This window comes from Cololabis saira, chromosome 7, assembly GCF_033807715.1.
Source record: "Cololabis saira isolate AMF1-May2022 chromosome 7, fColSai1.1, whole genome shotgun sequence".
NCBI classification, from domain to species: domain Eukaryota; kingdom Metazoa; phylum Chordata; class Actinopteri; order Beloniformes; family Belonidae; genus Cololabis; species Cololabis saira.
In genome coordinates this window covers 377,440-449,528 of record NC_084593.1, presented here as the reverse complement: position 1 = coordinate 449,528, position 72,089 = coordinate 377,440, and the positions used below count along the sequence as shown (strand labels likewise).

At 43.6% G+C, this 72,089-nt stretch overlaps 1 protein-coding gene and 1 long non-coding RNA gene across 2 annotated transcripts; both read right to left on the bottom strand.

The window, feature by feature from the left end:
* Nucleotides 1–1,157: 1,157 nt before the first annotated feature.
* LOC133447423 (uncharacterized) lies at nucleotides 1,158–21,647 on the bottom strand. The gene is made up of 3 exons (XR_009782906.1): nucleotides 21,547–21,647; nucleotides 11,095–11,154; nucleotides 1,158–1,261 (listed from the first exon to the last, which is right to left on the bottom strand). It is a non-coding gene; the product is annotated as an uncharacterized LOC133447423 (long non-coding RNA).
* Nucleotides 21,648–26,280: 4,633 nt separating this feature from the next.
* Nucleotides 26,281–70,924, bottom strand: LOC133446704 (TBC1 domain family member 9B). The gene is made up of 23 exons (XM_061724694.1): nucleotides 70,670–70,924; nucleotides 68,259–68,369; nucleotides 67,580–67,698; nucleotides 66,384–66,615; nucleotides 64,955–65,210; nucleotides 63,378–63,585; nucleotides 62,381–62,575; nucleotides 59,287–59,427; nucleotides 59,034–59,208; nucleotides 58,700–58,914; nucleotides 57,993–58,110; nucleotides 57,466–57,668; nucleotides 57,307–57,389; nucleotides 55,996–56,161; nucleotides 48,328–48,426; nucleotides 48,124–48,192; nucleotides 47,116–47,359; nucleotides 45,391–45,456; nucleotides 40,707–40,775; nucleotides 39,323–39,379; nucleotides 38,747–38,779; nucleotides 33,272–33,363; nucleotides 26,281–26,848 (listed from the first exon to the last, which is right to left on the bottom strand). Exons 1-23 carry the CDS (start codon nucleotides 70,785–70,787, stop codon nucleotides 26,282–26,284), a joined length of 3,636 nt encoding a protein of 1,211 aa, XP_061580678.1. The 5' UTR covers nucleotides 70,788–70,924; the 3' UTR covers nucleotide 26,281.
* Between the last annotated feature and the right edge of the window lie 1,165 nt (nucleotides 70,925–72,089).

The following is a 72,089-nucleotide window of genomic DNA, read 5'->3' as shown; positions in this document are numbered from 1 at the left end:
GCAGTTTTCCAAAACGGAGGAACTGTACCTGATAAGATAGAAGTGTTAAAAATACACGTTGTATAATGTACTATAACTGGATATAAAGTTATCTTTAGCAGGAAACAGCTCACCTGTTGGGGCCGTGGACTTCCTGTCCAGGCTCCTCCCCCTCCTCAGGCTCCTCCTCCTCAGGGGGGTCCAGGTATTTGGTCCAGCGGCTCACCAGAGCCGGTCTCACCTGGAGACCCGGAGGCTCCTCCCCCTCCTCTGGCTCCTCCCCCTCCTCAGGCTCCTCCCCCTCTTCAGGCTCCTCCTCCTTCCTGTCCAGGAAAGAAAAAGAAAGATTCCCTTAGAGTCCCACAATGGGGGAATTCTTTCTCTGCATTGAACCATGTTCTAGTTGAACTAGTAGCAGTGGTCGCCATGCAACGGCACGGCGCCCGGGGAGCAGTAAGGGTTAATGCCTTGCTCAGGGGCCCAAGGTGGTTTGACTTTGGTTACAATCCAGGGGCTTGAACCTGGTCCTCCAGACTCCAGACCTCCTCTGGAACCACTAGGCTGCCACTCCCCCACTTTACATTCCACCAGGGAGATTGTGACCAGAGCTGCTTGGTAGACAAGTAGTTTGGTTTTGACATGGATGTCCCGATTCTCAAGAACCCTCTTCCTCCATCCAGGAGTCGGTGTTGAGGAGAAAGTGCTGTGTCGTTTGACCATAAAGTGACGCTATGAAACGAACTATAGCAGCGGTGGAAAACCCGCGGCTCTCTGCCCGGCGTCAGGCGGGACAACACGACTGACAGGTTATAGCTGTGATTAACAGGTGGTTACCGTGACGACCAGCTGCGTGTAGTGATTGACAGAGTGATTGACAGGTGGTTACCGTGACGATCAGCTGCTAGTAATGATTGACAGGTGGTTACCGTGACGATCAGCTGCTAGTAATGATTGACAGGTGGTTACCGTGACAACCAGCTGCATGTAGTGATTGACAGGTGGTTACCGTGACGATCAGCTGCGTGTAGTGGGTGACAGGCGGTTACCGTGACGACCAGCTGCGTGTAGTGATTGACAGGTGGTAACCGTGACGACCAGCTGCGTGTAGTGAGTGACAGAGTGATGGACAGGTGGTTACCGTGACGACCAGCTGCGTGTAGTGATGAGACAGGTGGTTACCGTGACGACCGTCTCTCCTCCTCCTCCAGCTCTCCTCCTCTTCAATCATGTTCAGTTTCTGGACGTGACGACGGCAGTCGACGCCGGAGCCCCGCCCATATTCCTGGGGAGGGGTCAGAGGTCACACAGGGGTCAGAGGTCACACAGGAAAGTAGAGGTATAGATGAAAGTAGAGGTATAGATGAAAGTAGAGGTATAGATGAAAGTAGAGGTAGATGAAAGTAGAGGTAGATGAAAGTAGAGGTATAGATGAAAGTAGAGGTATAGATGAAAGTAGAAGGTAGATGAAAGTAGAGGTATAGATGAAAGTAGAGGTATAGATGAAGTAGAGGTAGAGGTAGATGAAGAGGTAGAGGTATAGATGAAAGTAGAGGTATAGATGAAAGTAGAGTAGATGAAAGTAGAGGTAGATGAAAGTAGAGGTATAGATGAAAGTAGAGGTATAGATGAAAGTAGAGGTAGATGAAAGTAGAGGTAAGATGAAAGTAGAGGTATAGATGAAAGTAGAGGTATAGATGAAGTAGAGGTAGATGAAAGTAGAGGTATAGATGAAAGTAGAGGTATAGATGAAAGTAGAGGTAAGATGAAAGTAGAGGTATAGATGAAAGTAGAGGTAGATGAAAGTAGAGGTAGATGAAAGTAGAGGTATAGATGAAAGTAGAGGTAGATGAAAGTAGAGGTATAGATGAAAGTAGAGGTAGATGAAAGTAGAGGTATAGATGAAAGTAGAGGTAGATGAAAGTAGAGGTATAGATGAAAGTAGAGGTATAGATGAAAGTAGAGGTATAGATGAAAGTAGAGGTAATGAAAGTAGAGTAGATGAAAGTAGAGGTAGATGAAAGTAGAGGGTATAGATGAAAGTAGAGGTATAGATGAAGTAGAGGTATAGATGAAAGTAGAGGTAGATGAAAGTAGAGGTAGATGAAAGTAGAGGTAGATGAAAGTTAGAGGTATAGATGAAAGTAGAGGTAGATGAAAGTAGAGGTATGATGAAAGTAGAGGGTATAGATGAGGAAGTAGAGAGTATAGATGAAAGTAGAGGTAGATGAAAGTAGAGGTAGGATGAAAGTAGAGGTATAGATGAAAGTTAGAGGTATAGATGAAAGTAGAGGTATAGATGAAAGTAAGAGGTATAGATGAAAGTAGAGGTATAGAGAAAGTAGAGGTATAGATGAAAGTAGAGGTATAGATGAAAGTAGAGGTAGATGAAAGTAGAGGTATGATGAAAGTAGAGGTATAGATGAAAGTAGAGGTATGATGAAAGTTGAGGTATAGATGAAAGTAGAGGTATAGATGAAAGTAGAGGTATAGATGAAAGTAGAGGTATAGATGATAGTAGAGGTAGATGATGTAGAGGTATAGATGATAGTAGAGGTAGAGATGAAAGTATGAGGTAGATGAAAGTAGAGGTATAGATGAAAGTAGAGGTATAGATGAAAGTAGAGGTAGATGAAAAGTAGAGGTATGATGAAAGTAGAGGTTATAGATGAAAGTTAGGAGGTATAGATGAAAGTAGAGGTAGATGAAAGTAGAGGTATAGAGTGAAAGTAGAGGGTATAGATGAAAAGTAGGAGGTATTAGATGAAAGTAGAGGTATAGATGAAAGTAGAGGTATAGATGAAAGTAGAGGTAGATGAAAGTAGAGGTATAGTAGAGGTAGATGAAAGTAGAGGTATAGATGAAAGTAGAGGTATAGATGAAAGTAGAGGTATAGATGAAAGTAGAGGTATAGATGAAAGTAGAGGTATAGATGAAAGTAGAGGTAGATGAAAGTAGAGGTATAGATGAAAGTAGAGGTATAGATGAAAGTAGAGGTAGATGAAAGTAGAGGTAGATGAAAGTAGAGGTATAGATGAAAGTAGAGGTTAGATGAAAGTAGAGGTATAGATGAAAGTAGAGGTAGATGAAAGTAGAGGTAGATGAAAGTAGAGGTATAGATGAAAGTAGAGGTATAGATGAAAGTAGAGGTATAGATGAAAGTAGAGGTAGATGAAAGTAGAGGTATAGATGAAAGTAGAGGTATAGATGAAAGTAGAGGTATAGATGAAAGTAGAGGTAGATGAAAGTAGAGGTATAGATGAAAGTAGAGGTAGATGAAAGTAGAGGTATAGATGAAAGTAGAGGTATAGATGAAAGTAGAGGTAGATGAAAGTAGAGGTATAGATGAAAGTAGAGGTATAGATGAAAGTAGAGGTATAGATGAAAGTAGAGGTAGATGAAAGTAGAGGTAGATGAAAGTAGAGGTAGATGAAAGTAGAGGTATAGATGAAAGTAGAGGTATAGATGAAAGTAGAGGTAGATGAAAGTAGAGGTATAGATGAAAGTAGAGGTATAGATGAAAGTAGAGGTATAGATGAAAGTAGAGGTATAGATGAAAGTAGAGGTATAGATGAAAGTAGAGGTATAGATGAAAGTAGAGGTATAGATGAAAGTAGAGGTAGATGAAAGTAGAGGTATAGATGAAAGTAGAGGTAGATGAAAGTAGAGGTATAGATGAAAGTAGAGGTATAGATGAAAGTAGAGGTATAGATGAAAGTAGAGGTATAGATGAAAGTAGAGGTATAGATGAAAGTAGAGGTATAGATGAAAGTAGAGGTAGATGAAAGTAGAGGTATAGATGAAAGTAGAGGTATAGATGAAAGTAGAGGTATAGATGAAAGTAGAGGTATAGATGAAAGTAGAGGTATAGATGAAAGTAGAGGTAGATGAAAGTAGAGGTATAGATGAAAGTAGAGGTATAGATGAAAGTAGAGGTAGATGAAAGTAGAGGTATAGATGAAAGTAGAGGTATAGATGAAAGTAGAGGTATAGATGAAAGTAGAGGTATAGATGAAAGTAGAGGTATAGATGAAAGTAGAGGTATAGATGAAAGTAGAGGTATAGATGAAAGTAGAGGTAGATGAAAGTAGAGGTATAGATGAAAGTAGAGGTAGATGAAAGTAGAGGTAGATGAAAGTAGAGGTATAGATGAAAGTAGAGGTAAGATGAAAGTAGAGGTATAGATGAAAGTAGAGGTATAGATGAAAGTAGAGGTATAGATGAAAGTAGAGGTAGATGAAAGTAGAGGTATAGATGAAAGTAGAGGTATAGATGAAAGTAGAGGTAGATGAAAGTAGAGGTAGATGAAAGTAGAGGTATAGATGAAAGTAGAGGTAGATGAAAGTAGAGGTATAGATGAAAGTAGAGGTAGATGAAAGTAGAGGTATAGATGAAAGTAGAGGTAGATGAAAGTAGAGGTATAGATGAAAGTAGAGGTATAGATGAAAGTAGAGGTAGATGAAAGTAGAGGTATAGATGAAAGTAGAGGTATAGATGAAAGTAGAGGTATAGATGAAAGTAGAGGTAGATGAAAGTAGAGGTATAGATGAAAGTAGAGGTATAGATGAAAGTAGAGGTAGATGAAAGTAGAGGTATAGATGAAAGTAGAGGTATAGATGAAAGTAGAGGTAGATGAAAGTAGAGGTATAGATGAAAGTAGAGGTAGATGAAAGTAGAGGTATAGATGAAAGTAGAGGTATAGATGAAAGTAGAGGTAGATGAAAGTAGAGGTATAGATGAAAGTAGAGGTATAGATGAAAGTAGAGGTAGATGAAAGTAGAGGTATAGATGAAAGTAGAGGTATAGATGAAAGTAGAGGTATAGATGAAAGTAGAGGTATAGATGAAAGTAGAGGTATAGATGAAAGTAGAGGTATAGATGAAAGTAGAGGTATAGATGACAAGTAGAGGTATAGATGAAAGTAGAGGTATAGATGAAGTAGAGGTATAGATGAAAGTAGAGGTATAGATGAAAGTAGAGGTATAGATGAAAGTAGAGGTATAGATGAAAGTAGAGGTATAGATGAAAGTAGAGGTATAGATGAAAGTAGAGGTAGATGAAAGTAGAGGTATAGATGAAAGTAGAGGTATAGATGAAAGTAGAGGTATAGATGAAAGTAGAGGTATAGATGAAAGTAGAGGTAGATGAAAGTAGAGGTATAGATGAAAGTAGAGGTATAGATGAAAGTAGAGGTATAGATGAAAGTAGAGGTAGATGAAAGTAGAGGTAGATGAAAGTAGAGAGGTAGATGAAAGTAGAGGTATAGATGAAAGTAGAGGTATAGATGAAAGTAGAGGTAGATTGAAAGTAGAGGTATAGATGAAAGTAGAGGTAGATGAAAGTAGAGGTATAGATGAAAGTAGAGGTAGATGAAAGTAGAGGTATAGATGAAAGTAGAGGTATAGATGAAAGTAGAGGTAGATGAAAGTAGAGGTATAGATGAAAGTAGAGGTATAGATGAAAGTAGAGGTATAGATGAAAGTAGAGGTATAGATGAAAGTAGAGGTATAGATGAAAGTAGAGGTATAGATGAAAGTAGAGGTATAGATGAAAGTAGAGGTATAGATGAAAGTAGAGGTATAGATGAAAGTAGAGGTATAGATGAAAGTAGAGGTATAGATGAAAGTAGAGGTATAGATGAAAGTAGAGGTAGATGAAAGTAGAGGTATAGATGAAAGTAGAGGTAGATGAAAGTAGAGGTAGATGAAAGTAGAGGTATAGATGAAAGTAGAGGTATAGATGAAAGTAGAGGTATAGATGAAAGTAGAGGTAGATGAAAGTAGAGGTAGATGAAAGTAGAGGTAGATGAAAGTAGAGGTATAGTAGAGGTAGATGAAAGTAGAGGTAGATGAAAGTAGAGGTATAGATGAAAGTAGAGGTATAGATGAAAGTAGAGGTAGATGAAAGTAGAGGTAGATGAAAGTAGAGGTATAGATGAAAGTAGAGGTATAGATGAAAGTAGAGGTATAGATGAAAGTAGAGGTAGATGAAAGTAGAGGTATAGATGAAAGTAGAGGTATAGATGAAAGTAGAGGTAGATGAAAGTAGAGGTAGATGAAAGTAGAGGTATAGATGAAAGTAGAGGTAGATGAAAGTAGAGGTATAGATGAAAGTAGAGGTATAGATGAAAGTAGAGGTAGATGAAAGTAGAGGTAGATGAAAGTAGAGGTATAGATGAAAGTAGAGGTATAGATGAAAGTAGAGGTATAGATGAAAGTAGAGGTAGATGAAAGTAGAGGTATAGATGAAAGTAGAGGTAGATGAAAGTAGAGGTAGATGAAAGTAGAGGTAGATGAAAGTAGAGGTATAGATGAAAGTAGAGGTATAGATGAAAGTAGAGGTATAGATGAAAGTAGAGGTATAGATGAAAGTAGAGGTAGATGAAAGTAGAGGTAGATGAAAGTAGAGGTATAGATGAAAGTAGAGGTAGATGAAAGTAGAGGTAGATGAAAGTAGAGGTATAGATGAAAGTAGAGGTAGATGAAAGTAGAGGTATAGATGAAAGTAGAGGTAGATGAAAGTAGAGGTATAGATGAAAGTAGAGGTATAGATGAAAGTAGAGGTATAGATGAAAGTAGAGGTAGATGAAAGTAGAGGTAGATGAAAGTAGAGGTAGATGAAAGTAGAGGTATAGATGAAAGTAGAGGTATAGATGAAAGTAGAGGTATAGATGAAAGTAGAGGTAGATGAAAGTAGAGGTAGATGAAAGTAGAGGTAGATGAAAGTAGAGGTATAGATGAAAGTAGAGGTATAGATGAAAGTAGAGGTATAGATGAAAGTAGAGGTATAGATGAAAGTAGAGGTATAGATGAAAGTAGAGGTATAGATGAAAGTAGAGGTAGATGAAAGTAGAGGTATAGATGAAAGTAGAGGTAGATGAAAGTAGAGGTATAGATGAAAGTAGAGGTATAGATGAAAGTAGAGGTATAGATGAAAGTAGAGGTATAGATGAAAGTAGAGGTATAGATGAAAGTAGAGGTATAGATGAAAGTAGAGGTAGATGAAAGTAGAGGTATAGATGAAAGTAGAGGTATAGATGAAAGTAGAGGTATAGATGAAAGTAGAGGTATAGATGAAAGTAGAGGTATAGATGAAAGTAGAGGTAGATGAAAGTAGAGGTATAGATGAAAGTAGAGGTATAGATGAAAGTAGAGGTAGATGAAAGTAGAGGTATAGATGAAAGTAGAGGTATAGATGAAAGTAGAGGTATAGATGAAAGTAGAGGTATAGATGAAAGTAGAGGTATAGATGAAAGTAGAGGTATAGATGAAAGTAGAGGTATAGATGAAAGTAGAGGTAGATGAAAGTAGAGGTAGATGAAAGTAGAGGTAGATGAAAGTAGAGGTATAGATGAAAGTAGAGGTATAGATGAAAGTAGAGGTATAGATGAAAGTAGAGGTATAGATGAAAGTAGAGGTATAGATGAAAGTAGAGGTATAGATGAAAGTAGAGGTAGATGAAAGTAGAGGTAGATGAAAGTAGAGGTAGATGAAAGTAGAGGTATAGATGAAAGTAGAGGTAGATGAAAGTAGAGGTATAGATGAAAGTAGAGGTAGATGAAAGTAGAGGTAGATGAAAGTAGAGGTATAGATGAAAGTAGAGGTAGATGAAAGTAGAGGTATAGATGAAAGTAGAGGTATAGATGAAAGTAGAGGTATAGATGAAAGTAGAGGTAGATGAAAGTAGAGGTAGATGAAAGTAGAGGTATAGATGAAAGTAGAGGTAGATGAAAGTAGAGGTATAGATGAAAGTAGAGGTAGATGAAAGTAGAGGTATAGATGAAAGTAGAGGTAGATGAAAGTAGAGGTATAGATGAAAGTAGAGGTATAGATGAAAGTAGAGGTATAGATGAAAGTAGAGGTAGATGAAAGTAGAGGTATAGATGAAAGTAGAGGTATAGATGAAAGTAGAGGTATAGATGAAAGTAGAGGTAGATGAAAGTAGAGGTATAGATGAAAGTAGAGGTATAGATGAAAGTAGAGGTATAGATGAAAGTAGAGGTAGATGAAAGTAGAGGTAGATGAAAGTAGAGGTATAGATGAAAGTAGAGGTATAGATGAAAGTAGAGGTATAGATGAAAGTAGAGGTAGATGAAAGTAGAGGTATAGATGAAAGTAGAGGTATAGATGAAAGTAGAGGTATAGATGAAAGTAGAGGTATAGATGAAAGTAGAGGTATAGATGAAAGTAGAGGTAGATGAAAGTAGAGGTATAGATGAAAGTAGAGGTATAGATGAAAGTAGAGGTATAGATGAAAGTAGAGGTAGATGAAAGTAGAGGTATAGATGAAAGTAGAGGTAGATGAAAGTAGAGGTATAGATGAAAGTAGAGGTAGATGAAAGTAGAGGTATAGATGAAAGTAGAGGTAGATGAAAGTAGAGGTAGATGAAAGTAGAGGTAGATGAAAGTAGAGGTAGATGAAAGTAGAGGTAGATGAAAGTAGAGGTAGATGAAAGTAGAGGTAGATGAAAGTAGAGGTATAGATGAAAGTAGAGGTAGATGAAAGTAGAGGTATAGATGAAAGTAGAGGTAGATGAAAGTAGAGGTATAGATGAAAGTAGAGGTATAGATGAAAGTAGAGGTATAGATGAAAGTAGAGGTATAGATGAAAGTAGAGGTATAGATGAAAGTAGAGGTATAGATGAAAGTAGAGGTATAGATGAAAGTAGAGGTAGATGAAAGTAGAGGTATAGATGAAAGTAGAGGTATAGATGAAAGTAGAGGTATAGATGAAAGTAGAGGTATAGATGAAAGTAGAGGTATAGATGAAAGTAGAGGTATAGATGAAAGTAGAGGTATAGATGAAAGTAGAGGTATAGATGAAAGTAGAGGTAGATGAAAGTAGAGGTAGATGAAAGTAGAGGTATAGATGAAAGTAGAGGTATAGATGAAAGTAGAGGTATAGATGAAAGTAGAGGTATAGATGAAAGTAGAGGTAGATGAAAGTAGAGGTAGATGAAAGTAGAGGTAGATGAAAGTAGAGGTATAGATGAAAGTAGAGGTATAGATGAAAGTAGAGGTATAGATGAAAGTAGAGGTATAGATGAAAGTAGAGGTAGATGAAAGTAGAGGTATAGATGAAAGTAGAGGTATAGATGAAAGTAGAGGTATAGATGAAAGTAGAGGTAGATGAAAGTAGAGGTATAGATGAAAGTAGAGGTATAGATGAAAGTAGAGGTATAGATGAAAGTAGAGGTATAGATGAAAGTAGAGGTATAGATGAAAGTAGAGGTATAGATGAAAGTAGAGGTATAGATGAAAGTAGAGGTATAGATGAAAGTAGAGGTATAGATGAAAGTAGAGGTATAGATGAAAGTAGAGGTAGATGAAAGTAGAGGTATAGATGAAAGTAGAGGTATAGATGAAAGTAGAGGTATAGATGAAAGTAGAGGTATAGATGAAAGTAGAGGTAGATGAAAGTAGAGGTATAGATGAAAGTAGAGGTATAGATGAAAGTAGAGGTATAGATGAAAGTAGAGGTAGATGAAAGTAGAGGTAGATGAAAGTAGAGGTATAGATGAAAGTAGAGGTATAGATGAAAGTAGAGGTATAGATGAAAGTAGAGGTATAGATGAAAGTAGAGGTAGATGAAAGTAGAGGTAGATGAAAGTAGAGGTAGATGAAAGTAGAGGTATAGATGAAAGTAGAGGTATAGATGAAAGTAGAGGTATAGATGAAAGTAGAGGTAGATGAAAGTAGAGGTATAGATGAAAGTAGAGGTATAGATGAAAGTAGAGGTATAGATGAAAGTAGAGGTAGATGAAAGTAGAGGTAGATGAAAGTAGAGGTAGATGAAAGTAGAGGTATAGATGAAAGTAGAGGTATAGATGAAAGTAGAGGTAGATGAAAGTAGAGGTATAGATGAAAGTAGAGGTATAGATGAAAGTAGAGGTAGATGAAAGTAGAGGTAGATGAAAGTAGAGGTATAGATGAAAGTAGAGGTATAGATGAAAGTAGAGGTATAGATGAAAGTAGAGGTAGATGAAAGTAGAGGTATAGATGAAAGTAGAGGTAGATGAAAGTAGAGGTATAGATGAAAGTAGAGGTATAGATGAAAGTAGAGGTATATGAAAGTAGAGGTATAGATGAAAGTAGAGGTATAGATGAAAGTAGAGGTATATGAAAGTAGAGGTAGATGAAAGTAGAGGTAGATGAAAGTAGAGGTATAGATGAAAGTAGAGGTATAGATGAAAGTAGAGGTAGATGAAAGTAGAGGTAGATGAAAGTAGAGGTATAGATGAAAGTAGAGGTATAGATGAAAGTAGAGGTAGATGAAAGTAGAGGTATAGATGAAAGTAGAGGTAGATGAAAGTAGAGGTATAGATGAAAGTAGAGGTATAGATGAAAGTAGAGGTAGATGAAAGTAGAGGTATAGATGAAAGTAGAGGTATAGATGAAAGTAGAGGTATAGATGAAAGTAGAGGTAGATGAAAGTAGAGGTATAGATGAAAGTAGAGGTAGATGAAAGTAGAGGTAGATGAAAGTAGAGGTATAGATGAAAGTAGAGGTATAGATGAAAGTAGAGGTATAGATGAAAGTAGAGGTAGATGAAAGTAGAGGTAGATGAAAGTAGAGGTATAGATGAAAGTAGAGGTATAGATGAAAGTAGAGGTAGATGAAAGTAGAGGTAGATGAAAGTAGAGGTATAGATGAAAGTAGAGGTATAGATGAAAGTAGAGGTATAGATGAAAGTAGTTAGGGCTGTGCGATTAATCGATTTTAAATCTAAATGGGATTTATTAATCAAGACGATGTTAAAAAAAGGAAAATGGTAAAATGGATGTTCCTTTTCTGCAGCTGCATTACAGACGGACTCGTCTAGTCTTTGTTTGGTCAGAAAACTGTAAATGTTGTCACTTTACTAAACTCAAGGAGGATTTACAGGATCTTTCAATTGCACTTCATTCCCAATAGGGACATTTGTTTGCTATTTTTCTTTAAAAATAAAGATAAAATATTTGAAACAATTGATTCCATTGTCTTTTGTAGTTTTACCAAAAAAATCTAAATCCAAAATCTGGTTTTCAGAGAAAAAAATTGGGATTTTATTTTTGCCCTAGTGTCAGTGTGAACGCAGGGTTAGTGGTAATAATAATAATAATAATAAAACCGTTCTCACCCGCAGCAGCGACTGTTTCTGACCACAAACTTTGCAGATCCACTTCTTCACCTTCTTCACCTGCAAGACAAAACCCAGGAACTTAAGATAAGTCTGAAACCTTCACATCAGCCCCTCTCACCATCACCAAAGGGGTTCCTCAGGGTTCTATTCTAGGCCCAGCACTATTCTCCATCTACATCAGCCCCTCTCACCATCACCAGAGGGGTTCCTCAGGGTTCTATTCTAGGCCCAACACTATTCTCCATCTACATCAACCACATAACCAGGTTTTAATCCATGCATATGCCGATGACACCGTCCTTTACTCTGAGGGCCCGTCCCTCCAGTCCGCTGCAGCCTCACTTCCGTTCAACTTGAAGCCAAAAGAAACATTTATTATTAACTTGTTGATTAAGACTTTGCTAAATTCCACAAATCCAAAATCTTACACAAAAAAACCCTCTTTCTCTTCAAGACCCAAAATGTTTTAGATCCATATTGGACCAAAAACACAAAAAACTAATATTTCTGGAGCCCCAAAAAAATGAAAAGTCTTGTATCAGAATTAGAATGAAGGAACACATGCTGCATGTTTCTGTATTAGTTACAACTGGGGGAGATTTTTCGAGAAAAAAGTCGCAATTTCGAGAAAAAGTCGAAATGTCAAGATTAATGTTGAAGTATAATCTTGAGAAAACAGTTGAAATGTCGAGAAAACAGTTGAAATGTTGAGAAAAAAGTCGAAATTTAGAGAAAAAATTAAAAATGTCGAGATTAAAAAGGAAAGGAAAAAGGAAGAAAAAACAGAAAAAAAGGAAAAAAGAAGAAAAAAAGGGAAAAAAAGAGAAAAAAGGGAAGGAAAAAAGAGAATGAAAAGAAAGAAATAAAGGAAAAAAAAGGTCAAACCTATTTGAAAAAGCTCCAGGAGCCACTAGGGCGGCGCTAAAGAGCCACATGCGGCGCTAGAGCCGCGGGCTGCTGATCCCTGGGCTATACCAACATAATTAACACATTTCTTTATAACTGTTTATCGTTTTATATTTAAACTTTTTTTTGAAAACATAAATTGAGGTACATATTCTTAAATCCTTATCACAGCAATTCCACAATTTAACACCTTTCACGGAAACAGTTTTCTTTACTTTTGGTTCTTAAACACATCTGTTCCTTAGTTCAGATTTACTCTGGTGGATTAGAACAGCTCTGAGAACATCTACCATCTGCTTTATATATAATCAATAATATAATGATATAATCTAGATCCCAGAATTTTAATGTATTTAAATTAATAAATAAAGCATTGGTAGGCGTCATTATATGTACTACATTTGTTTAATTGTTGGTTATTATTACTGTTGTAATTGCACATGTACACTTTCTTATACACAATGAAAATATTGTAATTTAACTTTTAACTTTCTTTATGCTGTAATGAATTGTTCTCTCTTGCAATATTTGTATTTTTATTTGTAATTCAATGTTTTTGTATGTATTTTGTATGATATTTTGAGGAGCCCAGGAAGAATAGCTGTTGCCAAGTGTAACAGCTAATGGGGATCCTAAATAAAATAAATAAATGTGTTTTCACTAATTGTGACGTCTGACTTTTCAATAAAGTTTCTAAAAAAAACAAAAAAAAAACATTAGTTTGCAACTGAAACATAAGTTCACAACACACAAGCGAATATGTAAATCTATATTGTATCTTAAAGAGCAAGAGACTCTAACATGGTTTCACATAAATCATTTATAGACTGATTTTCTTTTGAAAGTACCTTAATAGATGTTATATAACTTTTTATTTCGTTTTTAAAACAGACTATGGAGGTTTGCTGTTTTTCCATTTATTTTTATGTATATGATATTTACCCAAAGTTAGAATTATGTTCACCATCCTGAACCTTCTTTGACAGACCGTCCATATTAATTATAATATATAATAATAATTATAATATATATAATAATTAATCCATATTATTATATAAATGATAACCTGAAACTAAAACAGCTGTTGTTCCCAATCTTTAACCAGAATAAACATCTTTAAAAAAGCTTTGTGACCGAACAAGAAAAGAATAAATGTTCAATTGTTTCGTGTTCTGTTTTACTAAATACACAAGGATCTACTTTAAAACCTTCTCCTGAGGGTTTCAGCTGCAGGATAAATATAGTTTATTATTTTAAACTGAATTTCTTTTGCTTTGGGTGAAATTGTCCATTTAAGAAACTGCTGTTTGTCTTTGTTAACGTTACTTTATTTTATATCTTTGTTAACGTTACTTTATTTTATATCTTTGTTAACGTTACTTTATTATCTGATATCTTTATTTTTGTTGATTTTTTGATATCATTGAATAGCTTTTCTTTAAACACATTTCCAACTACTTTGTTATTACATTTTCTTTCACCAAATTTCAATTCACGACTTTTAAATCAGGCAGTTTGACAATGACATTTGAATATGTAAGAATATGTTTTATCATGTAATTCAAGGGAAGTGGAATAAAGTGGAATAACTCTACAGATTTTATTTAATTCTCTATAAGAGCAATTTAAACTAAACTTTTCTACAAATGTATTAAATTGCAATAAATTGCCATTTACATCCAACAAGTCAGTAACATATAGTGAAGGGCGTAGGTTTGCAGGGACGGTAGGGACAGAGGTTTGATAGGGACGGTAGGGACAGAGGTTTGCAGGGACGGTAGGGACAGAGGTTTGATAGGGACGGTAGGGACAGAGGTTTGATAGGGGCGGTAGGGACAGAGGTTTGATAGGGACGGTAGGGACAGAGGTTTGATAGGGACGGTAGGGACAGAGGTTTGATAGGGACGGTAGGGACAGAGGTTTGATAGGGACGGTAGGGACAGAGGTTTGATAGGGACGGTAGGGACAGAGGTTTGATAGGGGCGGTAGGGACAGAGGTTTGATAGGGGCGGTAGGGACAGAGGTTTGATAGGGGCGGTAGGGACAGAGGTTTGATAGGGACGGTAGGGACAGAGGTTTGATAGGGGCGGTAGGGACAGAGGTTTGATAGGGACGGTAGGGACAGAGGTTTGATAGGGACGGTAGGGACAGAGGTTTGATAGGGACGGTAGGGACAGAGGTTTGATAGGGACGGTAGGGACAGAGGTTTGATAGGGGCGGTAGGGACAGAGGTTTGCAGGGACGGTAGGGACAGAGGTTTGATAGGGGCGGTAGGGACAGAGGTTTGATAGGGACGGTAGGGACAGAGGTTTGATAGGGACGGTAGGGACAGAGGTTTGATAGGGACGGTAGGGACAGAGGTTTGATAGGGACGGTAGGGACAGAGGTTTGATAGGGACGGTAGGGACAGAGGTTTGATAGGGACGGTAGGGACAGAGGTTTGATAGGGGCGGTAGGGACAGAGGTTTGATAGGGACGGTAGGGACAGAGGTTTGATAGGGACGGTAGGGACAGAGGTTTGATAGGGACGGTAGGGACAGAGGTTTGATAGGGGCGGTAGGGACAGAGGTTTGCAGGGGCGGTAGGGACAGAGGTTTGATAGGGGCGGTAGGGACAGAGGTTTGATAGGGGCGGTAGGGACAGAGGTTTGCAGGGGCGGTAGGGACAGAGGTTTGATAGGGACGGTAGGGACAGAGGTTTGATAGGGACGGTAGGGACAGAGGTTTGATAGGGACGGTAGGGACAGAGGTTTGATAGGGGCGGTAGGGACAGAGGTTTGCAGGGGCGGTAGGGACAGAGGTTTGATAGGGACGGTAGGGACAGAGGTTTGATAGGGACGGTAGGGACAGAGGTTTGATAGGGGCGGTAGGGACAGAGGTTTGATAGGGGCGGTAGGGACAGAGGTTTGATAGGGACGGTAGGGACAGAGGTTTGATAGGGACGGTAGGGACAGAGGTTTGATAGGGACGGTAGGGACAGAGGTTTGATAGGGACGGTAGGGACAGAGGTTTGATAGGGGCGGTAGGGACAGAGGTTTGATAGGGGCGGTAGGGACAGAGGTTTGATAGGGACGGTAGGGACATAAAGGGACGGTAGGGACAGAGGTTTGATAGGGACGGTAGGGACATAAAGGGACGGTAGGGACAGAGGTTTGATAGGGGCGGTAGGGACAGAGGTTTGATAGGGACGGTAGGGACAGAGGTTTGATAGGGACGGTAGGGACAGAGGTTTGATAGGGGCGGTAGGGACAGAGGTTTGATAGGGGCGGTAGGGACAGAGGTTTGATAGGGGCGGTAGGGACAGAGGTTTGATAGGGACGGTAGGGACAGAGGTTTGATAGGGACGGTAGGGACAGAGGTTTGATAGGGACGGTAGGGACAGAGGTTTGATAGGGACGGTAGGGACAGAGGTTTGATAGGGACGGTAGGGACAGAGGTTTGCAGGGACGGTAGGGACAGAGGTTTGATAGGGACGGTAGGGACAGAGGTTTGATAGGGGCGGTAGGGACAGAGGTTTGATAGGGACGGTAGGGACAGAGGTTTGATAGGGACGGTAGGGACAGAGGTTTGATAGGGACGGTAGGGACAGAGGTTTGATAGAGGCGGTAGGGACAGAGGTTTGATAGGGGCGGTAGGGACAGAGGTTTGATAGGGGCGGTAGGGACAGAGGTTTGATAGGGACGGTAGGGACAGAGGTTTGATAGGGACGGTAGGGACAGAGGTTTGATAGGGACGGTAGGGACAGAGGTTTGATAGGGACGGTAGGGACAGAGGTTTGATAGGGACGGTAGGGACAGAGGTTTGATAGGGACGGTAGGGACAGAGGTTTGATAGGGGCGGTAGGGTCAGAGGTTTGATAGGGACGGTAGGGACAGAGGTTTGATAGGGACGGTAGGGACAGAGGTTTGATAGGGGCGGTAGGGACAGAGGTTTGATAGGGACGGTAGGGACAGAGGTTTGCAGGGGCGGTAGGGACAGAGGTTTGCAGGGACGGTAGGGACAGAGGTTTGATAGGGACGGTAGGGACAGAGGTTTGATAGGGACGGTAGGGACAGAGGTTTGATAGGGACGGTAGGGACAGAGGTTTGCAGGGACGGTAGGGACAGAGGTTTGATAGGGGCGGTAGGGACAGAGGTTTGATAGGGGCGGTAGGGACAGAGGTTTGCAGGGACGGTAGGGACAGAGGTTTGATAGGGGCGGTAGGGACAGAGGTTTGATAGGGGCGGTAGGGACAGAGGTTTGATAGGGACGGTAGGGACAGAGGTTTGCAGGGACGGTAGGGACAGAGGTTTGATAGGGGCGGTAGGGACAGAGGTTTGATAGGGACGGTAGGGACAGAGGTTTGATAGGGACGGTAGGGACAGAGGTTTGATAGGGACGGTAGGGACAGAGGTTTGATAGGGACGGTAGGGTCAGAGGTTTGATAGGGACGGTAGGGACAGAGGTTTGATAGGGACGGTAGGGACAGAGGTTTGATAGGGGCGGTAGGGACAGAGGTTTGATAGGGACGGTAGGGACAGAGGTTTGATAGGGACGGTAGAGACAGAGGTTTGATAGGGGCGGTAGGGACAGAGGTTTGATAGGGACGGTAGGGACAGAGGTTTGATAGGGGCGGTAGGGACAGAGGTTTGATAGGGACGGTAGGGACAGAGGTTTGATAGGGACGGTAGGGACAGAGGTTTGATAGGGGCGGTAGGGACAGAGGTTTGATAGGGGCGGTAGGGACAGAGGTTTGATAGGGGCGGTAGGGACAGAGGTTTGATAGGGACGGTAGGGACAGAGGTTTGCAGGGACGGTAGGGACAGAGGTTTGATAGGGACGGTAGGGACAGAGGTTTGATAGGGACGGTAGGGACAGAGGTTTGATAGGGACGGTAGGGACAGAGGTTTGATAGGGACGGTAGGGACAGAGGTTTGATAGGGGCGGTAGGGACAGAGGTTTGATAGGGACGGTAGGGACAGAGGTTTGATAGGGACGTAGGGACAGAGGTTTGATAGGGACGGTAGGGACAGAGGTTTGCAGGGGCGGTAGGGACAGAGGTTTGATAGGGGCGGTAGGGACAGAGGTTTGCAGGGGCGGTAGGGACAGAGGTTTGCAGGGGCGGTAGGGACAGAGGTTTGCAGGGACGGTAGGGACAGAGGTTTGATAGGGGCGGTAGGGACAGAGGTTTGATAGGGACGTAGGGACAGAGGTTTGATAGGGACGGTAGGGACAGAGGTTTGCAGGGGCGGTAGGGACAGAGGTTTGCAGGGGCGGTAGGGACAGAGGTTTGCAGGGACGGTAGGGACAGAGGTTTGATAGGGGCGGTAGGGACAGAGGTTTGATAGGGACGGTAGGGACAGAGGTTTGATAGGGACGGTAGGGACAGAGGTTTGATAGGGACGGTAGGGACAGAGGTTTGATAGGGACGTAGGGACAGAGGTTTGATAGGGGCGGTAGGGACAGAGGTTTGATAGGGGCGGTAGGGACAGAGGTTTGATAGGGACGGTAGGGACAGAGGTTTGATAGGGGCGGTAGGGACAGAGGTTTGATAGGGACGGTAGGGACAGAGGTTTGATAGGGGCGGTAGGGACAGAGGTTTGATAGGGACGGTAGGGACAGAGGTTTGATAGGGACGGTAGGGACAGAGGTTTGCAGGGGCGGTAGGGACAGAGGTTTGATAGGGACGGTAGGGACAGAGGTTTGATAGGGACGGTAGGGACAGAGGTTTGCAGGGGCGGTAGGGACAGAGGTTTGATAGGGACGGTAGGGACAGAGGTTTGATAGGGACGGTAGGGACAGAGGTTTGATAGGGGCGGTAGGGACAGAGGTTTGATAGGGACGGTAGAGACAGAGGTTTGATAGGGGCGGTAGGGACAGAGGTTTGATAGGGACGGTAGGGACAGAGGTTTGATAGGGGCGGTAGGGACAGAGGTTTGATAGGGACGGTAGGGACAGAGGTTTGATAGGGACGGTAGGGACAGAGGTTTGATAGGGACGGTAGGGACAGAGGTTTGATAGGGACGGTAGGGACAGAGGTTTGATAGGGACGGTAGGGACAGAGGTTTGATAGGGACGGTAGGGACAGAGGTTTGATAGGGGCGGTAGGGACAGAGGTTTGATAGGGACGGTAGGGACAGAGGTTTGATAGGGACGTAGGGACAGAGGTTTGATAGGGACGGTAGGGACAGAGGTTTGATAGGGACGGTAGGGACAGAGGTTTGCAGGGACGGTAGGGACAGAGGTTTGCAGGGGCGGTAGGGACAGAGGTTTGCAGGGACGGTAGGGACAGAGGTTTGATAGGGACGTAGGGACAGAGGTTTGATAGGGACGGTAGGGACAGAGGTTTGCAGGGGCGGTAGGGACAGAGGTTTGCAGGGGCGGTAGGGACAGAGGTTTGCAGGGACGGTAGGGACAGAGGTTTGATAGGGACGGTAGGGACAGAGGTTTGATAGGGACGTAGGGACAGAGGTTTGATAGGGGCGGTAGGGACAGAGGTTTGATAGGGGCGGTAGGGACAGAGGTTTGATAGGGACGGTAGGGACAGAGGTTTGATAGGGGCGGTAGGGACAGAGGTTTGATAGGGACGGTAGGGACAGAGGTTTGATAGGGGCGGTAGGGACAGAGGTTTGATAGGGACGGTAGGGACAGAGGTTTGATAGGGACGGTAGGGACAGAGGTTTGCAGGGGCGGTAGGGACAGAGGTTTGATAGGGACGGTAGGGACAGAGGTTTGATAGGGACGGTAGGGACAGAGGTTTGCAGGGGCGGTAGGGACAGAGGTTTGATAGGGACGGTAGGGACAGAGGTTTGATAGGGACGGTAGGGACAGAGGTTTGATAGGGGCGGTAGGGACAGAGGTTTGATAGGGACGGTAGAGACAGAGGTTTGATAGGGGCGGTAGGGACAGAGGTTTGATAGGGACGGTAGGGACAGAGGTTTGATAGGGGCGGTAGGGACAGAGGTTTGATAGGGACGGTAGGGACAGAGGTTTGATAGGGACGGTAGGGACAGAGGTTTGATAGGGACGGTAGGGACAGAGGTTTGATAGGGACGGTAGGGACAGAGGTTTGATAGGGACGGTAGGGACAGAGGTTTGATAGGGACGGTAGGGACAGAGGTTTGATAGGGGCGGTAGGGACAGAGGTTTGATAGGGACGGTAGGGACAGAGGTTTGATAGGGACGTAGGGACAGAGGTTTGATAGGGACGGTAGGGACAGAGGTTTGCAGGGGCGGTAGGGACAGAGGTTTGATAGGGGCGGTAGGGACAGAGGTTTGCAGGGGCGGTAGGGACAGAGGTTTGCAGGGGCGGTAGGGACAGAGGTTTGATAGGGACGGTAGGGACAGAGGTTTGATAGGGACGGTAGGGACAGAGGTTTGATAGGGGCGGTAGGGACAGAGGTTTGATAGGGACGGTAGGGACAGAGGTTTGATAGGGACGGTAGGGACAGAGGTTTGCAGGGACGGTAGGGACAGAGGTTTGATAGGGGCGGTAGGGACAGAGGTTTGATAGGGACGGTAGGGACAGAGGTTTGCAGGGACGGTAGGGACAGAGGTTTGATAGGGACGGTAGGGACAGAGGTTTGCAGGGGCGGTAGGGACAGAGGTTTGCAGGGGCGGTAGGGACAGAGGTTTGCAGGGGCGGTAGGGACAGAGGTTTGCAGGGGCGGTAGGGACAGAGGTTTGCAGGGACGGTGGGGACAGAGGTTTGCAGGGGCGGTAGGGACAGAACACCAACTCTTCAGGAGGCTCAAATCGTCCCCACCAACTTTTAAACAACCTTATCTGCATTATATAATGAGTTCAGATAAAAAGGTCATTTAGATTGTCTTCCCAAATGTTGTAATGATAGAATTGACCCTACCATTATTAAGTGAATTATTTTCATTATGTTCACACTTATATTTACTCCTTTTCACTTGCTGAATTTGCTTTTTTTCCCCTCAAATTGGCTGATGACTTTCTCTCATGAAAATAACAATTTTAACTTTTTTTAACAGATTTATTTTGCATTGATCATTTAGCCTATCAATTAATTAGGTTCATATTTGTGACAAATGTCGCCCTGACCCCCGTTCACCCGATCTGTTTGGTCTGATTAATGTCCGTCCCCAGTAAAAGTACATGCAGGTTATTCTGTTATATCCTCCCTATAATGTTGAGACCAAACCTACGCCCTTGACTATAGGACTTTCTTATCATCCCATTCTGGTTTAAATCAGGTCTGTTAATAGTGATGCTTCTGTTATTCCACCAGGGGGAGCTGTGTTAATAGTGATGCTTCTGTTATTCCACCAGGGGGAGCTGTTGCGCTAGAGCAGTGTTTGTTTATGGAAATTAGACAATTTGATTGGCAGTTTAGTTATTTCAAAGTCACATCTCAACAAAAATTCTAATCCTCCAACATTTTGGACAATATATTTTGGTATGTGGAACCATATGGACTCAGGTTAAAAGCTTTTATCCAATTCACTTTAAATAAATAAATACACCAATCATGGATTCAGAATCAGCAGCTTTCAATCCACCATTTTTATATATTATATTCTTTAACCGTCACAGATTTATTAAGGTAGTGGGTCTTATTTTTCCAGATTAAGTTAAAAATGACAGAATTTACCTTTTTAATCATGTGAGGAGGAACATAAAGAGATTTACAGAATACTAGTTTAGATTTGCCTTCTGCTTTTGTCAGTAGGATTCTGCAGAGAATAGAGATCTCTCATAAGCCAGTGGTCATGGTGCGTTTGTGCGTGCGTTTTTTCGTGCGTTTGTGCGTTTTGCGTGCATTTTTTCGTGCGTTTTGCGTGCGTTGTTTCGTGCGTTCGTGAGCTTTTTCCTCAAAATTTCGACTTTTTTCTCGACTTTTTCCTCAAAATTTCAACTTTTTCCTCAAAATTTCAACTTTTTTCTTGACTTTTTCCTCAAAATTTCAACTTTTTCCTCAAAATTTCAACTTTTTCCTCAAAATTTCAACTTTTTCCTCAAAATTTCAACTTTTTCCTCAAAATTTCAACTTTTTTCTCGACTTTTTCCTCAAAATTTCAACTTTTTCCTCAAAATTTCAACTTTTTCCTCAAAATTTCAACTTTTTCCTCATGTCGTCATGTCCTCATGTCATTGTTGTACCAGCAGGTTTCCACCACCAGGGGGCGCCAGAGCGCTGATCACCAGGACCTGCAGGTCTGGTAACCATGGTAACCATGGTAACCAGACCTGCAGGACCTGGTCCAGGTTCTGTTGTTGTACCAGCAGGGTTCCACCACCAGGGGGCGCCAGAGATTTTTTCATACTATCTATTTTCTCTTCTGTGTTTTGTTTTTCTCTCTCGTTTCTGTCTTTAGACATTGTTAAACCAGGTATTTTATTTTCTCTTCTAAGTTTAGTTTCTCTCTCTCGTTTCTGTCTTTAGACATTGTTAAACCAGGTATTTTATTTTATGTTCTAAGTTTAGTTTTTCTCTCTCGTTTCTGTCTTTAGACATTGTTAAACCAGGTATTTTAATTCCGTTTTAACAGGATGGAGCTGATATTTATCTCAGCACAAGGATGTATTTAGTATTTACCTGCTGCACCTGGAAGGTCTGGCAGGTGCAGCACCGGACCACGTGGAAGTCCTGGACCATCACGGTCCTGGTCCTGGTTCAGACCTGGTCCTGGTCCCGGTCCCGGTCCTGGTCCTGGTCCTGGTCCCGGTTCAGACCTGGTCCCGGTGGTTCTGGTTCTGGTTCTGGTTCTGGTTCCTCCTAACGTTCCCACGCGGCTGTTTTGTTTGTTGTTGTTTTTTCCCGCGCAGCTGCTTGAACCGCCTCGTCACGCGGTGACGTCATCCCGCTTCTTCTTCTTCTTCTGTGTGTTTTTTGGTGGATTGCCGTACCAACTGTGAGGTCATACCGCCACCTACCGACCCGGAGTATGTAGGACAGGATCTAGTTGTCTATAGCTTTACATTAGATCATCTAATATAATAATAATAATGAAAGGAGAAAAAGAACTCTAATAATAATAATATAATATAAAAAAAGAATAAATAAATAAAATAAAACAAATAAACCGCTATATACTCACTATATCCTTATATCCTGCAAAACAGGCCAGTGTTTCTAAGAAACTCAATGACCCGTCTCTGTGTCTCCCACACCTTATCACCTTAGTTCCCTCAGTTCCCTTAGTTCCCTTATCACCTTAGTTCCCTTAGTTCCCTTAGTTCCCTTATCACCTTAGTTCCCTTAGAGCCCAGTATCCCTGTCAGATTCCACTCACCCGCCTCTTTCACCCTGTCTTTGTAAATTATGTAAATAACATCTGTAATTATCCAATTATGTAAATAACATCTGTAAATATCCATCTGTTATTCTTTTTATTCTTTTTATATACTAGTATTTTTTTATTACTATTTTTATTCTCCTTCTTCTTATTATATAATATATATATATATATATATATATATATATATATATATATATATATATATATATATATATATATATATATATATATATATATATATATATTATATAACTATATTCTTATTATTATTGTATATACTGTTTATAGTGTTTTTATTATTACTGTGTGATATTGATGCCTCTTGTGTTTTGCTGATGTAATCTGGATATTTCTCTCTGTGGGAATATTAAAGGATTTATTATCTTATCTTATCATTCAACCTGGTCCTTTCTTTGATATATTTATTACATTCCATAATAACATGTTCAGCGTTTTCTGTTTCCTTATATATGGCACAAAGTTCTGAGTTTGCTTTTCCCAATAAAAATAAAGTTTGATTTAGTCCAGTGTTAGTCTAGTTAACACTACCTCCTCTTTTCTACTTATTAAGAATAAAGTTTTATTTAGTCCAGTGTTGTCTAGTTAATTCTACCTCCTCTTTTCTACTTATTAAAAATAAAGTTTTATTTAGTCCAGTGTTATTCTAGTTAATTCTACCTCCTCTCTTCTACTTATTCCCTGATACTCTGAGCTCTGACTGTGTTTTGTTTCTATAGTAAGTTCTGCCCTGACTGTCCTCGTCTCACTTCTTCTGCCAAAAATCAGATGCTTTTTCTTTAATTATTGATTTAGCTTCACCTTTTCCAACACAATGGTTTTGATCATAGACATATATACATATGTATATATGTCTATGGTTTTGATCCTTTGAGCCGTCGGTCCCGCAGATCTAGAAAAATAAATGTGAATTCCAAAACTCTTCTCTATTGTTTAAATATTTTTGGATTGAAGTTAATTATTATCTCAAGTCTCTTAAATCAATCATAAATAATAAATGTATATCAATGATCCCTTCAGAGGTTTTCAATCATTAAGTTTCACAAATATCATTTAAATTTTATGCGAAATATCAAAGTCTGTCACACCAAGGTTTTGTTTCTTTTATGTATTTATTTTTTCTTTATTTAATTGTATTTATTTATTTTTCTTTATTTAATTGTATGTATTTATTTTCTTTATTTAATTGTATTTAGTTATTTTATTTAATAGTATTTATTTCTTTTCTTTATTTAATTGTATTTATTTATTTTATTTAATTGTATTTATTTATTTTTCTTTATTTAATTGTATTTATTTCTTTTCTTTATTTAATTTTCTTTATTTATTTTATTTAATTGTATTTATTTATTTTCTTTATTTAATTGTATTTATTTTTCTTTATTTAATTGTATTTATTTGTTTTCTGTTCTACTGCTCTTGTTGGTGATACGTGACTGTTTTCTACTGATTTTGTTCAGGTTGAACTGAAATGTCTGATTGTTGTACATTGTTTGTTTATTGCAAATTATCAATAAAGATTTAAAAAGATCTCGCGAGAAAAAAACTGTTTCCATCCACGTTTTTATCGAGTGACAAAAGTTTGGATTTTTTCTAACAAATCAAGTCAAAGTCGTCTCTTTTAAACTGAAACACTAATTCTACCTGCAAAACAATATTTATCAACATTTAAGAATGATATAGATGTTAATTGTTCTTTTTGCCAAAGGCTCCTGAAACATATTCTTTTATTCTGCTAATGTGAATTTCATTCTCTTATAAATTCTGGAGGGATTTCCACAAGTTTATTGCTGATTCTGTGTTTTCTGATTTTTATTATAAGAATGTTATTTTTGGTTTTCATCATTTTAATCACAAAGAAAGTGACGCTTTCTTTCTCTTTTATAAATCTGTCTTTACTTTTAGCAAAGTTTCACACACTTAAGTGCAAATTCCTCCACAGAAAAAGCCTGAACTCTTTATACTTAAAAAAGAACTTGATCAATATTATTATATTATATTATAATTATATTATATCTGAGGAAAATCTGCTCATCAAAAACACAAAAAACCATTGGTTTCTGTAAATAAATCACTGAATCTGTTAACGTGAAACTCTCGCTCTTTATGCTGTTTTTATTTTTATTAATTTATCTTTTTAATTTACATTCAACTGTCTTGTCCTTTATATATATAATTTTGTTTATTTCTTTTTTAATTTGGTGTAGGAATCTATATTTGTATTTTGCCTTTGATCTTAATATTTCATTGTATTTCAAGATTTAAATAAATAAAGAAAATAAAAAATCTTGCGAGAAAATCAAGAATTTCATCCAAAAACCAGCGACACGAGAATAAAAGACAATGATTTTATTATAATATCAATAATAATGCAGCCGCCATGATGCTAATGGTGCTAACGAAACAAACAATCATCAATAATCAATAATGGGTACACATGCTGAGGAAACGTGAGACTCAGAAACATGTTATTAAAACCACAGAAGAAGAAGAAGGTTCTGAGAATCAGACACCACAGAAGAAGAAGGAGGTGATTCCTCCGTAGTTTATTAGAACACGGGTGTACAGATCAATACCTGATCAATACCTGATCAATACCTGGTAGGTTTAAAGTTATTCTATGCAACTTCCTAGAGCTAGCAAGATTTGAAAGTTGCGCTTCCTCTAAAATTTTTTGCGGCTCCAGACATATTTGTTTTTTGTGTTTTTGGTCCAATATGGCTCTTTCAACATTTTGGGTTGCCGACCCCTGATCTAGAGCCACGGCTACGGCGTACCATACGGCGTAGCCTACGGCGTAGCTGTGGCAACAGAGCCCGGCGCTCTCCGCTCTCGCCGTGATGGAGACGCCTCCATCCCCACGGACCCCCATACAGCTTCCGAGCCGGAGCTGCTGCGGCTCTTCGTGTCCCCGCGGGCTGCTGCTGCTGCTGTTAAAGCTGCTGCTGCTGCTGCTGCTGCTGCTGCTGCTGCTGCTGCTGCAGCTGCTGCAGCTGCTGCTGCTGCTGCTGCTGCTGCTGCTGCAGCTGCTGCTGCTGCTGCTGCTGCTGCTGTTAATGCTGCTAATGCTGCTGCTGCTGCTGTTAATGCTGCTAATGCTGCTGCTGCTGCTGCTGCTGCTGCTGCTGCTGCAGCTGCTGCAGCTGCTGCTGCTGCTGCTGCTGCTGCTGCTGCTGCTGCGCTGCTGCTGCTGCTGCGCTGCTGCTGGGCGGAGAGTCCTGCAGCAGCAGCAGCAGCAGCAGCAGCAGCAGCAGCAGCAGCAGCTGCAGCTGCAGCTGCTGCTGCTGCTGCTGCTGCTGCTGCTGCTGCAGGACTCTCCGCCCAGCAGCAGCAGCAGCAGCAGCAGCAGCAGCAGCAGCAGCAGCAGCAGCAGCCCGGACTAACGGCTCTGCTCCCCGCTCTCACACACAGCGGGACTGAGCCTCTCTGGAAATAACTACTGGGCTCCGTGGCAGAGTGGAGGGAGGGGGTTACACTGGAACACTGTGAGCCCAGGAGGACGTGAGGAAGTGGACACGTCGGGCTGGAAGCGAGTGCACGCATGGGACAGGGCGGGGGGGCGTGGTTTAAAATGAAGACATCTGATTGGTTCTTTCCCTTCCTGGACCTGGACCAATCCGTATCATTCGGACCGAATGGGCGGGGCTTAGAGGTGCCTCTTTCTAAATTCTTGCTAGCTCTTCCGGATCAGGGAGAATACCTTTAATGAGGTTAAAAGCTCGAGCACAGAAACACTGACGTCATCAGTAACAACATTCCAACACCGAACCGGTTCATTTCCTGTCAGTCGTTTTAGTGAAACAGTTTTTCCTAAAAGTCGGTGAAATGTAGACGGAGAAGACACGCCCCCTGGATCAGTGACATCATCAGAGTCATGTGATGACATCATCAGAGTCATGTGATGACATCATCAGAGTCATGTGATGACATCATCAGAGTCATGTGATGACATCATCAGAGTCATGTGATCCGCGTTGGCCCCGCCCCCTGACCCTGGGGGGGAATCAGGGGGAATCAGGGGGAATTGTGGGTAAGGTCCGAGTCGGAGGCGGAGCTCGTCTGGCGCTCCAGGACGCGCGGGTCCGCGCCGGCGGCCATCTTGTCCCGGACGTCGCGCTTCCTCTCGAAGTAGTCGACGAGCGGCGGCTCCGTTAGCAGCGACGCTAGCACCTGCTCGAAGCTCACGGACCAATCGGCATCCAGGACTCCGCCCTCCTTAGTGGCTCCGCCCCCCTGGGCCGAGGCCCCGCCCCCCTGGGCCGAGGCCCCGCCCCCTTCCTCGGTAGCCATCGCCGGCTCTAGCGTAGCCTCGGCCAGAGCCTGAGAAACCTGGTCCTCCCCGGTGGGCGTGGCCTCTGGTGTGGGCGTGGCTTCTCCTGTGGGCGTGGCCTCTCCGGTGGGCGTGGCCTCCGCAGGGGGCGTGGCCTCGGGCCTCCTCCCCCCGTTCCCGAACTTCTTGCCGACCTCGCCGAGCCGCAGCAGTAAGCTAGCCACGGTAGCGATAGCGTGGTAAAGCTGCTGCTCCTGCGGCTCCGCCCCAAACATGTTGTAGAGAGTCTTGCAGAGCTCGATGAACTGTTCCTGGAACAGGAAGTAGATAAAAATAACACAATTACTGCTCCTGGAACAGGAAGTAGATAAAAATAAACACAATTACTGCTCCTGGAACAGGAAGTAGATAAAAATAACACAATTACTGCTCCTGGAACAGGAAATAACACAATTACTGCTCCTGAAACAGGAAATAACACAATTACTGCTCCTGGAACAGGAAATACACACAATTACTGCTCCTGAAACAGGAAATAACACAATTACTGTTCCTGGAACAGGAAATACACACAATTACTGCTCCTGGAACAGGAAATAGACACAATTACTGCTCCTGGAACAGGAAATAGATACAATTACTGCTCCTGGAACAGGAAATAGACACAATTACTGCTCCTGGAACAGGAAATAACACAATTACTGCTCCTGGAACAGGAAATAACACAATTACTGCTCCTGAAACAGGAAGTAGATAAAAATAACACAATTACTGCTCCTGGAACAGGAAATAAAACACAATTACTGCTCCTGGAACAGGAAATAAAACACAATTACTGTTCCTGGAACAGGAAATGACACAATTACTGCTCCTGGAACAGGAAATAGATACAATTACTGCTCCTGGAACAGGAAATAACACACAATTACTGCTCCTGGAACAGGAAGTAGATAAAAATAACACAATTACTGCTCCTGGAACAGGAAATAACACACAATTACTGCTCCTGGAACAGGAAGTAGATAAAAATAACACAATTACTGCTCCTGGAACAGGAAATAACACAATTACTGCTCCTGGAACAGGAAATACACACAATTACTGCTCCTGGAACAGGAAATACACACAATTACTGCTCCTGGAACAGGAAATACACACAATTACTGCTCCTGAAACAGGAAGTAACACAATTACTGCTCCTGGAACAGGAAATAACACAATTACTGCTCCTGGAACAGGAAATAAAACACAATTACTGCTCCTGGAACAGGAAATAACACAATTACTGCTCCTGGAACAGGAAATAGATACAATTACTGCTCCTGGAACAGGAAATAACACAATTACTGCTCCTGGAACAGGAAATAACACACAATTACTGCTCCTGAAACAGGAAATAACACAATTACTGCTCCTGGAACAGGAAATAACACAATTACTGCTCCTGGAACAGGAAATAGATACAATTACTGCTCCTGGAACAGGAAATAACACAATTACTGCTCCTGGAACAGGAAATAACACAATTACTGCTCCTGAAACAGGAAGTAGATAAAAATAACACAATTACTGCTCCTGGAACAGGAAATAAAACACAATTACTGCTCCTGGAACAGGAAATAAAACACAATTACTGCTCCTGGAACAGGAAATAACACACAATTACTGCTCCTGAAACAGGAAATAACACAATTACTGCTCCTGGAACAGGAAGTAGATAAAAATAACACAATTACTGCTCCTGGAACAGGAAATAACACACAATTACTGCTCCTGGAACAGGAAGTAGATAAAAATAACACAATTACTGCTCCTGGAACAGGAAATAACACAATTACTGCTCCTGAAACAGGAAATAACACAATTACTGCTCCTGGAACAGGAAATACACACAATTACTGCTCCTGGAACAGGAAATACACACAATTACTGCTCCTGAAACAGGAAGTAGATAAAAATAACACAATTACTGCTCCTGGAACAGGAAGTAACACAATTACTGCTCCTGGAACAGGAAATAAAACACAATTACTGTTCCTGGAACAGGAAATAACACAATTACTGCTCCTGGAACAGGAAATAGATACAATTACTGCTCCTGGAACAGGAAATAACACAATTACTGCTCCTGGAACAGGAAATAACACACAATTACTGCTCCTGAAACAGGAAATAACACAATTACTGCTCCTGGAACAGGAAATAACACAATTACTGCTCCTGGAACAGGAAATAACACAATTACTGCTCCTGGAACAGGAAATAAAACACAATTACTGCTCCTGGAACAGGAAATAGATACAATTACTGCTCCTGGAACAGGAAATAAACACAATTACTTCTCCTGGAACAGGAAATAACACAATTACTGCTCCTGGAACAGGAAATAAAACACAATTACTGCTCCTGGAACAGGAAATAAAACACAATTACTGCTCCTGGAACAGGAAATAAAACACAATTACTGCTCCTGGAACAGGAAATAAAACACAATTACTGCTCCTGGAACAGGAAATAAAACACAATTACTGCTCCTGGAACAGGAAATAACACAATTACTGCTCCTGGAACAGGAAATAACACAATTAATGCTCCTGGAACAGGAAATAAAACACAATTACTGCTCCTGGAACAGGAAATAAACACAATTACTGCTCCTGAAACAGGAAATAACACAATTACTGCTCCTGGAACAGGAAATAACACAATTACTGCTCCTGGAACAGGAAATAACACAATTACTGCTCCTGGAACAGGAAATAAAGCACAATTACTGTTCCTGGAACAGGAAATAGATACAATTACTGCTCCTGGAACAGGAAATAAAACACAATTACTGCTCCTGGAACAGGAAATAGATACAATTACTGTTCCTGGAACAGGAAATAACACAATTACTGCTCCTGGAACAGGAAATAACACAATTACTGCTCCTGGAACAGGAAATAAAACACAATTACTTTTCCTGGAACAGGAAATAGATACAATTACTGCTCCTGGAACAGGAAATAACACAATTACTGCTCCTGGAACAGGAAATAAAACACAATTACTGCTCCTGGAACAGGAAATAACACAATTACTGCTCCTGGAACAGGAAATAAAACACAATTACTGCTCCTGGAACAGGAAATAACACACAATTACTGCTCCTGGAACAGGAAATAACACACAATTACTGCTCCTGGAACAGGAAATAGATAAAAATAACACAATTACTGCTCCTGAAACAGGAAATAACACAATTACTGCTCCTGGAACAGGAAATAGATAAAAATAACACAATTACTGCTCCTGAAACAGGAAATAACACAATTACTGCTCCTGGAACAGGAAATAGATACAATTACTGCTCCTGGAACAGGAAATAACACAATTACTGCTCCTGGAACAGGAAATAAAACACAATTACTGCTCCTGGAACAGGAAATAACACAATTACTGCTCCTGGAACAGGAAATAAAACACAATTACTGCTCCTGGAACAGGAAATAACACACAATTACTGCTCCTGGAACAGGAAATAAAACACAATTACTGCTCCTGGAACAGGAAATAACACACAATTACTGCTCCTGGAACAGGAAATAGATAAAAATAACACAATTACTGCTCCTGGAACAGGAAATAAAACACAATTACTGCTCCTGGAACAGGAAATAGATACAATTACTGCTCCTGAAACAGGAAATAACACAATTACTGCTCCTGGAACAGGAAATAACACAATTACTGCTCCTGGAACAGGAAATAGATACAATTACTGCTCCTGGAACAGGAAATAACACAATTACTGCTCCTGGAACAGGAAATAACACAATTACTGCTCCTGGAACAGGAAATAAAACACAATTACTGCTCCTGGAACAGGAAATAAAACACAATTACTGCTCCTGGAACAGGAAATAAAACACAATTACTGCTCCCGGAACAGGAAATAACACAATTACTGCTCCTGGAACAGGAAATAAAACACAATTACTGCTCCTGGAACAGGAAATACACACAATTACTGTTCCTGGAACAGGAAATAACACAATTACTGCTCCTGGAACAGGAAATAACACAATTACTGCTCCTGGAACAGGAAATACACAATTACTGCTCCTGGAACAGGAAATAACACAATTGCTGCTCCTGGAACAGGAAATAGATACAATTACTGCTCCTGAAACAGGAAATAACACAATTACTGCTCCTGGAACAGGAAATACACAATTACTGCTCCTGGAACAGGAAATAACACAATTGCTGCTCCTGGAACAGGAAATAACACAATTACTGCTCCTGGAACAGGAAATAGATAAAAATAACACAATTACTGCTCCTGGAACAGGAAATAAAACACAATTACTGCTCCTGGAACAGGAAATAGATACAATTACTGCTCCTGAAACAGGAAATAACACAATTACTGCTCCTGGAACAGGAAATACACAATTACTGCTCCTGGAACAGGAAATAACACAATTGCTGCTCCTGGAACAGGAAATAACACAATTACTGCTCCTGGAACAGGAAATAGATACAATTACTGCTCCTGGAACAGGAAATAACACAATTACTGCTCCTGGAACAGGAAATAACACAATTACTGCTCCTGGAACAGGAAATAACACAATTACTGCTCCTGGAACAGGAAATAACACAATTACTGCTCCTGGAACAGGAAATAGATACAATTACTGCTCCTGGAACAGGAAATAGATACAATTACTGCTCCTGGAACAGGAAATAACACAATTACTGCTCCTGGAACAGGAAATAAAACACAATTACTGCTCCTGGAACAGGAAATAGATACAATTACTGCTCCTGAAACAGGAAATAACACAATTACTGCTCCTGGAACAGGAAATACACAATTACTGCTCCTGGAACAGGAAATAACACAATTGCTGCTCCTGGAACAGGAAATAACACAATTACTGCTCCTGGAACAGGAAATAGATACAATTACTGCTCCTGGAACAGGAAATAACACAATTACTGCTCCTGGAACAGGAAATAACACAATTACTGCTCCTGGAACAGGAAATAACACAATTACTGCTCCTGGAACAGGAAATAACACAATTACTGCTCCTGGAACAGGAAATAACACAATTACTGCTCCTGGAACAGGAAATAACACAATTACTGTTCCTGGAACAGGAAATAGATACAATTACTGCTCCTGGAACAGGAAATAACACAATTACTGCTCCTGGAACAGGAAGTAGATAAAAATAACACAATTACTGCTCCTGGAACAGGAAGTAACACAATTACTGCTCCTGGAACAGGAAATAAAACACAATTACTGTTCCTGGAACAGGAAATAACACAATTACTGCTCCTGGAACAGGAAATAGATACAATTACTGCTCCTGGAACAGGAAATAACACAATTACTGCTCCTGGAACAGGAAATAACACACAATTACTGCTCCTGAAACAGGACATAACACAATTACTGCTCCTGGAACAGGAAATAACACAATTACTGCTCCTGGAACAGGAAATAACACAATTACTGCTCCTGGAACAGGAAATAACACAATTACTGCTCCTGGAACAGGAAATAACAGATAAAACTAAAGCTTTTCACCAATAAAAGTCAAGGACTCAAACCTGAGTCCGATGAACCACCATGACTCTTTATATCAAACCATTCAAAAGTTACTGCAGAAAGTAGGAACTATCAAATATGGACCAATCAGATGAAGGGGGGGGGCTTTTTGGCGAAAAGAGAAAAGTAATGCATGTAGTTGCAGGATGGAGACGCACATTTTGATGTATAACACACCTGGGTTCACGTTACGGTTCAGGCTGAATTAACTGCAGAAGGAATGGCATAAATTGCACCAAAATGACACGATTAACTCAAAATGGCCGACTTCCTGTTGGGTTTGGGCCATGACTTCCTGTTGGGTTTGGGCCATGGCTCCAAGAGACTTTTCTTTAAGTTGTGACATGATACAGGTGTGTAGAGATTTACCTGCATGTACGTCAAACCGTATTGTGGGGCTTGAGGTACAAAGTTTTCTAAGGGGCGCTGTTGAGCCGTTAGGCCACGCCCCTTTTGACACCATTAGAAAACGTCATTTCTCACCACATGGGACGTAACAAGTTTCAACTTTAGAGTAAGTTATGCAACTCAAAAACGCAATTGTTTTTGGATAAAATATTAATAATAATAATAATAATAATAATAATAATAATAATAATAATAATAATAATAATAATAATAATAATAATAATATTAATAATAATCGCCTTGCTGGAATAAAATGATAATAAAGAGGTAAAATAATAAAAAGTACGAGTTGTTAAAAAGTAAGTGCAAATACAGGATTACAAAAGTAATCTGTAACAATTCCTACGGTGAATTAAACCAATTTGACAATTCATTAAGAATCGTTGAAAATCATTAAAAAATGTTTTAAATCATTTAAAATAGTTTAGAATAGTTGAGAACTGTTTAAAATCAAATAAAATGGTTTAAAACCATTCAAAACCGTTTAGAATCGTTTAAAATTATTACAAATGGTTTTAAATCGATTAAATCGTTTGCCTAGCCCCGCCCCTTTAGCCCTGGCCCCGCCCCCTCCAAGGCCCCGCCCATCATAGGCCCCGCCCCCTCTAGCCCTGGCCCCTCCCCTCCGAGGCCCCGCCCATCATAGGCCCCGCCCCCTCCGAGGCCCCGCCCATCAGGCCCCTCCCCCTCCTAGGCCCCGCCCCCTCTAACTCACCTGGTTCATCCGGGGCAGGTCCTTGATGGTTTCCGGCCGCGGCTCCTTCTCATTGGCCCAAATCCTCAGGTAGTACCGGTAGTCCCGCCCCTCTGGAGAAATACAGAGGTTAGGGGCGGGGCTAAAGCAGGTAGTCCCGCCCCTCTGGAAGATAAAGGTAGTTAGGGGGCGGGCCTAGAGCAGGGGGCGGGGCCTGAGTTAGAGGAGTCTGAGTTAGAGGAGTCTGAGTTAGAGGAGTCTGAGTTAGAGGAGTCTGAGTTAGAGGAGTCTGAGTTAGAGGAGGAGTCTGAGTTAGAGGAGTCTGAGTTAGAGGAGTCTGAGTTAGAGGAGGAGTCTGAGTTAGAGGAGTCTGAGTTAGAGGAGTCTGAGTTAGAGGAGTCTGAGTTAGAGGAGTCTGAGTTAGAGGAGTCTGAGTTAGAGGAGTCTGAGTTAGAGGAGTCTGAGTTAGAGGAGTCTGAGTTAGAGGAGTCTGAGTTAGAGGAGTCTGAGTTAGAGGAGTCTGAGTTAGAGGAGTCTGAGTTAGAGGAGTCTGAGTTAGAGGAGTCTGAGTTAGAGGAGTCTGAGTTAGAGGAGTCTGAGTTAGAGGAGTCTGAGTTAGAGGAGTCTGAGTTAGAGGAGTCTGAGTTAGAGGAGTCTGAGTTAGAGGAGGAGTCTGAGTTAGAGGAGGAGTCTGAGTTAGAGGAGTCTGAGTTAGAGGAGTCTGAGTTAGAGGAGGAGTCTGAGTTAGAGGAGTCTGAGTTAGAGGAGTCTGAGTTAGAGGAGTCTGAGTTAGAGGAGTCTGAGTTAGAGGAGTCTGAGTTAGAGGAGTCTGAGTTAGAGGAGTCTGAGTTAGAGGAGTCTGAGTTAGAGGAGTCTGAGTTAGAGGAGGAGTCTGAGTTAGAGGAGTCTGAGTTAGAGGAGTTACGAAAAAACGTACGAAAAAACGCACAAAAAAACGTACGAAAAAACGTACGAAAAAACATACGAAAAAACGTACGAAAAAACGTACGAAAAAACGCACTAAAAAATGTACGAAGAAACATACGAAAAAACATACGAAAAAACGTACGAAAAAACGTACGAAAAAACATACGAAAAAACGTACGAAAAAACGCACAAAAAAACATACGAAAAAACGTACGAAAAAAACGTACGAAAAAACGTACGAAAAAACGCACGAAAAAACACACGCAAAACGCACGCAAAACGCACGCAAAACGCACGCAAAAACGCACGAACGCACGCAAAAACGCACGCAAAAATGCGCGCAAAACGCACGCAAAACGCACGAACGCACCCAAAACGCACGCAAAACGCACGCAAAACGCACGCAAAACGCACGAACGCACGCAAAAACGCACGCAAAACGCACGAAAAAACGCACGCAAAACGCACGCAAAACGCACGAGGACACGTACGAAAAAACGTACGAAAAAACATACGAAAAAACGTACGAAAAAAATGTATGAGGAAACATACGAAAAAAATGTATGAGGAAACATACGAAAAAACGTACGAAAAAACGTACGAAAAAAACGTACGAAAAAACGTACGAAAAAACGTACAAAAAAACGTATGAAAAAACGTATGAAAAAACGTACGAAAAAAAGTACGAAAAAACGTACGAAAAAACGCACTAAAAATGTACGAAAAAACGTACGAAAAAACATACGAAAAAACGTACGAAAAAACGTACGAAAAAACATACGAAAAAACGTACGAAAAAACGTACGAAAAAACGCACAAAAAAAGATACGAAAAAACGTACGAAAAAAACGTACGAAAAAACGTACGAAAAAACGCACGAAAAAAATGTATGAGGAAACATACGAAAAAACGTACGAAAAAACGTACGAAAAAACGTACAAAAAAAACGTACGAAAAAACGTACGAAAAAACATACGAAAAAACGTACGAAAAAACGTACGAAAAAACGCACTAAAAAATGTACGAAGAAACATACGAAAAAACATACGAAAAAACGTACGAAAAAACGTACGAAAAAACATACGAAAAAACGTACGAAAAAACGCACAAAAAAACGTACGAAAAAACGTACGAAAAAAACGTACGAAAAAACGTACGAAAAAACGCACGAAAAAACACACGCAAAACGCACGCAAAACGCACGCAAAACGCACGCAAAAACGCACGAACGCACGCAAAAACGCACGCAAAAATGCGCGCAAAACGCACGCAAAACGCACGAACGCACCCAAAACGCACGCAAAACGCACGCAAAACGCACGCAAAACGCACGAACGCACGCAAAAACGCACGCAAAACGCACGAAAAAACGCACGCAAAACGCACGCAAAACGCACGAGGAAACGCACGAACGCACGCAAAAACGCACGCAAGACGCACGCAAAAACGCACGAAAAAACGTTCGAAAAAACGTACTTTCGTACGTTTTTTCGTTCGTTTCGTTTTTCGTTTTGCGTGCATTTTTTTACGAAAAAAAAAAGTTAGAGGAGTCTGAGTTAGAGGAGTCTGAGTTAGAGGAGTCTGAGTTAGAGGAGTCTGAGTTAGAGGAGTCTGAGTTAGAGGAGTCTGAGTTAGAGGAGTCTGAGTTAGAGGAGTCTGAGTTAGAGGAGTCTGAGTTAGAGGAGTCAGAGTTAGAGGAGTCTGAGTTAGAGGAGTCTGAGTTAGAGGAGTCTGAGTTAGAGGAGGAGTCTGAGTTAGAGGAGTCTGAGTTAGAGGAGGAGTCTGAGTTAGAGGAGTCTGAGTTAGAGGAGGACTCTGAGTTAGAGGAGTCTGAGTTAGAGGAGTCTGAGTTAGAGGAGTCTGAGTTAGAGGAGGAGTCTGAGTTAGAGGAGTTACGAAAAAACGTATGAAAAAACGTATGAAAAAACGTACGAAAAAACGTACGAAAAAACGTACGAAAAAACGTATGAAAAAACGCACTAAAAAATGTACGAAAAAACGTACGAAAAAACGTACGAAAAAACATACGAAAAAACGTACGAAAAAAATGTACGAAAAAACGTACGAAAAAACGCACAAAAAAACGTACAAAAAAACATACGAAAAAACGTACGAAAAAAATGTATGAGGAAACATACGAAAAAAATGTATGAGGAAACATACGAAAAAACGTACGAAAAAAACGTACGAAAAAACGTACGAAAAAACGTACAAAAAAACGTATGAAAAAACGTACGAAAAAAAGTACGAAAAAACGTACGAAAAAACGCACTAAAAATGTACGAAAAAACGTACGAAAAAACATACGAAAAAACGTACGAAAAAAATGTACGAAAAAACGTACGAAAAAACGCACAAAAAAAGATACGAAAAAACGTACGAAAAAAACGTACGAAAAAACGTACGAAAAAACGCACGAAAAAAATGTATGAGGAAACATACGAAAAAACGTACGAAAAAACGTACGAAAAAACGTACAAAAAAAACGTACGAAAAAACGTACGAAAAAACATACGAAAAAACGTACGAAAAAACGTACGAAAAAACGCACTAAAAAATGTACGAAGAAACATACGAAAAAACATACGAAAAAACGTACGAAAAAACGTACGAAAAAACATACGAAAAAACGTACGAAAAAACGCACAAAAAAACATACGAAAAAACGTCCGAAAAAAACGTACGAAAAAACGTACGAAAAAACGCACGAAAAAACACACGCAAAACGCACGCAAAACGCACGCAAAACGCACGCAAAAACGCACGAACGCACGCAAAAACGCACGCAAAAATGCGCGCAAAACGCACGCAAAACGCACGAACGCACCCAAAACGCACGCAAAACGCACGCAAAACGCACGCAAAACGCACGAACGCACGCAAAAACGCACGCAAAACGCACGAAAAAACGCACGCAAAACGCACGCAAAACGCACGAGGAAACGTACGAAAAAACGTACGAAAAAACATACGAAAAAACGTACGAAAAAAATGTACGAAAAAACGTACGAAAAAACGCACAAAAAAACGTACAAAAAAACATACGAAAAAACGTACGAAAAAAATGTATGAGGAAACATACGAAAAAAATGTATGAGGAAACATACGAAAAAACGTACGAAAAAACGTACGAAAAAAACGTACGAAAAAACGTACGAAAAAACGTACAAAAAAACGTATGAAAAAACGTATGAAAAAACGTACGAAAAAAAGTACGAAAAAACGTACGAAAAAACGCACTAAAAATGTACGAAAAAACGTACGAAAAAACATACGAAAAAACGTACGAAAAAAATGTACGAAAAAACGTACGAAAAAACGCACAAAAAAAGATACGAAAAAACGTACGAAAAAAACGTACGAAAAAACGTACGAAAAAACGCACGAAAAAAATGTATGAGGAAACATACGAAAAAACGTACGAAAAAACGTACGAAAAAACGTACAAAAAAAACGTACGAAAAAACGTACGAAAAAACATACGAAAAAACGTACGAAAAAACGTACGAAAAAACGCACTAAAAAATGTACGAAGAAAACATACGAAAAAACATACGAAAAAACATACGAAAAAACGTACGAAAAAACATACGAAAAAACGTACGAAAAAACGCACAAAAAAACATACGAAAAAACGTACGAAAAAAACGTACGAAAAAACGTACGAAAAAACGCACGAAAAAACACACGCAAAACGCACGCAAAACGCACGCAAAACGCACGCAAAACGCACGCAAAAACGCACGAACGCACGCAAAAACGCACGCAAAAATGCGCGCAAAACGCACGCAAAACGCACGAACGCACCCAAAACGCACGCAAAACGCACGCAAAACGCACGCAAAACGCACGAACGCACGCAAAAACGCACGCAAAACGCACGAAAAAACGCACGCAAAACGCACGCAAAACGCACGAGGAAACGCACGAACGCACGCAAAAACGCACGCAAGACGCACGCAAAAACGCACGAAAAAACGTTCGAAAAAACGTACTTTCGTACGTTTTTTCGTTCGTTTCGTTTTTCGTTTTGCGTGCATTTTTTTACGAAAAAAAAAAGTTAGAGGAGTCTGAGTTAGAGGAGTCTGAGTTAGAGGAGTCTGAGTTAGAGGAGTCTGAGTTAGAGGAGTCTGAGTTAGAGGAGTCTGAGTTAGAGGAGTCTGAGTTAGAGGAGTCTGAGTTAGAGGAGTCTGAGTTAGAGGAGTCAGAGTTAGAGGAGTCTGAGTTAGAGGAGGAGTCTGAGTTAGAGGAGGAGTCTGAGTTAGAGGAGTCTGAGTTAGAGGAGTCTGAGTTAGAGGAGTCTGAGTTAGAGGAGTCTGAGTTAGAGGAGTCTGAGTTAGAGGAGTCTGAGTTAGAGGAGTCTGAGTTAGAGGAGTCTGAGTTAGAGGAGTCTGAGTTAGAGGAGTCTGAGTTAGAGGAGTCTGAGTTAGAGGAGTCTGAGTTAGAGGAGTCTGAGTTAGAGGAGTCTGAGTTAGAGGAGGAGTCTGAGTTAGAGGAGTCTGAGTTAGAGGCGGGGCTAATGGAGGGGGCGGGGTCAGATTTAGGGGCGTGGCCTTAGCAGGAACTCACCTTTCCGTTCCTCTCCGTCTCCTCCCTCCTCACCTGTTCACAGGAAGTAAACAGTAATCAGATTACAGGAAGTAAACAGTAATCAGATTACAGGAAGTAAACAGTAATCAGATTACAGGAAGTAAACAGTAATCAGATTACAGGAAGTAAACAGTAATCAGATTCAAACCTGAACAACAAGATCATTAGAAAAATAAATAAATATAAAATATACATAAAAGAAACAACCCCGTGTGACTTTATGATGTTTTGCATTAAATGAAAATTAAATGTGTGACAGTTTAATGGTTGAAGATGTATTATTGGTGATTAATTTAAGAGACTTGAGATAATAATTAACTTCAATCCAAACAATTTAAATAATGGAGAAGAGTTTGGGAGTTTACATTTACGGATGTGAAATTGTCCTAATAAAATATAAAGATTTATAATAGTGCAGAAGATAATGTTATTCCCTTCAATGTTGATTTTATGTGTTGTTATATATATATATATGTATATATATTTGTTCTGGATGTCCAGGAATGGTCTCTAAATCGTGTCTAAACGTGTCTGACTGCAGGTTGAGACACAAACCTGATGATGTCACTTCCTGTTGCTGCAAAGAGTCCGAATCAGAGACGAAGGAAGATTCTGAAGAAGAGGAGAGGAAGAGGAGGAAGAGGAGGAAGAAGAGGAGGAGGAGGAAGAGGAGGAGGAGGAAGAGAGGAAGAGGAAGCAGCAGTGAAACATTCAGGTGTTAGTTTAGATTCATGCAGATCAATAAGTTAAAGATTCAGATCAATAAGTTAAAGATTCAGATCAATAAGTTAAAGATTCAGATCAATAAGTTAAAGATTCAGATCAATAAGTTAAAGATTCAGATCAATAAGTTAAAGATTCAGATCAATAAGTTAAAGATTCAGATCAATAAGTTAAAGATTCAGATCAATAAGTTAAAGATTCAGATCAATAAGTTAAAGATTCAGATCAATAAGTTAAAGATTCAGATCAATAAGTTAAAGATTCAGATCAATACGTTAAAGATTCAGATCAATAAGTCTGTGATCAGGTTCAGCAGGAACCAATCAGAGAGCAGGAAATAGATTTATGACAGAGCTGCGTCTGAAACATTAGTACGTACTCAGTAGTATGTACTATCCATACTAGTATGTACTATCCATACTAGTATGTACTATCCATACTAGTATGTACTATCCATACTAGTATGTACTATCCATACTAGTATGTACTATCCATACTAGTATGTACTATCCATACTAGTATGTACTATCCATACTCTAGTATGTACTATCCATACTAGTATGTACTATCCATACTCTAGTATGTACTATCCATACTAGTATGTACTATCCATACTAGTATGTACTATCCATACTAGTATGTACTATCCATACTAGTATGTACTATCCATACTCTAGTATGTACTATCCATACTAGTATGTACTATCCATACTCTAGTATGTACTATCCATACTAGTATGTACTATCCATACTCTAGTATGTACTATCCATACTAGTATGTACTATCCATACTCTAGTATGTACTATCCATACTAGTATGTACTATCCATACTAGTATGTACTATCCATACTAGTATGTACTATCCATACTAGTATGTACTATCCATACTCTAGTATGTACTATCCATACTGCTAGCTAGGGATGGGAATGGAGAACCGGGTCTTGTTCAGAACCGGTTCCCAGCGTTTCAATTCCTTGGAATCGTTTGCCTTTTATAATTGTATATAAATACATTTATTTATATACAATTATAATATAAATATATTTAGGGGTTACCTGGTAAAATATAAATAATTATAAATTATAATATAAATATATTTAGGGGTTACCTGGTAAAGTATAAATAATTATAAATGATAATATAAATATATTTAGGGGTTACCTGGTAAAATATAAATAATTATAAATGATAATATAAATATATTTAGTGGTTACCTGGGACTTCAGTCTCAGTGAAGAAGGTGGTGGCCTCCAGAGCTGACTCCGCCTCCTCAGGAACCAGCGCTGAAACAACAACAACATCAACAACATCATCAACATCATCATCATCAACAACAACATGAGCAGCCGCACCAGTACTGGTAATACTAATAGTAATAGTACTATTAGTACTATTAGTACTATTAGTACTACGATTATAATCCTCCTCAGAAACCAGCGCTAAAACAACAACGACAACAACAACAACATGAGCAGCTCATACACATAAATACGTAGACGCCTCATGACACGCTGGAACCTAATCCAACATCCAAGATGGCGGCCGCACTGGAGACCCATCCAAGATGGCGGCCGTACTGGAGACCCATCCAAGATGGCGGCCGTACTGGAGACACATCCAAGATGGAGCACTGGAGACACATCCAAGATGGAGCACTGGAGACACATCCAAGATGGAGCACTGGAGACCCATCCAAGATGGAGCACTGGAGACCCATCCAAGATGGAGCACTGGAGACCCATCCAAGATGGAGCACTGGAGACCCATCCAAGATGGAGCACTGGAGACCCATCCAAGATGGAGCACTGGAGACACATCCAAGATGGAGCACTGGAGACACATCCAAGATGGAGCACTGGAGACCCATCCAAGATGGAGCACTGGAGACCCATCCAAGATGGAGCACTGGAGACCCATCCAAGATGGAGCACTGGAGACCCATCCAAGATGGAGCACTGGAGACACATCCAAGATGGAGCACTGGAGACCCATCCAAGATGGAGCACTGGAGACACATCCAAGATGGAGCACTGGAGACCCATCCAAGATGGAGCACTGGAGACCCATCCAAGATGGAGCACTGGAGACCCATCCAAGATGGCGGCTGTACTGGAGACCCATCCAAGATGGCGGCCGTACTGGAGACCCATCCAAGATGGAGCACTGGAGACACATCCAAGATGGAGCACTGGAGACCCATCCAAGATGGCGGCCGTACTGGAGACCCATCCAAGATGGAGCACTGGAGACACATCCAAAATGGAGCACTGGAGACCCATCCAAGATGGAGCACTGGAGACCCATCCAAGATGGAGCACTGGAGACACATCCAAGATGGAGCACTGGAGACCCATCCAAGATGGAGCACTGGAGACACATCCAAGATGGAGCACTGGAGACACATCCAAGATGGAGCACTGGAGACCCATCCAAGATGGAGCACTGGAGACACATCCAAGATGGAGCACTGGAGACCCATCCAAGATGGAGCACTGGAGACCCATCCAAGATGGAGCACTGGAGACCCATCCAAGATGGAGCACTGGAGACACATCCAAGATGGAGCACTGGAGACCCATCCAAGATGGAGCACTGGAGACCCATCCAAGATGGAGCACTGGAGACCCATCCAAGATGGAGCACTGGAGACACATCCAAGATGGCGGCCGTACTGGAGACACATCCAAGATGGCGGCCGTACTGGAGACCCATCCAAGATGGAGCACTGGAGACCCATCCAAGATGGCGGCCGTACTGGAGACCCATCCAAGATGGAGCACTGGAGACACATCCAAGATGGAGCACTGGAGACCCATCCAAGATGGAGCACTGGAGACCCATCCAAGATGGAGCACTGGAGACCCATCCAAGATGGAGCACTGGAGACACATCCAAGATGGAGCACTGGAGACACATCCAAGATGGAGCACTGGAGACCCATCCAAGATGGAGCACTGGAGACCCATCCAAGATGGAGCACTGGAGACCCATCCAAGATGGAGCACTGGAGACCCATCCAAGATGGAGCACTGGAGACCCATCCAAGATGGAGCACTGGAGACACATCCAAGATGGAGCACTGGAGACCCATCCAAGATGGCGCACTGGAGACACATCCAAGATGGAGCACTGGAGACCCATCCAAGATGGAGCACTGGAGACACATCCAAGATGGAGCACTGGAGACCCATCCAAGATGGCGGCCGTACTGGAGACCCATCCAAGATGGAGCACTGGAGACACATCCAAGATGGAGCACTGGAGACCCATCCAAGATGGCGGCCGTACTGGAGACCCATCTAAGATGGAGCACTGGAGACACATCCAAGATGGAGCACTGGAGACCCATCCAAGATGGAGCACTGGAGACACATCCAAGATGGAGCACTGGAGACCCATCCAAGATGGCGGCCGTACTGGAGACCCATCCAAGATGGAGCACTGGAGACACATCCAAGATGGAGCACTGGAGACACATCCAAGATGGAGCACTGGAGACACATCCAAGATGGAGCACTGGAGACCCATCCAAGATGGAGCACTGGAGACCCATCCAAGATGGAGCACTGGAGACCCATCCAAGATGGAGCACTGGAGACCCATCCAAGATGGAGCACTGGAGACCCATCCAAGATGGAGCACTGGAGACACATCCAAGATGGAGCACTGGAGACCCATCCAAGATGGCGGCCGTACTGGAGACCCATCCAAGATGGAGCACTGGAGACCCATCCAAGATGGAGCACTGGAGACACATCCAAGATGGAGCACTGGAGACACATCCAAGATGGCGGCCGCACTGGAGACACATCCAAGATGGCGGCCGCACTGGAGACACATCCAAGATGGAGCACTGGAGACACATCCAAGATGGCGGCCGCACTGGAGACACATCCAAGATGGAGCACTGGAGACCCATCCAAGATGGAGCACTGGAGACCCATCCAAGATGGAGCACTGGAGACCCATCCAAGATGGAGCACTGGAGACCCATCCAAGATGGAGCACTGGAGACCCATCCAAGATGGCGGCTGTACTGGAGACCCATCCAAGATGGAGCACTGGAGACCCATCCAAGATGGAGCACTGGAGACCCATCCAAGATGGAGCACTGGAGACACATCCAAGATGGAGCACTGGAGACCCATCTAAGATGGAGCACTGGAGACCCATCCAAGATGGAGCACTGGAGACCCATCCAAGATGGAGCACTGGAGACCCATCCAAGATGGAGCACTGGAGACCCATCCAAGATGGAGCACTGGAGACACATCCAAGATGGAGCACTGGAGACACATCCAAGATGGAGCACTGGAGACCCATCCAAGATGGCGGCTGTACTGGAGACCCATCCAAGATGGAGCACTGGAGACCCATCCAAGATGGAGCACTGGAGACCCATCCAAGATGGAGCACTGGAGACCCATCCAAGATGGAGCACTGGAGACCCATCCAAGATGGAGCACTGGAGACCCATCCAAGATGGAGCACTGGAGACACATCCAAGATGGAGCACTGGAGACCCATCCAAGATGGAGCACTGGAGACCCATCCAAGATGGAGCACTGGAGACCCATCCAAGATGGAGCACTGGAGACCCATCCAAGATGGCGGCCGTACTGGAGACCCATCTAAGATGGAGCACTGGAGACCCATCCAAGATGGAGCACTGGAGACACATCCAAGATGGAGCACTGGAGACCCATCCAAGATGGCGCACTGGAGACACATCCAAGATGGAGCACTGGAGACCCATCCAAGATGGAGCACTGGAGACACATCCAAGATGGAGCACTGGAGACCCATCCAAGATGGCGGCCGTACTGGAGACCCATCCAAGATGGAGCACTGGAGACACATCCAAGATGGAGCACTGGAGACCCATCCAAGATGGCGGCCGTACTGGAGACCCATCTAAGATGGAGCACTGGAGACACATCCAAGATGGAGCACTGGAGACCCATCCAAGATGGAGCACTGGAGACACATCCAAGATGGAGCACTGGAGACCCATCCAAGATGGCGGCCGTACTGGAGACCCATCCAAGATGGAGCACTGGAGACACATCCAAGATGGAGCACTGGAGACACATCCAAGATGGAGCACTGGAGACACATCCAAGATGGAGCACTGGAGACCCATCCAAGATGGAGCACTGGAGACCCATCCAAGATGGAGCACTGGAGACACATCCAAGATGGAGCACTGGAGACCCATCCAAGATGGAGCACTGGAGACCCATCCAAGATGGAGCACTGGAGACACATCCAAGATGGAGCACTGGAGACCCATCCAAGATGGCGGCCGTACTGGAGACCCATCCAAGATGGAGCACTGGAGACACATCCAAGATGGAGCACTGGAGACACATCCAAGATGGAGCACTGGAGACACATCCAAGATGGAGCACTGGAGACACATCCAAGATGGAGCACTGGAGACCCATCCAAGATGGAGCACTGGAGACCCATCCAAGATGGCGGCCGTACTGGAGACACATCCAAGATGGAGCACTGGAGACACATCCAAGATGGCGGCTGTGCTGAACTCCTATGAGGCGTCTACGTATATGTGTCTGTGGATGCAGCTGCAGCTCCAGTAATACAGTAGTAATATAGTAGTACTACTATTACTACTATATTACTACTATAGTAGTAATATAGTAGTACTACTATTACTACTATATTACTACTATAGTAGTACTATAGTAGTAATATAGTAGTAGTAGTAGTACTACTATTACTACTATATTTCTACTATAGTAGTACTATAGTAGTAATATAGTAGTAGTAGTAGTACTACTATTACTACTATATTTCTACTATAGTAGTACTATAGTAGAAATATAGTAGTACTAATACTACCAGTAGTTCTGGTTCTGGTTGTGGATGTGGTACCTGGCGGCAGGTGCAGCTTGTACAGCAGCTTCAGCTTCTCCGTCATGTCTCCGTGGTACATCCCACCTGCAGAGAACCGGGTCAGAACTGGGTCAGAACCTGGATCTGGATCTGGATCAGATCCAGATCCTGATCCAGGTCTGGACCTGGATCAGAATCTGGATCTGGACCTGGATCTGGATCTGATCCAGATCCAGATCCAGGTTCTGATACAGGTGCAGACCTGGATCAGATCCAGATCTGGACCTGGATCTGGATCTGATCCAGATCCAGGTCCAGGTTCTGATACAGGTCCAAGTGTGGATCTGGACCTGGATCAGATCCTGATATTGTCGTCAATTAAAAATTCGGACTAAATATCGTCGTCAATGAAAAATTCGGACTAAATATCGTCGTCAATTAAAAATTCGGACTAAATATCGTCGTCAATTAAAAATTCGGACTAAATATCGTCGTCAATTAAAAATTCGGACTAAATATCGTCTAGAAAATTCTGCCTAAATATCGTCGTCAATTAGACCCTCCAGAAAAACGCGGGCTAAAATCATTGATTATGCGATTAAATGTGCAGGGTTTTTATGTGCTTTTAGGCGGTGAAATTGCGGAATATGCTGGAAGTTGCAAAATATGCGAAATATGCAGGAAGTTGCGGATTCGGCGCTGAGCTCTTCCCTCTTAAATTCAGCGGGTTGTCTCGTCTGATCTGAGGTCGTAAGAGAAAAAAAAGGAGAGCGCAGGTGGAGAGGAGAGGGGCGGTGGCGGCCCGGGGGCCGGCCGTCTCTCTCCCTCCAGCCCGCGGCTCAGTGCTCGGGTGATTGCTGGGCGCACCGGCGCGACGAGGGGGACGAGACAGAGCTCCGTCACCCCACGGGTCCGCCGCCACTATCCCCCAAGTGGATGGGAGCTCCGCCTCCGCCGGCCCTCGCAGGCGCAGTGGTACACGGTCAGCGCGGAGACCTGAGTCCACCGGCAGCCGCTCCAACCGCACAAGCGGGGGGACTCTCTTTTTCCTCTCACCCCCGCGGGTGAGAGCTGCTGTTTGGGGGGTGGCGGTTTCTGCGAGGGGTGCGGAGGTCCCCGGGCGGGTCCCGACATGTCACTGACAACACTCCCCCTTTTTCCAAACTTTATGCAAAAATGCGGCGATGATGCGGTGAAATCAAGCGAGCCCCGCATCATTCGCATATTCAGCGCGGACATATGCAATATTAACCCCAGTAAAAGTGATTTTTCTGCACCAGACATTGAAATCCACGGAAGGTCTGTAAATCCACGGACAGCCGTGAAATCCACGAAAAATTCCGCGATCACGGAATCGCGGATTCCTGGAGGGTCTAGTCAATGAAAATTCGGACTAAATATCGTCGTCAACGACGATATTCGACAAGATCAGAACCTGGATCTGATCCAGAACCGGGTCCAGGTCCAGGTCCAGGTCCAGGTCCAGGTCCAGACCCGGTTCTGGTTCTGGACTCACTCAGGCCCGTGATGAACCGGGTCCAGGTCCAGACCCAGACCCGGTTCTGGTTCTGGACTCACTCAGGCCCGTGATGAACCGGGTCCAGGTCCAGACCCAGACCCGGTTCTGGTTCTGGACTCACTCAGGCCCGTGATGAACCGGGTCCAGGTCCAGACCCAGACCCGGTTCTGGTTCTGGACTCACTCAGGCCCGTGATGAACCGGGTCCAGGTCCAGACCCAGACCCGGTTCTGGTTCTGGACTCACTCAGGCCCGTGATGAACTCCTTGAAGCTGACCAGGCCGTCCTGGTTCTGGTCCAGGACCCGGAAGAACCGGGCCGCCAGCGAGGGGGTGTGGCCTCCGCAGGTCCAGGGGGCCAGAACCCGGAACAGCGTCAGGAACTGGACCGGGTCCACCCGGTACCGGTCCAGGTACGGCAGGCTGGGGTCGTGGTGCCGCTGGGCCGGGTCAGAACCAGAACCCCAGTAGCAGCTGGTCCGGTGCTGGGCCTGGACCGGGTCAGAGACAGAACCGGGTCAGAAACATGCTCCTTATTATTATTATTATTAATATTATTATTATTATTATTAATTAATTAATTATAATAATAGTATTATTATAATTAATTAATTCATTATAATAATATTATTATTACTATAATTAATTAATTATATTATTATTATTATTATTATTATTAATAATAATAATTATAATGATAATATTATTATAAATAATTAATTATAATATTATTATAATTAAGTAAAATATTATTATTATTATTATTATTATTATTATTATTATTAATTAAAATATCATTATAATTAATAATAATAATAATAATAATAATAATAATAATAATATTAATTAATTAATTATAATAATGTTATTAATATAGTTAATTAAGTATAATAATAATATTATTATAATTAATTAATTATGATGATAACATTATTATAATCAATTAATTATAATATTATTATTATTATTATTATTAACACTATTATAATTAATTAATTATATGAAGAGCTACTAGCTACAGTTAGCATGAAGAGCTACTAGCTACAGTTAGCATGAAGAGCTACTAGCTACGGTTAGCATGAAGAGCTACTAGCTACAGTTAGCATGAAGAGCTACTAGCTACAGTTAGCATGAAGAGCTACTAGCTACAGTTAGCATGAAGAGCTACTAGCTACGGTTAGCATGTAGAGCTACTAGCTACGGGCTGTTACCTTAAAGAGACAGTACAGCTAACAGAGCTACTAGCTACTGTTACCTTAAAGAGACAGTACAGCTCCTCCAACTCCTGGATCCCGAAGGCCGAGTCGGTCATGACGGACCGAACCTGTGGAGACACATCTGTGAGGGCGGGCCAGGTCTAGGGGGCGGGTTATATGTTAGGGGGCGGGGTTTAAGGGGCGGGGATATGTGTAGGAGGCGGGGCTATATGTTAGGGGGCGGGGCCTTTAGGAACACCCACCACGCTCCGCTGGGCCGAGTCCTCCAGGGACTGGATCACCTTCAGTCGCTGTTTCAGCCTCATCTGGTCGATGACGTCAGAACGTAGGGAACCAAATCTCTGGAGGAGGAGAAGAAGAACTAATAACAACCATCAACCAAATCTCTGGAGGAGAAGAAGAAGAACTAATAACAACCATCAACCAAATCTCTGGAGGAGAAGAAGAAGAAGAACTAATAAACCTCTGGAGGAGAAGAAGAAGAACTGATAAACCTCTGGAGGAGAAGAAGAAGAACTATAAACCTCTGGAGGAGAAGAAGAAGAACTAATAAACCTCTGGAGGAGAAGAAGAAGAACTAATAACTAACTAATAAAGAACTAATAAACCATCAACAAAACCTCTGCAGGAGAAGAACAAAAAGAAGATTCAATATCATCGGCAACGAAAATTCTGACTAAATATTGTCGGCAACGAAAATTCAGATTAAAAATCGTCGTCAACGAAAATTCTGACTAAATATCGTCAACGAAAATTCTGACAAAATATCGTCAACGAAAATTCGGACTAAAGATCGTCGGCAACGAAAATTCGGACTAAATATCGTCTGCAACGAAAATTCTGACAAAATATCGTCAACGAAAATTCGGACTAAAGATCGTCGGCAACGAAAATTCGGACTAAATATCATCGGCAACGGACTTCCGGTGTAGCGACTAATGGACTAGGACGTGTTTTTTTGAGCTCCTGCAACAACCTTTAAAAATATCTATTTTTGGTACAGCTTTTTCATCTTCCTTCGGTTTATTTTTCCCGACCTTCATTATTCTACTTTGGCCCCGTATTTTTGCCGACCAAAATGCCTCCAAACTCAAACCATCCGCACCACCGCCGCGGCCCTCTCCGCACGCAGCATCCCCGCCTCGTGGTGACCCCCCGTCCAGCCTGGCCGAGGCCGCCGGGGCCGCTCCTTCACACGACTTTAAGGCCGAGCTGCTCGCATCACTCCGCGTTGAGATGGCGGCTGTTTTCAGAGCGGAGCTTCAGGCTGCTTTAAATGAAAACCTGTCGAGCATCAAGACTGAGCTGCAAGCGGTGAAGTCGGAATTATCAAAAAGCATTACAAACATCCAGTCTGATGTGCGCGCTCTGAAGAACACCGTGGGTGAAATGGAGACGTCTCTTTCATCCTGCACCGATGACATCACAACCTTACAGGCTAAAGTGGAGCATCTGTCAGCTGAACTGATGAGGCTGGATGGTAAATGCGAGGATCTGGAGGCGAGATCCCGGCGCAATAACATACGGATCGTGGGAATTCCTGAAGATTTTTCCACCTCTTCTGCTGTTACGGATATTCCCTCTCTGCTCAAGGAGGCTTTCAGCCTGGAGAAGGAGCCTCTCCTGGACCGGGCGCACCGCACCCTCCAGCCGAAGCCGAAGCCCGGAGAGCGCCCTCGTCCCATCATCGCCCGTCTGCACTATCATACAGACTGTGTGGATATATTGCGCCGAGCTAGGGCTCAGCAACGGATTACGTGTGGAGAGTTGACTTTTTCTGTCTTTCCCGACCACACCCAGAAGACGGCCCGTGCCCGAGCCGCCTTTAATGACGTCCGCCGCCGGCTCCGCGAGATCCCGGGGATCCGCTACGGTCTGCTGTACCCTGCCCGCCTCCGCATCACTCACAACGGCGCAGAAAGGGAGTTCAGGTCGGCAGAGGAGGCCAGCGCTTTCATCACGTCGCTCAAAGTCTAGTTGAACTTTTTTCAGTTCATCAGTGTCGGGTTTTTTTTTTTTTTTTTTTTTTTTCTTTTTTTTTTTTTCTCTCCCATATATACACGGTATGTGGTTTTCAGTTTAACTTGGTCGTGATTGGTTGTACCTCTCTGTTAATGTTGCTGGGCTTGCAGGAGCTCAACACGAAGCTTGTTAGTTATTATCTTGTTAGTTATGCTTAAAGCCGTAAGTGTTCTTTTCAGGGATCTGACTCCTTCTGGAGTTTGCACTGGGTTCTCCATCGTTTGGGGATGGGGTCGTTGTAAGTGCAATTGGGGGGTGGGGGGTTCAGTAGGTTAAGTTTGTTGTTGTTTTCAATTTTCCCCCTTTTTTATTTATTTATTTTTTTCTCCCCCTTTTTTTTTTTTTTTTTTTTTTTTCTTCTTCTTTCCTCTTTCCTTCTTTCCTCCCTACATCCCTTTCTTTCCTTGGGGATCCGCATTCGGTACATCTCTATCTTTAGGAATTTAACATATGGCCACTAATACTGGTACTTCTGTGAGGTTGTTGAGCTGGAATATTAAAGGCATGGGGAGTCCAATTAAGAGATCGAGAATATTTGCTCACCTGAGACGTCTTAAAGCTGACTTAGTGTTCCTTCAGGAAACCCACATGCGCACCAAAGACCAGGTCAGACTTAAATGTCCCTGGGTTTCTGAGGTGTTTCACTCTGATTTCAACTCTAAGGCCAGGGGGGTTGCTATATTAATTGGTAAGTCAATGCGGTTTCAGCATCTAAGGTGATTTCAGACAAAAACGGCAGATACTTAATTGTGGCGGGTACGCTATTTCATATTCCTATATTATTAGTTAATATATATGCCCCCAATTTTGACAACCCACACTTTATGAACAAGCTTTTTGAATGTCTCCCCTCATTGAACGACAGTCTTCTTATAATTGGCGGGGATATGAACTGCGTAATTGACCCCAAACTAGACCGCTCCAGCCCACGAAATCTGACTCCTTCTTCAATGTCGAGGTCTCTTTCAGATTTTGTGTCCAAGAACGGTTGCACCGATCCTTGGAGATTTTATAACCCTTGTACCAAAAAATATTCCTTCTTTTCTCAGATGCATCAATCTTTCTCTCGGATTGATTATTATTTTATTGATGCTAAACTAATTCCCAAAGTACTGTCTGTTGATTATCATCCTATTGTGATCTCCGACCACGCTCCTCTTTCTTTGGATATTCAGTTCTCTTCACAGCCACGCTACTCAACATCTTGGAGGTTCAATACATTACTTCTCTCAGATGATAAGTTCACCAATTTTATTACAACTAAAATTGATGATTACATCTCTATAAATCAAAATGATATGGAACCAATTTCATCTTCACTGCTGTGGGAATCATTAAAAGCATATTTGCGGGGACAAATTATCTCCTTCTCTGCTCACTTGAATAAGTCCCGGAAAGCCAAATTACAAGAACTCTCAGCTAAGATCACAAAATTGGACCAACAACTTGCTACTTGCCCCTCTCCCAGTTTTCTTAAGCAACGTGTCGATTTACAGACTGAATTTGATCTCCTTACCACTAATGACGCAGAGCGACTTCTCTTACGATCACGCTCCGTATATTATGAACATGGAGACAAGGCAAGTCGGCTCATGGCTCATCAGCTACGTCGCCAGGCAGCCTCACGTATGATCCTTCAGATAAAAGATTCATCAGGCTCATTGCATCAGGATCCCACCGCCATTAATTCTGTCTTTCACTCATTTTATTCCTCTTTATATACGTCTGAATCTCCATCTGGCTCCACTGAATTGAATTCATTCTTAGATAGCCTCAACTTTCCTGTTATAGGCTCCGATGCTGCTAAAAATCTTGACTCGCCATTAACGGTAGAAGAAATTAATCTTGCTGTGAGAAGTATGCAGAATAACAAAGCTCCTGGCCCTGATGGATTTCCAGTGGAATTTTTTAAGAAATTTCAGGATAAATTGTCCCCTTTATTGCATGCTGTTTATAAGGAATCACTGGAACATGACACTCTCCCTCCCACTTTAAGGCAAGCCTCCATAAGTCTCCTCTTAAAAAAAGATAAGGATCCAACTCTCTGCGGCTCATACAGACCTCTTTCGTTAATAAATGTAGATGCTAAGATCCTTGCTAAAGCTTTGGCTTATCGCTTGGAGAACATTGTGCCAACTATTGTCTCAAATGAACAGACAGGATTTGTTAAGGGGCGACAGTTATTCTTTAATGTGCGGACACTTTTAAATATTATTCACTCTAAAACTGTTACCACAACACCTGAAGTCGTAATCTCGGTCGATGCTGAAAAGGCATTTGATAGGATTGAATGGGACTATTTATTTACTGTACTGAAGAAGTTTGGGCTGGGGAATGGGTTCATTTCTTTGATTCGTCTCCTTTACACGTCTCCACAAGCAAGCGTTTCCACTAATGGCATTCAGTCCAATTTTTTTACTCTAGCCCGTGGCACCAGACAGGGGTGTCCCCTCTCTCCCCTATTATTCGCACTAGCTATAGAGCCCCTGTCAATCTTTCTGAGGTCCTCCCCCACTTTTACTGGGATCTCCCGATTGGGAACAGAATATAAGCTGTCACTTTACGCTGATGACTTACTGTTATATGTCTCGGATCCTGTCCTCTCCATTCCTTCAATTTTATCTGCTTTCCAGAGATTCGGGTCTTTCTCAGGCTATAAAGTGAACGTCTCTAAAAGTGAATGCTATCCCATTAATGACTCAGCATCACAGCTCGTACAGTCAGATATCCCTTTTAAGATTAGTCCTTCCGGCTTTAGGTATCTTGGGATCAACGTAACCAGAACGTTAAGCTCTCTTTTTTCTGCTAATCTCTCACCTTTAATGTCTACAATTAAATCTGACCTCCATAGATGGAAAAGCTTACCTCTTTCGTTAATTGGAAGAATTAACGCAGTTAAAATGAATATTTTGCCCAAATTTCTATTTCTGTTCCATTGTCTTCCACTTTTCTTACCAAAACACTTTTTTAAAATAATTGATCAAACTATTTCTGACTTCTTATGGTGTGGGAAGGCTCCTAGAATCCGCAAATCCACACTTCAGAGATGTAAATTCAATGGCGGACTGGCACTTCCCAATTTCCAACTGTATTATTGGGCAGCACATATTCAAAAAATTTCATTTTGGTTCAAATCGGTGAATATGCCATGGTGTAAATTGGAGGCACAGTCGTGCATTTCATCCTCTTTACCTGCTCTACTTACCTCATCTATTCCATCCAACCTCTCTGTCTTTACAAATAATCAAGTGGTTCACTCCACACTTAAAATTTGGTATCAATTTAGGAAACACTTCAAATTTAAGTCAGCATCTACTTTAGCTCCATTACTGAACAATCATTTATTTCGACCTCCGCTTACAGATTCAACCTTTCTCATATGGCATAATAAGGGCCTGAAAAGTTTTGGAGATCTTTACAAGGATGGTATCTTTCGCAGCTTTGCAGATCTCTCAGGTGAATTTAATCTCCCGCCTTCTCATCTCTTTCGATACTTTCAGATTAGACACTGCGCTAAAGCTTTGTTTCCAGTTTTTCCATCCTCTCCGCCGACTCTACAGTGGAAGGTGCTTTTAAACCATGATCCACTTCAAAAATCACTGATCTCTAAGGTTTACGATGACCTTCTGTCTTACGATCTCTCTCCAGTTATTAAAGTTAGGGCTGTCTGGGAAGATGAACTGGATCTAAATTTGGAGGATGACTGGTGGGATGCTGCTCTTAAAAAAATTTACACAAGTTCATCCTGCACTCGTCTTACACTTATACAGTTTAAAGTACTGTTTAGATTCCACTTTTCTAAAGCTCGACTCTCACAGATCTATCCCAGTGTCACTGACGAATGCGACAAATGTCATGCCTCCTCCTGCAATTTAACCCATATGTTCTACTCTTGCCCACTACTTTCTCGCTTTTGGTCGAATTATTTTGACACCATGTCAAAAATACTCTCGGTGAATATAAAAGTCTCCCCCCATGTTGCCATATTCGGGCTCCCAGAGGACCATGGCCGGTTTACTTCAAACCAAATAGACATTTTGGCTTTTACTTCCTTACTGGCAAGACGCCACCTTCTTCTCCACTGGAAGTCGACTAAGGCTCCTTCTAGTACCCAGTGGCTGAACGACACCATGTTTTTTCTGAAGCTGGAAAAGATTAAATATTCACTGAAGGGTAGTTGCAACACATTTTATAATAAGTGGCTTCCCTTTCTTACATTCTTCCACTCTCTCCAGTCCCTGCCTCCTGATTGACGGATCCCCCCCCTCCCTCTCTTCTCTCATTCCTCTCTTTCTTCCTCCTTTTTATTTATCTTTTTATTTACTTTTCTTTTGTTTTTGGGTTTTTTTTTTGTTTTTTTTTTCCCCTTTTTATTCATCTATTTTTTTAATTCATACTGTTTAGCTTAAATACTTAAATATTACTTATATATAAGAATATAATAATTTTCGTGTATTTGTCATTGTTTTGTGTGGATTTTTTGTTCTGTTCTTAATCCAAAAAAAAAAAAAAGGAGGTAGACTGTATATCTTTTTTTGTTTATTCCTGTTCAACTGTGCCTTACCCCCTAATAAAAATATCAAAACAAAAATAAATATCATCGGCAACGAAAATTCGGACTAAATATCGTCGGCAACGAAAATTCGGACTAAATATCGTCGGCAACGGAAATTCGGACAAAATATCGTCATCAATGAAAAAATTTCGGACAAAATATCGTCAACGAAAATTCGGACTAAATATCGTCGGCAACGAAAATTCTGACTAAATATCGTTGTCAACGACGATATTCGACAAGACTAATAATAAACATCAACAGAACCTCTGGAGAAGAAGAGTCAGGTGACCCGGGTCCCAGACCAGACCAGGGGGACCCCCAGACCTTATGGGATGACCATATTACAATCGTCCAGAACGGCCCAAAGGGAAATGTTGCTAGCATTTTGCTAACAAGCTAAAGTCGCACCAGCGGGTGTTATTATTATTATTATTATTATTATTATTATTACAGCATGACCTGATCTGATGTGGAAGAAAAAAATCCCCCAAAAATAAAACATGGTGGGAAAAACCTGAAAAATGAAGGCGATATATTAGTATACAGAAAAGGTTTCCCTTTTCTTATTATTATTCTTATTCTGCACGCTTTTTTCGTCCGTTAACGCGACCCGAACCATGCACCCATGCATGGCATACATCGTTGGATGCGTCTCCATCGTGGCCTCGATGGGCATTACTTTTCTCAGTCAAAAGTGTTACCGTGGCAATTATTACGGTTTTTGCGATATTTAACTTTCAATTTAAAGAAAAAAATCCATTTTATTTTGGACGCTTGTTGCTAGGCAACGGTTTATCGTACAGACATCATTACAACTTTGACAAACCCGGGACGCTTTGTACTGCAACATATTTTAGTCTCATTATGCTAGCTATTACGGTTTTTGAGATATTCAACTATGCTCATTTTGATGCTAAGGGAACTTTTGGACGCTTGTTGCTCGGCAACGCGATATCGCAGAGACTTGGTTCCAACGTTAAAAGACTCGGGACGATGTGGACTACAACATACTGAGGTCTCATTACGCTGTCGTTTACAGATTTGGAGATATCGAAGTCAAATTGTCCCATTCTATCCTGTGGGGCTTGTTACCATGGCAACAGAAACCTATGCATTTCTATGGGGGAGAATATGAATAAATAATCCGTTAATGCGGCCCGGACACCGACGTTCACCCATGCATGTCAGACACCGTTAGATCTTTAGTTTTCTCAGTCAAAAGTGTTACCGTGGCAACGCTAGATGAAAAGGGCAAAAATTCGGACTCTTATTGCTCGGCCGAACTTTATCGTAGAGACATCGTTCAAACTTTCAAACACTCGGTTCCCACCTCGTAGGAGAACTTGATGAGCTGGAACACGTCCACCTCCGGAGGGGGCGTGGCCTCGCCGGGGGGCGGGGCTCCGGCGGGGGGCGGGGCTCCGGCGGTCAGGTGGGCGTGCAGGTGAGGGGTGGGCGGAGCCACCGTCTGGGGGTTCACCACGTGGTCCAGGTACCTGCAGGAGGGGAGAGGTCAGACCTGGACCAGGACCAGGACCAGGACCAGGACCAGGACCAGAACCAGGACCAGGACCAGGACCAGGACCAGGACCAGGACCAGGACCTGGAACTGGACCAGGACCTGGACCTGGACCAGGACCAAGACCAGGACCTGGTCCAGGACCGGGACCAGGACCAGGACCAGGACCAGAACCAGGACCAGGACCAGGACCAGGACCATGACCAGGACCAGGACCAGGACCAGGGCTTCTCTCCCAGAGTTTCTCCTTTTCACTCCTCCCAAACTCTACAATCATGGAATTGATTAACTGGTCTCTCAGCACAACCAGAAGTCAGGGGGTAAGGGAGCCCTCCTGCCCCGACGGGATGTTTTTTACTGGATACACAATGGATTCCTGGAAACATTGGAAACCGTTGTGTTTGGTGATTCTGTCTGTCGAGGACGTTGAAGATGCTTCATAATTGGATTTATGATAGCAGGATTTCTGCTAATTGGAGGAGGGGGATTCCTGGTCTACCAACAAACGCGTAAGTCGTCGACAGCTGTTCTGGCTCTTTCAGAGCTGCTGGACGTGGCTGAAGGATCAAGCAAGGTGATCAACACTCAGACTTTAACGTTGGGAGAGCAAAGCCGTAAGCTGGATGTGATTCTTGAACAGAATCTCAGGCTGGCGGCGTCTTTGAGCTCATTGGTAAGATGGAGAAGACCTTGGAGAAGTTGGAAGCTCGGCTTGGGGGGAATTGATCACAAATTCGTCTGATTGGAGTCGCCATTGATGAACCAGAGACTGAAGGCAGACGGAAAATTACTGAGTCTGTTTTCAATATAATTGTTGATTCTATAATCTGGCCTTGACAGGGCGGTTTGGCCGATCGCTCTGGTCACAATCTCTCTGGTGGAATGTAAAAAGGTGACTCTGCCCCCACTAACCCTCCCCTCTCAGGAACATCTGTGGACCTGTTTCAGAACTGACCGAGCCGTCTGATAACATCAAGGACATTGGCTGAGGAGCAGCTCTGAGAGAAGTTCACGGATGCCTTTTCTTCCAGGTCCAGGACCAGGACCAGGACTAGGACCAGGACCAGGACCTGGACGTGGACCAGGTCCAGGACCAGGACCAGGACCAGGACCAGGTCTTACCTCCCCAGGACGGTCATGGCTTCTCCCTCGTCGCTGCAGGACAGCAGAGCCTCCATGTTGTCGTGGAGAACCGCTAGCGCCACCTGGAGACAGAGGGGGGACAGGTCAAGACCCGGTCCAGGACCAGGACCAGGAGGACCCCCCAGACCCCCCCCCTACCTGGAAGGTGACCTTGATGCCCTCGTAGAAGAAGGCGTCCAGCAGCAGCACGGCCGAGTCGAAGGGGACGGCGGACAGGAACAGGGTCAGGAACCAGGACAGGCTGATGGTTCTGGTCACGCCCAAGTCCTGCATGTGGTCCCACAAGACCGGCAGGAAGACCCGGGTCAGGTCCTCGAAGACGCCTTGGTCCACCAGGGCCCCTGGGGGGGAGAGGGGTTAGAACCTGGTCCTGGACCAGAACCTGGTCCTGGACCTGGACCTGGTCCAGGTCCAGGTCCTGGGTCATGTGGCCAGTCATGCTCAGTCTAATCAGTCAACAGCTGTGCTCTGGTTGCTAGGGGCAACAAGAACCTCGAAATGAGGAATGTTCTAATTTTAATGAGGCACTCCTCCATTGCAGAGCTATGGAGGAGTGCCTCTTGGCGCAGCCGTGGCACTAACCAGAAAATTTCCTCGCAGGAAAATTTCCTCGCAGGACCTGGACCTGGTCCAGGTCCAGGTCCAGGTCCAGGACCAGTTCTCACCTGTGACCCGGGTGTTGTAATAATCCGGCAGCATCCGCTCACAAAGAGCCACCAGGAGCCAGAACGCCTCGTCCTCGGAGCAGTAGAGGAGCAGCACGGAGGCTACGATGTTCATGGCCTGGAGACAAGAGAAACCAGCTAATGTTGCTAATGCTAATCCTCTCAGAGCAGCAAAAAGAAAGAAAAAAGAAAGAGCAAAAGAAAGAAAGAAACAAGAAAGAAAAAAGAAAGAAAAAGAATGAACGCACGAAAAACGCACGCACGCACGCACGAAAAACGCACGCTCGCACGGAAAAAACGCTCGCTCGCACGAAAAAACGCACACTCGCACGGAAAAACACTCGCTCGCACGGAAAAACGCACGCTTGCACGGAAAAACGCTCACTCACACGAAAAAACGCTCGCTCGCACGAAAAAACGCACGCTCGCACGGAAAAACGCTCGCTCGCACGAAAAAGCGCACGCGCGAAAAAACGCACGCTCGCTCGCACGAAAAAAAGAGCGCACGCATGAAAAAACGCACGCTTGCACAAAAAAATGCTCGCGCGCACAAAAAAACGCTCGCTCGCCAAAAAAAACGCACGCACAAAAAAACGCAAGCTCCATGCTAGCTGGTAGGTGCTAATTTCACCTGTATGCTAGCTGCTAACCTCACCTGGCCGTATCCGATCCCCGGGTTGCGGTTAGCATAGCTGTTAAGTACTAACCTGGCAGTATCCGATCCCCGGGTTGCGGTGAGCGTAGGCTGTTAGCACGCGCCGCAGCGCCGCGATGCCCGTCTCGTTCTGGAAGGCTCGGTGTTCCGGCATCGACCGGTGAAGATCCCGCTCGATTTCCTCGGTGGCCAAAGAGCAGCGGCCGATGGACCGCTCCACCAGGTCGCCATAGTAACCGGGGTGGGAGTCCAGCTGGTCCCGGGCCCCTGGAAGAGAGAGAGGATGAATGGATGAATGAAGCATCCCTGGTCATCCCGCTGCTGCTTCCTGCTGAGGATCCCAGATGGAGGGATGAATGGATGAATGGATGAATGAGTGAACCCACCAGAGAACAGCAGCCACAGCTCCCCCCTCAGGGACTCCGGGATCCCCCCCAGGACCAGGTCTCGGGTCCGGCAGGTCCGGTACATGCAGACGCCCCGGCCGAACTCAGAGAAGTGGATGTTCCAGGCCTCCTCCTTCATCCTCTCATTCACCCTCTCCTTCATCCTCTCATCCACCTGGGGAGAAGAGGGGGATGAGGGGGTGAGGGTCTGGTCCTGGGGGTCCGGGACCAGGACTACCGGGCCAGGACTCACCCCCTCGGGGCCCAGGTCCTTCTCCAGGTTCCTGCGGTGGATCTGCAGCAGCCCCTGGGTGGCGGTGGGGAGACCCGGGTGGTAGTGTCGCCCCCTGGTGGCCGAGTCCGGTACTGCAGACGAGTCTGGACCTGCAGAGGCCTGGGGACAGGACCAGAACCAGATCAGAACCAGATCAGAACCAGATCAGAACCTGGACCAGTACTGGACCAGAATAATAACAAGAAGAACTAGACAGTTTCCTCGCAGAAATTTCAAGAGTGCCACGGCGGGCTACTGCACATTTGTGTACATTTTACAAGCAATAAAGGTGAAGGACTCAATACCGAGTCCAATGACACCACCCATGACTCTGTATGTCAAACCATTCAAAAGATCAGGCCAATCAGAAGAAGGGGCGGGGCTAATTTGTATATATAATATACAAATGTAAATATTTATATGTATAATTTTAATAATATACATATATATCCCATGAACCTGTTCCCAGCAGGACTGGTGATCATCTAAGGTCAAAAGGTCAGGGTTCAGATTTCTCCATTTTCCAGGGTAAAGTATATGAAGTCTGTACTGACTGGGTCATGTGACCAGTTCTGGCTCAGTCTAATCAGTCAACAGCTGAGCTCTGGTTGCTAGGGGCAACAAGAACCTCGAAATGAGGAACGTTCCGGGTTTGCTTTAAGAAAACCCCAGCTTTTGCCTTGTGAGAAGTTCTGAAATAACTCTGATTTGTGAGAAAACCGTAGCTCCTAGCAGAAAAGTAAAGACATCGTGAGAGACACAGAACCCGGCAGATTCTGACAATCTTAATTTTATTCAGATATTCCTTAAAATGTGTTAGTAACGGCAGTTCGAAAACAAAATGAGATTTTTTTGAAGAAAACTATTTTTTTTATTACATTGCAGTCAATGGAGACCGAGGCAGGAATTTGCGTGGCTGTTAGCCCCCTCGTTTGAATTTTGTGCATACCCCGCCTGTCAAAGTCACATTTTATGAATCCCAAAACGTATGTCTACATTTTGACCAAAAATTTGTCCAGCTTTTACGGTTTGCCGTGAGCTCGAGTTACAAATAAAAATTATGGTCATTTTTTGAATGTTTCTCTCACTCTAAAAAATTAGAACTTCACTCTAGATTTGACAAAAAAGTGATTTCCAGTCCTCGCTTGAGCGCTCAAATCTTGAAAAGTGCACATTTTAGGAAAAAACAGTTTCGGGTTTGGAGATAGAAGAGAAGTTTTCCTCCGTTTTGAAGTTTGAATGACGTTTCTACGTGCAAGTATGAGAAAGATACGTGACTCAGAAAAAATGTGAATTTTGTCTTTTTTCTCGACATTTTCCCATCCGCTTTGAATGGCGCCATAGAAATACATGGGGAAATGAGTTCCCCATTAGTTTGGAAATTTGGAAATTTTGTTGCACTTCGTGCAAAACCTATTTGTGCAATCGCTCTGAAAATCAACAGGACTGTAGTTAAATTCAGGGTCTACAACTTTCTAAATCGGTTCAGAATTTTTCGAGTAACGGTGTGCGAGTGGTGAGGCCCCAAAGTTTTCCCAATGCATTCCGGATGTGGGTAAGCGCGCATGTTTTTGCACGTTGCGCAAAAACGTGCACGCCAATCACTAATAAAAGTCATAGCCAACGATTCCCGCTTAAGGCGCACGTTTCTACGTTTTTACTTTTCGCATTTTCTCAAAGCTGCGGGACTAGTTACGCGCCGAAGTTTTGTCCGGAAAATGAATAATAATAAATCCACACAATAACAATAGCCAGAGGCACTCCTCCTCCATTGCATAGCTATGGAGGAGGAGTGCCTCTTGGCGCAGCCGTGGCACTAACTAGAAAACTTCCTCGCAGAAATTTGGAGAGAGCCACGGGGGGCTGCTGCCCATTTGTGTACATTGCTGCATTTTTCGGCAATAAAGGTGAAGGACTCAAAACTAAGTCCGATGACACCACACATGACTCTCTATGTCAAACCATTCAAAATTTATAGCATTTACTGCAGGACTGGGGGTCGGCTTAGGTCAAAGGTCAGGGGTCAGATTTGAGTCATGTGACCAGTTCTGGCTGAAGGAATGAGTCAGCAGCTGAATGCTGGTTGCCCCGGCAACAAGAACCTCCCGGAAGAATCTTTCTGGTTTGGCTGTGAGAAAAACACAGAGTTTGGCTTCTGACAAGGTCTCAAATAACTCAGATTTGTGATCAAACCGTAGCTCGTAGCAGAAAAACAAAGACATCATGAGAGACACAGAACCCGGCAGATTCTGACAATCTTAATTTTATTCAGATATTCCTTAAAATGAGTGAGTAAGCTCAGTGCGAAGACAGCGTGAGATTCTTTTGAAGAAAACGTTTGATTACATTGCAGTCAATGGCGCCGCTCTAGCCCCCTCCCCCCCCGTTTAAATTTTGTGCATACCCCGCCTGTCAAAGTCACATTTTATGAATCCCAACACCTATGTCTACATTCTGACCAAAAATTATTTGTGTCCTTTTTACGGTTTGACCGTGAGCTCAAGTTACAAATAAAGATTTGGGTTATTTTTTACTGTTTCTGCCACTCCAGCAACCGACACCCGCACTCTAGATTTGGCAAAAAAGTGATTTCCAGTCCTCGCTTGAGTGCTCATATTTTGAAAAGTTTACATCTTAGGAAAAAACTTTTTCGGAGAGAAAAGAAGTTTTCCTCCGTTTTGAAGTTTGAATGACATTTCTATGTGCAGGTGTGAGAAAGTTAGGTGACTCAGAAAAAAGGTAAATTTTGGGTTGTTTTTTTTTTTTACCTTTTCCCATCTGCTTTGAATGGGGTTTTTTTGGCCGTTTTTTTGGGAATAACTTTGGGAAAAATGGGAATTTCAACACCAAAAGTCATAGCACACTATTCCTGATCGAGCCGCACGTTCTTATATATGATTTGCCTGAGTCCTCCAAAATCTGTAGGAGTAGCGAACCGAAATCTGTCCGGAAAATGAATAATAAACACGCAGGATAACAATAGATGCCCCGTGGCGCTAATTCAAAATGGCCGACTTCCTGTTCGGATTCGGTCTACCGAGGGACCAATCGGGGCCAGCGGGGCGGGACCTACCAGCGGGGGGGCGGGACCTACCAGCGGGTCGCCACGGCAACCGTCCGGCGTCCTCTGCAGGAAGTCGGAGATGCGCTGCAGCAGGAAGTCCCGGTCCTTCAGGTTGGCGAACAGGAAGTTGGTTTTGTTCTTGGTGCTGATGGAGACGGGACTCGGCAGGACGGGACTGCTGTCGGCCTTCTCCACCAGCCACACCTGGGGACATGATGTCACTTCCTGTTAGGGTTAGACTGCTGTCGGCCTTCTCCACCAGCCACACCTGGGGACATGATGTCACTTCCTGTTAGGGTTAGGCTGCTGTCGGCCTTCTCCACCAGCCACACCTGGGGACATGATGTCACTTCCTGTTAGGGTTAGGCTGCTGTCGGCCTTCTCCACCAGCCACACCTGGGGACATGATGATGTCACTTCCTGTTAGGGTTAGGCTGCTGTCGGCCTTCTCCACCAGCCACACCTGGGGACATGATGATGTCACTTCCTGTTAGGGTTAGACTGCTGTCGGCCTTCTCCACCAGCCACACCTGGGGACATGATGTCACTTCCTGTCACATGGACCGGGGTGATGTCACTTCCTGTCACATGACTCAGTCATCAGAAACACAGAGAAGGCTGATAGATGTATAGATGTATAGAGAGATAGATAAACAGATAGATAAACTCTAACCTCCCTCAGAGGGATGATCAGCTGCAGCAGATCTTCCTCTCTGCTACTGAAGCAGATGTAGCAGCAGGTAGATACATGGATAGAGGTATGTATGGATGGATGGAGGTATGGACAGATAGAGAGATAGGTGGAGGTGTAGAGGTGTAGACGGACGGAGGTATATATCTTTACCTCTCTCAGAGGGATGATCAGCTGCAGCAGATCTTCCTCCCTACTACTGAAGCAGATGTAGCAGCAGGTAGATACATGGATAGGTAGATGGATGGAGGTATAGAGAGATGATAGAGAGACAGGTGGAGGTATAGAATGATAGAATGATGGATATATCTTTACCTCTCTCAGAGGGATGATCAGCTGCAGCAGATCCTCCTCCCTACTGCTGAAACAGATGTAGTTGTTGGAGATGAACATCGTTCCCTCCACGTGTTTCTTGGCGAACGGCGTCCATAAGGTGCAGTCGGTGGTTCCGTCCAAACGCTCGTCCTGGGCCAGACGGAACCGGTACCGGTACCACTCACTCCGGGCCCGGGCGTCCAAGTCCCTGAGGGGCAGAGAGAGAGGTGAGAGGGTGAGGGGGCGGGGCTAGTGATGGGGGGCGGGGCCAGGGGGACGGAGCTAGGGAACCGGTACCAGTACCACTCGCTGCGGGCCCGGGCGTCCAAGTCCCTGGGGGGAGAGAGAGGTGAGAGGGTGAGGGGGCGTGGCCAGGGCTGGGGGCGGGGCCTGGGATGGGGGCGGGGTTAGAGCTGTGGGGGCGGGGCCAGGGCGGGGCTAGATCTGGGGGCGGGGCCAGGGAACCGGTACCACTCGCTGCGGGCCCGGGCGTCCAAGTCCCTGGAGAGAGAGGTGAGAGGGTGAGGGGGCGGGGTTAGAGCTGGGGGGGCGGGGCCAGGGCTAGGGGCGGGGCCGGGGGGGGGGGGGGGGGCCGTCATCTTTAAATACCACGGCCATCTTACCGGCCACGTGCAGCCACATTGTTTTGAACAGAGATGATCGTTTTGTATCACGTGTTTATTATTGTTTTAGATTTCTTTTCATTCATGCAGTTTCATTTTTATTCTTGTTGGTTTTTTTTTGATCATTAGTGTTTTATGTTTTAACGTAGTTGCCATCAGGATTTATTCAATGGTGTCGCTTTTCCATCTGACACCTGGATGTGAATAAATGCTGATTGATTTTAATGAGAAGTTGTTTGTGATGTTTTACACATATTTTATTTTGCTGCCAACAAAAATAAGTTTCCCCACTGAGGGAGAAAATAAAGGATATCTTATCTTATCTTATTTTGTCACCATGGCTGTTTGACAGAGCTAGAGCCGAACTGTAACGCCTTCAACCATTATTCTGGAGTGATAATACGACTTACTACTCTGCAGAATAATATCTATTTCTGAGACTGATTTCTACTGTTAAAAGTTATCATTTTTCCTGGTTAAGGCCCAGGTGGTGCCCCTGCAAAATCAAGTCTTTTTGATAAGTAATATACCTTATTAACTATTAATAATTGTTGAATGAAATTATTAATAATTCTTGATAACTGAACAGCGCAACCGCTGTGGCACAAACTGGTGAGGGGGCGGGGCCAGGGGCTTTTTTCCTCTTTTTTTATACATATAAAAGCTTAATTTTTACATCTTTTTTCCTCTCTTTTTTTCCACTTTGGCTGGGGGCGGGGTTAGAACTGGGGACGGGGCCAGAGATTAGGGGACGGGGCTAGAGCTGAGGGGGCGGGGCTAGGGTTGGGGGCGGGGCCAGGCAACACTAACCTCTTCAGCACAGACACGTTGTCCTTCCTGGAGCCCTTGGGCAGCGCCGGGTCGGTCAGGGGGCGGGGCCAGGGCTGGGGCTATGGGCGGGGCTAGAGCTGGGGGCGGGGCCAGAGATTAGGGGCGGGGTCAGGCAACACTAACCTCTTCAGCACTGACACGTTGTCCTTCCTGGAGCCCTTGGGCAGCGCCGGGTCGGCGTTGAACCGCTCCCCCTCCATTAGCTGCCTCATAGCCAGGTTAGCTAGCTGCTCCGCTAGCCTGAAGGTGTCGCTAACGTCCAGGAACATGGAGAAGAAATGCTCCGTCTGCCGGGTGCACACCCTGATGCATTCTGGGAAAACCAGGGTGGAGTTCTTCTCCAGCTGGGTGACCTCGGTCCAGGGCAGCACCAGGGTCACTGGGGTCAGGGGTCAGAGGTCAAACTAGCATTAATACAACCAGGGCAGCACCAGGGTCACTGAGGGGTCAGAGGTCAACCATTAATACAACCAGGGCAGCACCAGGGTCACTGAGGGGTCAGAGGTCAACCATTAATACAACCAGGGCAGCACCAGGGTCACTGAGGGGTCAGAGGTCAACCATTAATACAACCAGGGCAGCACCAGGGTCACTGAGGGGTCAGAGGTCAACCATTAATACAACCAGGGCAGCACCAGGGTCACTGAGGGGTCAAAGGTCAACCATTAATACAACCAGGGCAGCACCAGGGTCACTGAGGGGTCAAAGGTCAGGGGTTAAACTAGCATTAATACAACCAGGGCAGCACCAGGGTCACTGGGGTCAAAGGTCAAACTAGCATTAATACAACCAGGGCAGCACCAGGGTCACTGAGGGGTCAAAGGTCAGGGGTTAAACTAGCATTAATACAACCAGGGCAGCACCAGGGTCACTGAGGGGTCAAAGGTCAGGGGTCAAACTAGCATTAATACAACCAGGGCAGCACCAGGGTCACTGGGGGGTCAAAGGTCAGGGGTTAATACAACCAGGGCAGCACCAGGGTCACTGGGGTCAAAGGTCAAACTAGCATTAATACAACCAGGGCAGCACCAGGGTCACTGGGGGGTCAAAGGTCAAACTAGCATTAATACAACCAGGGCAGCACCAGGGTCACTGGGGTCAAAGGTCAGGGGTTAATACAACCAGGGCAGCACCAGGGTCACTGGGGTCAAAGGTCAGGGGTTAAAACAACCAGGGCAGCACCAGGGTCACTGGGGGGTCAGAGGTCAGAGGTCAAACTAGCATTAATACAACCAGGGCAGCACCAGGGTCACTGGGGGGTCAAAGGTCAGGGGTTAATACAACCATCCATCCATCCATCATTCATCCATTCATCCATTCATACCCTCTTTCCCCAGCAGCAGGGAGTAGAAGCCCAGGTGGTTGACTGACAGGTACATCATTCATCCATTCATACCCTCTTTCCCCAGCAGCAGGGAGTAGAAGCCCAGGTGGTTGACTGACAGGTACATCCATCATTCATCCATTCATACCCTCCTTCCCCAGCAGCAGGGAGTAGAAGCCCAGATGGTTGACTGACAGGTACATCATTCATCCATTCATCCATTCATACCCTCTTTTCCCAGCAGCAGGGAGTAGAAGCCCAGGTGGTTGACTGACAGGTACATCCAGCCCTGACGGGGAACTCTTCCCTTCCACAAACTGCAGGAATAATAGTTGACGAGCTTTTCTTCGTCTGGAAACCCGAACAGTTTCCTCATCTTCAGCTCGGCCTCCCGGAACTTCCCGCTGTCCTGGTTCTGGTCCGGGTCGGGTTGCAGCCGCTGCTCCTCGGCCATCAGGCCCTGCAGGAAGTGACATCATCACCACAGGAAGTGACATCATCACCCACATAAAGTGAAATCATCCCCACAGGAAGTGACATATTGCGTGCGGGCGTCCATTTTTGCGTGCGTGCGTTTTGCGTGCGTGCGTTTTGCGTGCAAGCGTGCGTTTTTTTTCGTGCGGGCATCCATTTTTGCGTGCTTGCGTTTTGCATGCTAGCGTGCATTTTTTTCGTGCGGGCGTGCGTGCGGGCGTCCATTTTTGCGTGCGTGCGTTTTGCGTGCGAGCGTGCGTTTTTTCGTGCGGACGGGGGTCCATTTTTGCGTGCGTGCGTTTTGTCGTGCGGGCGTGCGGGTGGGCGTCCATTTTTGTGTGCGTGCGTTTTGCCTGCGTTTTGCGTGCGTTTTGCGTGCAGGCGTGCGTCCATTTTTGCGTGCGTGCGAAACTTGGTCAAACTTGGACCAAACTTGGACCAAAATCACCACACGCATTACTTTTCTCACATCAAAATGTGCGTCTCCATCCTGCGACTACGCGCATTACTTTTCTCTATCAAAAGTGTTACCGTGGCGACGATAGACGCCAAAAAAGCGCACCCCCCTTTGATCTGATTGGTCCATATTTGATAGTTCCTACTTTCTGCAGTAACTTGTGAATGGTTTGGTATAAAGAGTCGTGGTGGTTCATCCACTAGTCATACGAGCTTCCCCTGCAGCCTGAACCTGCACCAGGTGGAGGCCGTTCATCCGTCCATCCGTTCATCCGTTCACCCGTTCATCCGTCCATCCGTTCATCGCTGCAGCTTTAATTTAGAGTAGTTTTGCTGTGACTGGGCTAAGCTACAGAAGCTTCTGGGGAGTCCCAGTTTACAAACATCATTGATCGTTATCTGTATTTGTGTTTTTAAATGATTTGTGAATAAACTGTGAACCCTGATGACGGACGGACGGATGGATAGATGGATAGATGGATAGATAAACTTACACAGATCTTTCCCCTGACGAAGGTCGTCACGTCTTCGTCGCTGTCGAAGATGGAGACGGTTTGGAGGAGGTTTGATTCCAGCCAATCCCAGTGCTGCGTGATCTCCTTCCTGGACGAGCCTGAGAGACAAGGATCAGGGTTAAAACTAACACCAATAGGGCTTGGTCACCAAGGTGCATTCTGGGACGAGGCGGCCATGTTGGCAGCCTCGTGAGTGTAAACAAACAGCAGTGTGGTAGCACCGAGTGAACAGACGGAACGCAAAAAAACACATGTTAAAATGCCGGAAAGGAACTGGAATTTAGCGGGAACCTTAAACAAGTCAGGGAGAAAATAATGATTATTAACGTTTGGATCCAGATGAAATCCCTGCTAGGTTTCACTGCTGCCGTTCTGCACAACCCACGTCTCCGCTACCTTGTTAGCGGTGTGAGCGCTAACAAGCTAGCAGTGTATACACTCATTCAGAAAAATAAAATAAATAAATAAAATAAAATAAAAACAAATTAAAAATAAATGAATAAAAACAATTTAAAAAATATAAATACAAATAAATTAAATAAAACAAATAAAATAAAATAAATTTTAAAAAAAATTAAAAGAAAAGAAAATAAATAAATTAAAAAATGTAAAAATTAAATGTAAATGTAAGCGGGTGTGCAGGTTTGTGTGGTCTCACCGGAGGCGATGTTCCAGTAGATCTGGGAGTCTCCCGTCTGCAGCAGGATCCGGTACGGAGCCACCCGGGCACTGGAGTCCAGGACCACGTCCAGGGTCCCGACCAGGAGACCTGGAGAGAGACCTGGTTAGACCTGGAGAGACCTGGAGAGAGACCTGGTTAGACCTGGAGAGACCTGGATCAGACCTAGAATCCAGGACCACGTCCAGGGTCCCGACCAGGAGACCTGGAGACACGTTAGACCTGGTTAGACCTGGAGAGACCTGGATCAGACCTAGAGTCCAGGACCACGTCCAGGGTCCCCACCAGGAGACCTGGAGAGAGACCTGGTTAGACCTGGAGAGACCTGGAGAGACCTGGTTAGACCTGGAGAGACCTGGAGAGACCTGGAGTCCAGGACCACGTCCAGGGTCCCGACCAGGAGACCTGGAGAGAGACCTGGTTAGACCTGGAGAGACCTGGAGAGACCTGGAGAGACCTGGATCAGACCTGGAGTCCAGGACCACGTCCAGGGTCCCGACCAGGAGACCTGGGGACACGTTAGACCTGGTTAGACCTGGATCAGACCTGGTTAGACCTGGGTTAGAACCAGAGTGCGAAATACGGGGGATTCGGGGGGTCCGAGAGAAAGAGAGAAAAGGCACATTTGGTCTATTTTAACTTGAGGTAAGAGGCCAGCCTGCTTAATATGGCCTGAACCCACCTGAGAGATAATGTTTTTGATTTTTTTTGTTATTATTATTTTGCGTTATGGCCTGTTATGAGTGTGATTTATGTGTAAGCTGCGTGAACCCACCTGTTGAGAGCCATCATGTTTTTTTTAATTTTGCGTGATGACCTGTTATGAGTGGAGTTTGTGAATGTGTTCACATGTTTTAACACAGCTGCAGCTGTTAAAACATAATTTCCTGGATGGTTACATAACGTTAAATAATCAGTCATCATTGTGGCTGAGGATCTGTTTAAGTGCACTGATTGCACGTCTCTCATAGTGACATGTGTTGTTATTACTGTTATTTGAATGAACAATTCATTTTCATTGTATTTTTTTTATTTATCTAAAAAAATACATTAGCCTATTTTATTTGTTTATTCGTTTCTGCAATGCACTGGTCGTGCGCCAGTGTCTTGTCTGGTATTTATTCATTAAGTGCACCAGTGTGGTGCCAATTAATGTCTTTTATCTATTTAAATGATCGGATTTAATTTGTAAATAACATTCTGCATCATAATGCACAATTTTGCCTCCTGTTAGTAAAACAACGTTAATCTAAAATGGTTAAAAGTGTGCGTGTATTTGTCATAGGCGATAGTAGGCTGGTTGTATTGGTTTATTGTAAAGGGCCAAACTGTTTAAAAAACAACAAAAAAAAAACGTGAGTTAGGGACCCCCCCCCCCCGAATATGGACGGGTATTTCGCACACTGGTTAGAACCCCACACTGAAACCGTTAAACTCTCTCTGTCCACACTGAAACCGTTAAACTCTCTCTCTCTGTCCACACTGAAACTGTTAAACTCTCTCTGTCCACACTGAAACTGTTAAACTCTCTCTGTCCACACTGAAACTGTTAAACTCTCTCTGTCCACACTGAAACCCTTAAACTCTCTCTGTCCACACTGAAACCATTAAACTCTCTCTGTCCACACTGAAACCGTTAAACTCTCTCTCTCTGTCCACACTGAAACCGTTAAACTCGCGGCCAGTTAGGACAGTCCGATAGAAAATAAAGCAATGGAATTTATTTTGTCGCAGAAGGTTCCTCTCATGGCACAGCTAAGTGTAGCAGCCGCTGCTCCGGCCGGAGAGGCTTTGTTCCTATGGAGCAAATCAAGGCCAAAAGTTTTGCTAGTTTGAAAATAAAATTTGAACCTGAAAATTATTTTTTACAGTTTAAATTTTTTTTATTTCCGTTTCAAATCTTTTTTTTCAGTTTCAAATTTTCCCCTGCAACACGTCATTCAGGCAGCCAATCAGCACAGAGCCTCATTATCATAGCCCCGCCCTCAGAATCCCTCACAGATAAAGAGGTTAGAAGGTAAAACTAGACACACGGCCCACAGGCTGAATTTCTGATTTATGTAGAAAAAACAAGCTTTAGATTGTTTTTAAGACATTCAAGGCGTGTTTAAAATATACATTAATGCCATAATAGTCTCCTTTAATATAAATAAATAGAAGTAGCACCCACCGGTCAGGCCGCCCCCCCGGCCGTGAATAAATAAATAAATAAAGTAGCACCCACCGGTCAGGCCGCCCCCGCGGCCGTGAATAAATAAATAAATAAATAAATAAATAAATAAATAAATAAATAAAAGTAGCACCCACCGGTCAGGCCGCCCCCGCGGCCGTGAATAAATAAATAAATAAATAAATAAATAAATAAATAAATAAATAAAAGTAGCACCCACCGGTCAGGCCGCCCCCCCGGCCGTGGCCTCTCCTCCGCTGCAGCAGGAAGAACGGGTTGGCCCGTTCAGAAACCCACAGGGGCCCGGCCAGGAGGACTTCCTCCGGGTGGAGCCACATCCTGGACCTGGACCTGGTTCTGGACCTGGTTCTGGTTCCAGTCTGGGTTCTGCTGGTCCTGGTCCTGGACCTGGTTCCTGTAGTTGTAGTTCTGGTCCCGGTCCTGGTTCTGCTGGTCCAGGTCCTGGTTCTAATGGAGAATCTAATAATTGTACAGCATAAAATAACATTTTAATCCATCCCATCCATTCTCTATACCCACTTTATCCCTCATTTCAGCCCGGCAGCACGGTGGCTTAGTGGTTAGCACTGTTGCCTCACAGCAACAAGGTTCCCGGTTCCACTCCCAGGCCCAGCAGGACCTTTCTGTGTGGAGTTTGCATGTTCTCCCCGTGCTTGCGTGGGTTTTCTCCGGGTACTCCGGCTTCCTCCCACAGTCCAAAAACATGCTAGTAGGTTAATTAATAATTTCTAAATTGCCCGTAGGTGTGAGTGTGAGTGTGTCTGGTTGTTTTTGGGGACTGCGGGTGGAAACTAGCATTTCTGCTAAACCCAGTGTATTTACACTGCTCAATGTAGTGTTCATTAATATGCATTGTCCCATCTAGATAAAAAAAATAAAATAAACTTCAGGTGAGAAGCAGGTTCACCTGGACAGGTCACCAGTCCATCACAGGGCCACATATAAACACACAAACCCTGCACACAACAACACTCACGCTCACACCTACGGGTGATTTAGAATAATCAATTAACCTAATCTGCATGTTTTTGGACTGTGGGAGGAAACCGGAGTAACGGAGAGAACCCACGCAAGCACGGGGAGAACATGCAAACTCCACACAGAAAGATCCTGCCAAAAAAAAATTAATTAAAAAAACTAAAGCGCTGTCTCATGTTAAATCACATCTTTCAAGTAAAGAAAACAGTTTAAGGGATTTCTTTTCTTTAAAAAGACTCATTTCTCCAACGGGTCAAACACGGTTTGGTTTTAAAAAATCTACATTTGTGAAAGAACAACTTTCCCAATAATATCAATGATTAAAGGACAAAGTCCAGATTCTTGTTTTCAGCAAAAACAGCAGATATTAGTGTTTTTACTGTTTTTATGTTAAATGTTTTTACTGTTAAATGTTTTTACTGTTTTTATGTTAAAAGTGTCTAAATGTCTTAAATCTGCACAAAAACTGAATCACAAGGAAAGAAAAGATGCTGCAAAGTTTCAATTTCCCTTCCACAAAAAACACAATTATTCAATTCAAAATGACATTTTAATCTCAAAAACTCCTTTGTTGGTTAAATTTCATTTAAAATGTGGAAGTTTACTCTTTTATTTTCGGTGGAAGTGGAAATTAATTTCTT

Coding starts and splice junctions, on each gene's coding strand:
- LOC133446704 (XM_061724694.1), bottom strand. CDS start 70,787: ATGTGGCTCCACCCGGAGGAAGTCCTCCTGGCCGGGCCCCTGTGGGTT. Junction 58,111..58,699: donor CGGGGATCGGATACTGCCAG/GTTAGTACTTAA, acceptor TCTTGTCTCCAG/GCCATGAACATCGTAGCCTC. Junction 47,360..48,123: donor AGCTGTACTGTCTCTTTAAG/GTAACAGTAGCT, acceptor GACCCGGTCCAG/GCCCAGCACCGGACCAGCTG.